Source organism: Chenopodium quinoa, unplaced genomic scaffold (assembly GCF_001683475.1).
Source record: "Chenopodium quinoa cultivar QQ74 unplaced genomic scaffold, ASM168347v1, whole genome shotgun sequence".
Classification (NCBI taxonomy): Eukaryota; Viridiplantae; Streptophyta; class Magnoliopsida; order Caryophyllales; family Amaranthaceae; genus Chenopodium; species Chenopodium quinoa.
In genome coordinates this window covers 622,461-694,549 of record NW_018742381.1, presented here as the reverse complement: position 1 = coordinate 694,549, position 72,089 = coordinate 622,461, and the positions used below count along the sequence as shown (strand labels likewise).

The 72,089-nt window shown below is 38.1% G+C and overlaps 3 protein-coding genes across 3 annotated transcripts; 1 reads left to right on the top strand and 2 right to left on the bottom strand.

Annotated features, from left to right (window-relative positions):
- Positions 1-23,353: 23,353 nt before the first annotated feature.
- On the top strand, positions 23,354-28,413 carry LOC110697895 (ADP,ATP carrier protein ER-ANT1-like). The gene is made up of 3 exons (XM_021875301.1): positions 23,354-23,829; positions 25,827-26,198; positions 27,849-28,413. The coding sequence occupies exons 1-3, from the start codon at positions 23,569-23,571 to the stop codon at positions 28,152-28,154; spliced, it is 939 nt and encodes a 312-aa protein (XP_021730993.1). The 5' UTR covers positions 23,354-23,568; the 3' UTR covers positions 28,155-28,413.
- Positions 28,414-32,532: 4,119 nt separating this feature from the next.
- LOC110697224 lies at positions 32,533-34,255 on the bottom strand. The gene is made up of 3 exons (XM_021874582.1): positions 33,798-34,255; positions 33,393-33,478; positions 32,533-32,963 (listed from the first exon to the last, which is right to left on the bottom strand). Exons 1-3 carry the CDS (start codon positions 34,114-34,116, stop codon positions 32,685-32,687), a joined length of 684 nt encoding a protein of 227 aa, XP_021730274.1. The 5' UTR covers positions 34,117-34,255; the 3' UTR covers positions 32,533-32,684.
- Positions 34,256-38,573: 4,318 nt separating this feature from the next.
- Positions 38,574-51,470, bottom strand: LOC110697884 (truncated transcription factor CAULIFLOWER A-like). Its single transcript, XM_021875294.1, has 8 exons — positions 51,020-51,470; positions 41,937-42,015; positions 41,784-41,848; positions 41,603-41,702; positions 39,853-39,894; positions 39,721-39,762; positions 39,460-39,557; positions 38,574-38,974 (listed from the first exon to the last, which is right to left on the bottom strand). Exons 1-8 carry the CDS (start codon positions 51,202-51,204, stop codon positions 38,863-38,865), a joined length of 723 nt encoding a protein of 240 aa, XP_021730986.1. The 5' UTR covers positions 51,205-51,470; the 3' UTR covers positions 38,574-38,862.
- Positions 51,471-72,089: the final 20,619 nt, after the last annotated feature.

The following is a 72,089-nucleotide window of genomic DNA, read 5'->3' as shown; positions in this document are numbered from 1 at the left end:
AGAAAAGAGGTCTGGGCGGCTGATTCCTCTAAACAGCCGGCCCAGAAGAAGAAAAAAGAATTCAAACCATACTCCCCAAAGTATGCGTTTAGCAAGGATAGCCAAACTATCCTAAACGAAATCAAGGGACGGATCTCTATTGAGAAGCCGGTCCCCATGAAGGGTTCTGCAAGCAACCGGAACCAAGATAAATTCTGTGATTATCATGAAGATGTTGGTCATCACACCAACGAATGCATCAGTCTCATGCGGTATCTAGACCGCCTGGCTGAGCAAGGTGATCTTGACTCTTTTGTCAAGAAATCCACGGGGAGCACTTCCTCGAAAAAACAGTCGGCCAAAAAGAATCAACAGGCCGACAGCTTTGATACAGATGATGCAGTCGTCTACACTATTGCAGGCGGCTTCGCAGGAGGAGGTCCCACTATTAGGGGCAACAAAGACAATATCAGGCGGCTAGATGTAAATTCTGTTCACCCAGAACGGCCCTCCAAAAATTCATTTCCTGAGATTGTCATTACTGAAGAAGATCTAGGAGGGGTCAGGGGGCCGCATGACGACCCTATCGTCATTGAATGTAAAGTGGCCAATCAGAGAGTTGGCCGAATCCTCATAGATACCGGAAGCTCCTCAGATCTTATCAGTAGCAAATGTCTGTCAAAATTGAAGTACAAAACTGATTGTATACATCCGGCCTCCCACCCTTTAGTAGGGTTTGGAGGAGGAGTCGTCCACCCTGTAGGACGAGTAGATCTACCCATCCGCCTGGGTGAAAAAGGGGAAGGACGACACATGGTAGTCCGGTTCCTGGTGGTAGAAGAACTCTCGGCCTACAACATGATTCTGAGACGACCAACCCTAAATAATTCCAAGGCTGTAATAATCCCATCTCTTATGTTGCTCAAGTTTGAGAGGGACAATGGAACAGTCGGCTCCCTAAGGGGAGATCAGAGGATGGCACGAGAATGCTATCTCTCGGATGTCAAGCCCACTGTTATGGCCGCTGGGTCCAGTGGAGGAAAGATTGGCAATGTCAAGGATAATGCGCCTGTTCAAGAAGCAGGCGGCAAAAAAAGAAAGGCATCCCAGATGGGGGCCGCAAGAAAAGATAAAAAATAGCAATCATTGGCAGAGGAGCGGTCGGATGAATTCCGCCCTCAGCCGGCTGGTGAGCATACGGACCTAATCTTAGATGTCTCGCGTCCTGACAGAACAGTCAAAGTTGGGACGACTGCTCTAGGGGTCCTAGGTGATGACTTTCACAATCTGTTGAAAGAATACAAGGACATCTTTGCATTCGAAGTCCATGAAATGCCAGGCATTAGTCCTGAGCTGGCGGTACATAAACTGGCTGTGGATCCAAAAAAGAAGCCGGTAAGGCAGAAGAAGCGGAACCATGGCGAAGAAAGAAGTCAGGCGGCAGCCGTCGAAGTTAAAAAATTACTTGATGCAGGATTCATTCGGCAATGTTACTTCCCAGACTGGGTTGCAAATGTTGTGCTTGTTAAAAAGCCGAATGGTACCTGGCGAATGTGTGTAGACTACACAGACTTGAATAACGCGTGCCCAAAAGACAGTTACCCTCTGCCTAAAATTGACAACCTGGTCGACTCAACAGCCGGCCATGCTTTGATGAGTTTTATGGACGCCTACTCTGGTTTCCATCAAATACCTTTATGGAAGAAGGATCAGGAGAAGACGGCCTTCGTCACTGATCAAGGGTTATACTGTTACACGGTCATGCCGTTTGGTCTTAAGAATGCCCCGGCCACCTTCCAACGAATGATAAACATTGTGTTCTTTGATCAGATTGGGAGAAATGTCGAGGCATATATTGATGATATGATTGTCAAGTCTAAACTTCAGACAGATCATCTGTCGGACCTCCGAGAAACTTTCGCCACACTCAGGCGGCACCATGTCATGCTCAATCCCAAGAAATGTGTCTTTGGAGTTGAGTCTGGGAAATTTCTCGGATTTCTCATTAATCAGAGAGGAATAGAGGCGAACCCTGAGAAGGTGCAGGCGGTCATTGACATGCAGTCGCCCCGTACCGTCCGAGAGGTTCAGAAGTTAACAGGTTGTCTGGCGGCCTTGGGAAGATTTCTAAGTCGATCAGGCGACAAATGCCTATACTTTTTCCAGGCAATTAAGAAAAAGGCAAGGTTTGAATGGGGGCCGGATGCTGAGGCGGCCTTCCAAAAATTGAAAGTTCATTTGCATTCCTTGCCGAGGCTAGTCAGCCCTTTGCCCAAAGAAGTACTTTACATGTATCTGGCCGTCTCTGATCATGCGTTAAGCGCTGTTCTTCTTGCTGAAAGAGACGACTGTCAGCTCCTGGTCTACTTTGTCAGCCATGTGCTGAAAAATGCCGAGTTGAGGTATCCCTTAGTGGAGAAGTTTGGCCTTGCACTCTTCATGGCTGTTAAAAAATTAAAGCCCTACTTTTTGGCGCATGCAGTCGTCGTGTATACAGATCAACCGATCAAGCGGCCACTGACCACCATGGAGTCGTCAGGCCAAATGATCAAATGGGCCATAGAAATACAGAGCCTCGAAGTTACCTTCGAGCCTAGAAAAGCAGTGAAGGGGCAAGCCTTTGCTGACTTTATTGTTGAGATGACTCGTCCCCCTGACTCTCAAGTTCCAGACCAAGTCTGGAAGGTATATGTGGATGGAAGCTCTACTTTAAATGGTTGTGGAGCAGGCGTCATATGTCAGTCGCTAGAGGGCGACAGGTACGAGTATGCTTTACGCTTCAGTTTTTAGGCTTCAAACAATGAGGCAGAATATGAAGCTTTACTAGCCGGAATTCGCATGTGCAAGGCGGCAGGGGCAAGAAAAATAGACGCCTATTCCGATTCACAATTAATAAAGAGTCAGTACAATGGAGAATACGAAGCGACCCATACGGCCATGATCAAGTATTTACAGGCGGTCCGTCAAGCAGTCGGCTCCCTTGAGGATTTCCATCTGGTCCAAGTGCCGAGATCAGAGAATAACCAAGCGGATGCACTTTCAAAATTAGCATCATCCGCCTCCTGTGATACTCCTCGAACCGTTTTTTGGGAAGTAGTGGAGAAGAGAAGCATTGAGGGAGACCCTATTGGAATCTTAGACAGAAGCTCAACCTGGATGGATCCAATCAGGGCATATCTGACAAACGGTACCCTGCCAGATGATCATCAACAGGCGGCAGTGCTGAAAAGACGAGCCACCAATTTTGAAATGATAAAGGGAGAACTTCACAAAAGGGGGTACCTACAACCCTTCTTAAAGTGCGTTACTCCAGAAAAGGGGCGAGAGATACTAGACGATCTTCACTCTGGTTACTGTGCTTCACATATAGGTGGAAGGACGCTTGCTCAACGGGCAAGGCGCCAGGGCTACTTCTGGCCTACCTTAGAAGCTGATGCTATGGAGATGGTGAAAAAGTGTGACAAGTGTCAAAGGTTTGGCAAACTAATTCACCGTCCGGCTACTGACCTCACCACCATTCATAGCCCCCTACCGTTTGCTAAGTGGGGCATGGATATTCTGGGTCCATATACGCCTGCTACAGGCGGAAGAAGATACATACTTGTCGTCGTCGACTACTTCACTAAATGGGTAGAGGCGGAGGCTGTTAAGGGAATCAAGACGAAGGATGTAATTTCATTCATTTGGAGAAATGTCATCACTCGGTTCGGGGTTCCCATGTCTATGGTTTTTGATAATGGTCCCCAATTTGAGACGCCTGTTCTCAAAAGCTGGTTGGGTGACCAAGGAATTGCACACTTCTTTGCATCTGTCGGCCGTCCACAAGCAAACGGCCAGGTAGAAGCCTTTAATAAAATCATCTCAGACGGTCTGAAGAAAAAGATTAGGACGACTGAAAAAGGGGCGACTGGAGAAACTCCATTCCTCCTAACTTATGGTGCGGAAGCTGTTCTTCCAATAGAACACTACGAGCCGACTCTTCGAGTAATGCTATATGACGAAGAGGCAAACTGGGAAGCCATGCGCCTGGCGTTAGACTCACTCCCTAAAAAGAGAGGCAATGCTGTCTTACGCCATGAGATTTACCGCCTGAGAATGACTCGATCATACAACAGAAAAGTGCACAGGCGTCCACTCAAGGTGGGGGACTCTGTACTTAGAAAAATGGAAGCTGTTGGTAGGGCTAACGAGTCTGGCAAGCTAACTCCCAACTGGGAAGGCCCCTACCGAATATATGAAGAGGTTAGAGACGGTACCTACCGTCTGGAAACACCAGACGGCCAGCCGTTACCTCGAACTTGGAACATAGATAATCTTAAGAAATATTTCTTTTAAAAAAAAATGTAAAGTCAAGGACTACTTGAATAAAGTTGCAAATTACTATTCAATTTTGTATTAAGAGGGGCATGCCAACTGACCAACAGTCGGCTACTCTCCATGTTTATATTCATTTTTATTTTAAGAGGGGCATGCCAACTGACAAACAGTCTGCCACTCTCTATGTTTAATTTAAGAGGGGCACGCCGCTTGACCGGCTACCCTCACATAATATAGTTCACCAAGAACTATCAAAAAACATGATCAGACCAGGCGTCAAGCCAACCGATCAAAATATAAAAATTCAATTCGACCTGTCCCAACATTATAGCAGGCGTCCGACGGCATCCATCCGGATGAAATTCGTCGCAGAGAGCAGCTCCCTTTTGGGTGGAACATTGTTCTATAAACTAATCACACGGCACCTATACGACTGTCCCCAAGGGCAACCACGTAGCCGTTTTTGAGACAAGGATAACTTTTATCACTAACCAAACTAGTGGTAACAGTTGACATCTGAGTCGGATTACCGCCTGTATTACTTGGGATAAATGCAGGGGGTACCTCTTGAGTTAATAGCCAACAAACATCGGCGAATCAAGGGGTCCAGCCGGCCTCTGCCGCCTGGTACCTCTACTACTCAATCTAGAATGAGGACGACTGAGTAACACCAACGTTAACTCATAGTCACTCTCCCAAACTTGGTATGGAACCTAAAAAGTTTGAATAAACCACCTGTTTTTTGGCAAACAAGGGCATTCAAACTACTATTCCTACTAGGTTTCCCTTCGAGTTAATAGCCAACAAACATTAGCGAATAAAGGGGAACAACCGGTACCCACCGCTTGATACCTCTACTACTCAATCACTCGGCGACTAGGTAAGAGTCATATTTACTTAGTCACCCCTTAAAAATTTTAGTATGAAATTAAAAAGTTCATACAACACCTATTCACACTGATAGGAAACAGTCGTCCTAGACTGCCTATAGCAAAAAAAACACAAGTAAGAAAACCCTTTCTTACTTGGTTAATTTTACAAATGACAGGACCGCCTGCCTAAAGGTAATCCAGTCATAGACTGCCTACAAGTCTAAGTAAGAAAACCCTTTCTTACTTGGTTAATTTTACTAATAACAGGACCGCCTGCCTAAAGGTAATCCAGTCTTTTAAACGGGATCAATACCGATTGAATAAATGGCCGACTGATCGCCCAGCTTGGAAACAGACAACCAGTCGTCCAGGGGCATAGGCGGACCATCCGTACCTGTCTACAATCGGCCATGCAAAACAGTCGATATAGTGTACAATTCAATATCAAATATTCAACACTTAGACAAATTTCAAGCAAAATAAAATTGCATTAAAGAAGATTAAAATATTCAGAACCCCGGCCCCCTGGCCGGGTAAATACAAGCAAACGAAACGCAGGCCGTGAAAGAAGACATAAAAGCTTAAGAAGGGGGCAAGTCTTCAACATTAGCAGCGTCCGCCTGGTCAGCATTCCCCTTGTTAGACTCGGCCTCAGCTGCATCCTTCTTCGATGCCTTGCCCCCAAGTGGCACAAGCGCCACTATCGGCTGCTCATCCACATCCAAGGCCTCCTCCAACGCCTCGTCCTCAGCAGCCGCCAGGATCTCTTGATTATATGTTTCAGAACACTGGCGGTACGTTTTTTCCAACGAGGAAAAGTCGGCAGTGGGGAAGAGGCGGCTCCAGGTCATGCGCTGGATCTGGGAATAGTCTTCCATCATCTCTCGGACGAGCTCTCTCTTCTCTTGCTCAGCCTTCTCCGAGAGCTCTTTAGTTAGACTCTTCTCCTGGGTCACCAGGCGTTCCTTTACGTTAGCCAAGGATTTCTCCATGGCTTCGTATGAGAGCATCTTTTGGCGGAGAGGTTTAAGCTCGGCCTTGAGATTGGAGACGGTCGCCTCCAGCTCACTGTTCCTCTTCTGGGCCGCCTCTAACTGAGCCCGGATAGCGGCGGCAGCCTGCGCCTGATAATAAAGAATATCAATTGTCAGAACTTCATTTTGGGCAATTTGAAACATTGCCTTATCACAGTCAGAGGCGGCCATAGCTTTTGCAGCCTTTACCTCTTTGTTTCTCCGATCAAGCGGCTTGCGAAGGCCGTTCACTCGGAGCAGGGCCTAAGTAAAGAGAAAACATGCGTCAGTTTCCAAACAAAAAGATAACGGGCGTCCTGGAATTCAAATACTCAAAAAATGCTAAGTATACCTCAGCAAGGACCCCTGCAATCCCATCAAGGTCAAGGGTGCCGACACCCCTGACCGCCTCCCTTTCAGATGGAGGAACTGCTTTGATCATGGACTTGGTTACCTCTACCAAGTCAGTCTCCTGAGGGCCGGCTGCATCAAGCGTAAAAAAGCAAGTTAGACCTAGTCAAGAAGGAAGCAAGTGTAAAAGTTTTTACAAGTAATTGTCCATACTTCTAGGCGGCCCCGCCGGAGTTTTAGAAGAAGTGGCCGACTGCTTCTCAGTCGCCACTGTTTTCCTGGAAGACCCAGGAGAGCTTGCAACAGTCGTCCTCCGGGCCTTGGGGTCCGGCTGTTGCGAGGAAAAAGCTCTTGGAGTGCCCGACTGAAAAAAAAAAAAAAAAAAAAAAGTTAGTATATGCATAAGACAACAACTCCTAAAAGAGGAAGAGTTTCGAAGCCCACCAAGGGTGCCCCCTTGTTGGGGGAGTCGGTACAAGACTGTTGCATGAGAGAGGCCCGCAACATGGCCGCCGCAGTCTTGGATGCTGTTATTTTACTCATGGCGTCAGCTGCAAAAAATAAACAGCAAAGTTAGTAAAAATCCCAAGTAAACAAGGCGTGAAAAAACAGAGTATTTGTCAGGCCGGCTACCTCTAGAGCACCGACTGCTGAGGCCACAGGCGGCCAAAAAGTACTCGTCATAGAGCCACTTGAAGCTCGGGACGCAGTTTAGGGGTACTTGCTCTCGTACCCCTGAAGTAGAGTTCACCCTAGTCTCTACTTTGAAGAGTCCTTTGTCTAGGATCTCTTTTTTAGCCTTTGGGGGAACAGGCGACATGCTGCGGCCGCCTGCGAGAAGAGGCGGATCCCTATTCCACTTGTTAAAGCGTTTGTTCAGCTCCGTGTCTGAACCCTCGATGATAAGGAAGGTGTTTCGCCAATCCTTCCATTTGTTCGCCTTACCTCTCGTCATGAGGTAGCCCCTATGGCTTGTTAATTGATACCAGCCGGTACCGCCCGACTTAGGGGTCCGGCTGAGATAGTTCATGTGGGCGAAAGCCTCAAAGCTTGGCTCCACCCCGTACATTTCGCACCCGGCCACATAGCCGAGTACGTTTACCCAAGAGTTGGGGGCTAACTGCCATAACCCCAAATCATACCCATCTAAAATCCGCTGAACAGCCGGATGTAATGGGAAGCGCAGTCCAGCTTTGATGGCCGCCACATAGCAGCCAAAGCAGCCGTCATCATAGCTGGTACCAGCCGGCCATACGACAGTGTCTTCTGGATCCGGCGCGAATAGTAAAAATCCGGGGCCCATTCTGTGGTTAGCTATAAAGCTCTCCACTTTGTCTTGCATGGCTGCGATCCGGCCCCGGGGAACCGTGCAGTAGTAGGGGGTGTTTTCCTCTCTGTAAGAGGCGGACGGCTCCGCCCAATTGCCCCCCTTCTCAACTGCATGAGAAAGCCTCGCCTCTGGTAGGCGGTTGTTTCTTTCTTCTGAGCCTGGAGAAGCGTGGCCAGAAGAGCTGGACTCGGACTCGTCCTCTGACGAGTCCGAAGAGGACGATTCCTCCCCTCTCCCAGAGGGGCTCGCCTCCTCTCCCTTAGAAGGAGCAGGAGAAAAGTTAGACATATCAACGGTGAAATGGGAAGGGACCACCTTGACCCCTCCCTCAGAACTGTCGGCTTGGCAGCCGCCTTGTTTCACTTCTACATCTGGCGCCTGGTCAGATGTTTCACTAATGGGCACCCTTTGGGAGGAGCCGTCTGAGTTTCAGATCCTAGCAGTCTTTTTTGTTCTGGCCATCACGTTCTGCATAGACACAGATACAGTCGGACTTTGTATAAAGGGCAAAGATGGGTCCAGAAAAGGGCAGGCGGCACTCCTAGTCCTAGATTCAGCCGTCCCCGGTGACCGGCTGATCACTAACTTAGGTCGTGTCGTGTGCTTCCATGGTGCCATTTCAAAAAATAATAATAAGAAAAAAATTAAGAATAAGAGAACCGACGGTTACCTGAACGAGTGACGACTTATGAAATTCTGAAATCCTTTGCAAACGGCTTGTCAAAGCAGGCGGTAGGCAACAAAAGTCCAAAGTGTCAGAGCAAGTTCAGGGGTCCGAATGTTCTCTCGCAAAGTTCTCAAATGTGAAAATGACCGAAGTCAGCACTTCCTTATATAGGCAAAGTGAGAAGGCGAAGGGTCGCTTCCAAATTCAAAATTTAGGCGGGAAAATCTCTCGGCCATTTGCAAGGTGACACCTGTAGCAGGCCGTCGCCTGTCACCATGCGACACCTGTCACAGGTGACACGTGACCAGTCACGTGCCACCTGTGAGGGGCAAATGATTAGGGGATTTTTATCCACCAATCACCGTCTGACAAGTGGACCAACCAGGTTCCGCCACGTGTCCTTCACGTAGGGCAATAGGAGCCTGCCACGTGTCAATCACAGATACGTCCTCTACGGACCAATTGAGACACGCCACGTGTCCACCCATGCCAAATGGGAAAACCGGCCAACAAGGCCCAATCCTGTTTAGAGGCCCAGTCAGCCCTAGGTTTACCCTAAACCTAGAGAGTGGCACGCTTCCCGAGGTTATAAATACCCCTCTTAATCCTCATTAAGAGGGGGAGGACTCGAAAACAACACACGGATTACACATTAAACACTCTCACCTAGAGAGACTAAATCACTTTAATTTCCGCATTTATTACTCCTTAATCAGGTACTAACTTGACCGTTGGAGGCGGAGCTCCTACCACAAGGAGTCTTCGTTGTTTTGCAGGTACAAGCGTCCGGTTCCAGTCTCGGTGTTGTAACTCTCCCGCAGGACACCAGAAAACCCCGAAACAACTTCGGCCAAAGAGCTCTATCTGCTTGTGATCAACATCGGTGAACTCATCCGGGCCGATGCTATACATTTTGGGATCTGGCTTCCTTAAGTATCGGGGACCGCCGAAATTATTCGGATGATCTTCATCTGATGGCGCCCGAATCCAGATCCACTACCCTCTCCAATCCTTGTCCGAAGTATCATTCAAATAAGTCGAAAAGAACCCCCTTTCGTCTTCAATTTTCCACTAGCCAGGGCCATGCCACTTATTGGACTGGGTGTTCGGCATCAGGTTATGTGTGCAGCGAAAGAAATACACGCTCGGCTCTAGCCCGTAGAACAAGCAAACCCAGGGATAAGTCATTATCCTTCGGATGCTTACGGGAGTCAACTGAGCCAGAGAAATGTTGTACCCATTTAGCAACTTCACAACAAAGGCATGGGCGGGGAACCGAAGCTCATATTACAGCTGCCGAGTGTAAACCCCAATATATCCGAGTGGAGGACAATGAATTCTTTCCTTGGCAGAGGGCATTCAGCACCAATATCCGTCCTCCATTATGTCGTAGAACACTTCAAGTTGTTCGGAAAAGCAATACTTGGCGTCATTTTCGACCCACCATGAATAAGGCGCAACAGTCATTATGCCCTCATTCTCCTAGACATCAGTCCACTCTTTTTCTTTGGGAGTCAGCGGCCTAGATGTCGAAGTCGCTCTTCGGCCAGAGATACTGTCTCCTTTAGAATCTCTTGGGGGTACGCTAGTAAGGGGCAAAGCCCTTAGCACAGCTCCCCTTGGGATGGTAGCAGGCCCTGACATTAGGGTTCTGGCCGTTGAGAAGGGGCATCATTGCCAAAGGGCGATTCCGCCTCGGAATCAACTGCGGTATTTCCTCCTCCTCTTCAGAATTAACAATTGGTTCGGATTCCACTGGCCTTTTTCTTCGGTCACCAGCCAATTTTGAGCAAAGGAAGTACGAGAAATCGGAAAAATAGGGGTACTCGAAAAAGCAAAGAAAACCGAAGAAATTTCAAAGAAATTACCTTTAGTAAGTGTGGAATTTGCCGATCTTTAAGTTCGGGGCAACGGATTCTACTTTAAAGCTTCGGATTGCTGGGTATAAGTAGGGAAAAAATTCGGGTTAAGGACAAAAATTAGAGAAATCAGGGTGTGAATACGCGAACAAATCTGGAGTGACAAAGGAGCGTGGTGAGAGTGGCTTAAATATCTTCCAGAAGAAAGATTTTTGGGAGTCAGCGCCACTGAAAACCCCACTAATCCTATTTCAATTATCAGCATGTTCATATTCCTCACTAATTAACTGCCCACTAATCCATTCAACTTCCCCATTACTTCAAAAATAACAGTTATTAGCATCAATAACTCCCTAACTCCTCAAATTCAAATTACCATCATTTACTTCCCTCCAATTTTGCAAGTCAAAACCCGACCCGTCATTCTTCCGAATCGGGTCTGGGGGGCAAGTTGTTTGGGTCCAATTTCACCTCAAGGACTCGGTCCACAAATGATACAATTTGAAGCCCAAAGCAGGGTTCAACTCTCCAATTCATGCCAAGTCAATCAAACCCAGTCAATGGCAAGCCCATTTGACTTGCGGCCCACTTATCCATCAAGTCAAGGTATAAAAGCCTCCAAGTAAGTCAAAGCAAGGGGATTATAATTCAGTTCTTCTCTCATTCACTCTCACACAAAAATCCGTACGCTCTTAGTACTCTTTGGCACTGCTCTACCTAAAACACATTATTGACTTCGCCATCGCAGGGGACTTCCTCGGCACAACCCCCCGAGGCTCGTTTACGTGTGTTCTTTATGCAGGAAATCCTCGGCCAGCCGCAGCTAGAACCAAGACCAATCTTCTCCTAACGAAAAGGACCTGTTGAATGTCCTATTGTTTTCATACCGAAACAAACGGTGCTACAAACGACGTTAAACAACAGTACCCATAATATTTCGGGGTTTTCTGATGTCCTGCGAGAGAGTTACAATTCCGGGACTGGTATCCTTGCGCCTGTACCTGCAAAACAACGGAGATTCCGTGTGGTGGGAGCTCCGCCTCCGACGATCAAGTTAGTACTTGTTTGAGGAGTAAAAAGTGCGGAAAGTAAAGAGGGTGATCTGGTTCCTCGAAGGGGAGGAGTGATCGGGGAGTGCAAATAATGCTAAGTCTGGTCTAGCGATTAGTATGCACGTGTGTTTAGGTTTCTCTAGGTGAGATGATTCTCTTGTTTAATGGAGACTAATGACTTGTTTATATAGCCTCGAAGTACGTGCCCAAAACTAGGTTTTCTGGGAAAACCAAGGACTGATAGGGCTTGCCTCGGGATTTGGGCCTTTGGCGGCCGCTTTCCAGGTTGGCAGATTATGGGCCACATGGCGTGGCTTGATTAGTCCTTGTTGGACCTCTTAGGGTGACAAGTGGCGGACGTTGATTGGCCCACATGGTGGACACGTGGCAGGTCCGGATTGGTCCAATTGTCATGGGTAATTTTACCCTAAACATTTGCCCCTTGGAAGGAGTAATCTCTCTTTCCAGGAGGGATTGTTGGGTTACAGACGACAGCTTTAAGTATAGACAACCTAGTAAGAATAGTGGTCGAGTACCTCTGTTTGCCAAAAAACAGGCGGACTCCTCATACCTTTTATGTTCCGTACTAGGTTGGTTGAGTGACTATGAGGTAACCTTGGGGTTCCCCTGTCTCCGTCACTTGGGTTTGAGTAATAGAGGAATCAGGCGGCTTAGGTCGACTGTCCCCCTTTATTCGCCAAGTTTTGCTTGGCTATTAACTCAAGCTGCGCCACAATGTTTTGGCATGGTTTTACAATATTTGATGGATTTCACCAAGTTTGATGGGGACAAGTCGTCTGTTTCTGTGAATAGGACGCCTGGTTTGAGTAGCTACGCCTGTATTAGTTACAGGTGGTAACTTCTGTCATTATTGGGAATAGTGGTCGAGGGGCCCTGTTTGCCAAAAAACAGGCGAACCTCTCATACCTTTTAGGTTTCATACTAAGTTTGAGAGAGTGACTATGAGTTAACATTGGAGTTTACTCAATCTTCGTCACTCCAGCTTGAGTAGTAGAGGTACCAGGCGGCGGAGGCCGGCTGGTCCCCTTGATTCGCCAATGTTTGTTGGCTATTAACTCAAGAGTGGTAACCTAGTAGGAATAGTGGTTGAGAGCTCCCCTGTTTGCTAAAAATCAGGCGGGCTACTCATACCGTTTAGGTTCCATACTAAGTTTGAGGGAGTAACTATGAGTTAACATGGGAGTTACTCAGTCGCCGTCACTCCTGCTTGAGTAGTAGAGGTACCAGACGGCGGAGGCCGGCTGGTTCCCTTGATTCGCCAATGTTTGTTGGCTATTAACTCAAGAGGTACCCCCTGTATTTATCCCAAGTAATACAGGCGGTCATCCGACTCAGATGTCAACTGCTACCACTGGCTCGGTTAGAGGTAAAGTTATCCTTGTCTCAGGTTTAAACGGCTACGTGGTTGTCCTTGGGGACAATCGTTTAGGGGCCGTGTGTTTAGTTTATAGAGCATTATTCCACCCAAAAGGGAGCTGCTCTATGCGACGAATCTCATCCGGAGGGATGTCGCCGGACGCCTGCTATGATGTTGGGACATGTCGTATTAGTTTAATTTTAAGAGAGGATCAGTCGGCCTGGCGCCTGGGCTGATCATCCGGCTTGTGGCCTTGGTTAGTTCTTGGTGAACGTAGGTGCTAAGTAAGAAGAGGGTAGCCGCCTGTTTAGGCACAAGGTTGGTTAGTCCCTCTTATCTTTTTTAGCTAAGTATAGGAGGGTGGCCGTCTGTTTTGGAACCAGTCGACCATCTTCTATGGAGAGTAGCCGACTGTATGTACAGATGGCATGCCCCACTGGTGATAAAGTAAAATACTCAATGGAGAGTAGCCAAGTGCAAAGGTACAGGCGGCATGCCCCACTGGTGATAGAGTAAAATACTCAATGGAGAGTAGCCAACTATAAAGATACAGGCGGCATGCCCCTCTGAAGATAGAGTAAAATACTCAATGGAGAGTAGCCGACTGTAAAGGTATAGGCGGCATGCCCCTTTGAAGATAGAGTAAAATACTCAATGGAGAGTAGCCGACTGTAAAGGTACAGGCGGCATGCCCCTCTGAATCAGTACCAATAATTTCAAGTGTTAGAGCAAATGGATCACTTAGTCCCCTTTCATGGAGGATGGATGACGTTGGGATGCCTCATTCTTTGACTAATGGCTCTAACTTCTTCGAATGGGGACATGTGGTCATGCTAAACTTGCTTTTATGTGGTTTGTGACCTTGCTGTATATTTCCATCCAGCCCCACTCTGTCTTTACTCATGCTATTTTAGGAGGTTGTTTTGCACTAGGGTTGGTGTAATTTAATGAGGGTCGGCTGCTTTCATAGCTTCATGCCGCCTTTCTTGCTTGATAGACTGTCACGCAAATAATGATGATTAGAACACTTGTGGAAACAAATATGCATGCGGGCAGCCGTCTAGCCCCACTCTCGGCATATTAAGGTGCTTGTCGCTAGTTCCGCCATACTCAGACCGGCTGGTTTTGCTAGGTGTGCCGACTAGCATTGCATGGAGGTGACCGGCTATTATTTTATGCTTAAGCATAGATGCTCATGCTCGGCCTTACTTATGATTGGTTTCAATGGCCGGTTGTTTTGAGCCACCCGAGTGTTATGAATTTATAACGCCTGTTTGGGCAATAGAGCTAATGCCCAGCTTTTCATAAAAATAGCCATGATACTTTTAAGATTCAAGAATCACAGTTTGAGCTTTTACATGTGGAGCATGCCGGCTGCTCTCGTGATTACGAGTCTCCGTTTGCGAGTGCCGCCTATTATAACAATGCCGATCATCCTTAGCCTATGATGGGGGCCGCCTATTTTGAGATGCTTGTGCCGGCTGTTTCAAAGAGGAGCATTAGCTTCTCAAATATTTGGAGGCCGCTTGCAAGTTGTGAGTTATATACTCTTGGGCTCAAATTTTGGCTTGGATGATCACTCATAATCGTAACAAACGAATGCCGCCTGACTCTTTGCATTAGTCTTAAGTGATCATGCGTGTAGGCGGCTTTCCCAATATTTCTTGTTTTCTCTTTTTAAAATAATCATAATAATGATAGTGGTAGCTTAGAGAAAGGCTATGAAATCATGATAATGATACCACCATACATTCGGTATGCCATTTGATTAGCATGCCGCTTGCTAGCTTGAAGTTCGTCATTGAGGTGTCGCCTTGCACATTCTCAAACAAGGAGCTTCACGGTTAGTTTATGACAATCAAGGCAGAATTGTTTCGGACACCATTTAACAACTAAGGTGGGCAGCCGGCAGACGAGAGCATGAGTTCAGCATTTTACTTGTATTTTTCTTGAGTAGTTGCAATTACACGCTATGTATTTTATGTATACATAGCCGAATGTGGTTTAGAGCCGCCTGGGCAGTTGCTGGGCACCTTTAGATGCCGGCTGCTCAAGGACAAGTGCTTTACTACGAACTATGCGGCCATTGAAAGTATCCATAGCTCTTGCTTTCAAGGTTTGAAGTAAGCTTCGCCGGGTCGTCTCGCTTGGGCGCCTCATCTCTCGTGATAAGGCTGGTTGTTTAGGAAGTTGATTGTTTCATTTTCCACCATAATGGCCGCCCAACATATAGTTAAAAAACAATGAGAGGTGTTCAAACTCTTTACTACCGACCTCGGCACATACATGTTGCTTGTGATGACACCTCAATGGTGGATGAGCAATAAGGGTCGCCTGTTTTAATTATGATTATGATTATTATGATTGGACGTCTGGTTGGATGCTGGGTAGGCTTTGGAACTGAGGCCTCGCTTTAGTTGACGTTAATGCCGATTGCTCAAGGATAGGCACCCATGCTTCGAACGCACTTGCGAGCGCTTGTAGCCGGCTGTTTTAACTTGGCTTGCTGCATTAAGTGCCGCCTGTTTAACATGGCTTGCTGCATTGGTTGCAAGGGCCGCCTGTTTTAACATGGGTAGCTGCTTATTGCGGCTGCTTTTAAGGTCACATTCAAGGCTATCACACACATTAGGTAGTGTGTCGAAAACCGCCTCCTTGTTTAGTTTACACGAGGCTACCTTGGAAGATCATAGAGTCGGCTGCATTGAGGCAATTTGAGCTGGCTGTCGCCTGTTTTTAACTCGGCTGGCTGCCTTTTGCTCGTACCGCCTGATTGCTCATGTGTGTTTATGGTTTTAGAGCTGGCAGACCGAATGTTCTTGTGCCAATTCCAGCTGCTAATTATTGGCAAGAACATTAGCAGATAGTCATTCAACAAGTGTCGGCTGTTTTAATTGCCAAATAGCCTGGCTTGTGATGGCAACAACCTACTCTTGCGTATTTATTCATGCATAACACACGCCCTTGCTTCCCATACATACAGCCGCCCCGTGCATTTCGGTATTTGGGTAGCCGAATGCTCTTGTGCCGGATGTTTCTCATACACTTGGTACCGCAACTAGTGTCACTTGACACCTGATGTTCACTCAAGAGCTGCCCCCGTCATGCGTGATAAGGGCGGCTGTTATGATCACACGGCTTGCTTGGTATCAATTGACATCCACTCTATTGGTGGCTACCAAGTCCAAGTACAAGCGGCTTAAGGTTTTGGCCGGAGGTCTTTATTAATTTGCTGGATGCTCAGCCTACTCGGCCAAGGTGTTTACCCGGTTGTAAGTATAGAGAATTAAGCAGAATTGTGTTTGCAATTTTCTGTGTGTTTATTGCTGGTGATAGTACAAATATTTATACACAGAAGTATCCTGTAAATTAGGCAACTACTACCAAGGTTACAGCAACTACTACCAAAAATACAGCCTAAATATTTGCAGAATAAATTGGTCAATATTTAGTCCCTTTAATTAAGGAACTAATTATGGTTATTTCTACACTCCCCCTCAAGTTGGGCATTTGGTGCTCCAATGCCTAACTTGCGTAATGTCTCATCGAATGCTTCACTGTTGACAGCTTTTGTCAGGATATCAGCTAACTGATCTCTTGATCTCACAAATGGAAGTTTAATTATCTTATCTTCCAGTTTGTCTTTTATGAAGTGTCTGTCTATCTCAACATGCTTCGTTCTGTCGTGTTGAACTGGATTTTCTGAGATACTTATTGCTGCTTTGTTATCACAAAAGAGTTTGCATGCTGTTTTTTGTGGAAAACCAATTTCACTCATAAGTTTCCGGATCCATAAGATTTCAGTTATCCCTTTTGCAATACCTCTGAATTCTGCCTCTGCACTTGACAAAGCCACTACTTTCCGCTTCTTACTTCTCCGGGTGACCAAATTACCTCCTACTAGGGTGAAGTATCCAGAGGTGGATTTTCTACCATCACGATCTCCTGCCCAATCTGCGTCCGTGTACGCAATTAGATCTAGGTGATCATTCTTGTCAAAGTAAATCCCAGTACTACTTGTACCCTTTAGGTACCTCAAAATCCTCATTACTGCTGTCATGTGTTGTACTTGTGGAAGATGCATGAATCTGCTCACTACCCCTACTGCATAGGCTATGTCTGGTCTTGTGTGAGCTAAGTAAATAAGTTTCCCCACAATCTTTTGATACTCCTCCTTATTAGTCAATTTTGCACCTTCAAGAATTTGAAGGCCATGATTTGCCACAATCGGTGTTTCAGCTGGTTTGCAACCAAGCATTCCTGTTTCTGCCAGAAGGTCAAGAATATATTTCCTCTGGTGAATGAAGATCCCTTGCTTTGATCTCAAGACCTCTATGCCAAGAAAGTATTTGAGATTGCCCAAATCTTTCATCTCAAATTCCTGAAATAATTTTCCCTTTAAGTCTGCAATCTCCTCCTCATCATTTCCTGTAATAATCATGTCATTTACATAGATGATTAAACAGGTGATTTTCTCTTTTTCTTTCTTCAGGAATAAAGTATGATCGGAATTACTTTGCCTATATCCAAACTTCTTCATAGCTTTTGTGAATCTTCCGAACCACGCCTTAGGAGACTGTTTTAGTCCGTAGAGAGCCTTCCTCAATCTGCATCCTTCCCCATCTCTAAAATCATGAGAATATCCAGGAGGTACCTCCATATACACCTCCTCGTCAATGCTTCCATGAAGGAAGGCATTTTTTACATCAAACTGGTACAAAGGCCATTCCTTGTTTGCAGCTACAGAAAACAGAACTCGTATCGTGTCAATTTTGGCCACAGGAGAGAAAGTTTCTGAGTAGTCTATTCCATATGTCTGAGTGTATCCCTTAGCAACCAGCCGTGCTTTGTATCTCTCAATAGTTCCATCTGCTCTGTATTTGATGGAGAATACCCATCTACATCCCACCTTCTTCTTCCCCTTTGGTAAGATGCATTTCTCCCAAGTCTTGTTTTTCTGTAGGGCCTGATACTCTTCTTCCATAGCCTGCTTCCATTTTTCATTCTTGACAGCTTCCTCCACATTCTTTGGAATGTCTGCGGAGTATAAAGAGGCATTGAAAGCTATGGCTGTGCTAGATAGATTTTCAGTGCTGATTCTTTCGATTGGGTATCTCGACCGTTGGTCCTCATATTCAGGATCATATCTCCTTGGTGGAACTCCTCTCGTACTTCTAGGAGGTAACTCATACCTGTTTTGTTCACTTTCATTGGAGACAGGATTAATTTCAGGCATATTATAGGAAACAGGAGAGCTTTCAGATGGTACCTCTTCAGATGGATGCTCATTTGGCGGATTTGGTGGAGACCGAAGAGGAAGTGAGACTACTGCTTCTGGGGTAGCATCGGTGGTATTGCCTACTTGTGTTGTAGGATCTGGGTCCACCATTTCTGGATATGTCAGCCAGCTAAGGTCATCACTCAAATTCTCCCCCTGAGGACTTAGCGGGGTGTAATAGTAAGTTTGTTCAAAGAACTCACAGTCTAAGGTGGTGTAGACCCTTTTTTGAATTGGATCGTAACAACGGTACCCTTTTTGATGAACCCCATACCCAATAAAGACACATTTAACTGCCCTAGGTTCGAGCTTATTTCGAGCTCGTTTTGGTAAATGAACATAGACAACGCACCCAAAGACTCGTGGAGGTAAAGAATGGACTGATGGGATGGTGACATGAGAGGATAAGGTGGCGAGAGGTGTTTTGTAGTCAAGTGGTTTACTGGGAAGTCGGTTTGTGAGATAGGTGGATGTAGCAATGGCTTCTGGCCAAAAACTAGACCGGGACATGGGATTCTAACATGATAGCTCTGGTTATTTCAAGAAGGGTTCGATTTTTCCGTTCAGCAATCCCATTTTGTTGGGGAGTGTCTGGACACGTGGTTTGGTGAATCAGACCATGGTCAATAATGAATTGTTCCATATCTAAGGTTATATATTCCCCCCCATTGTCCGATCGTAAAATTTGTGGGTGAGCATGAAACTGAGTGTAAATCATATGATAAAATTTAACAAAGACATCAAACACTTCAGATTTATGTTTTAAGAAATAAACCCAACTCATACGAGTACAATCATCCACAAATAAAACAAAATAAGAATAGTTATGGAACGCAAATTCAGGCGCTGGGCCCCATACATCGGAATGAATCAAAGCAAAAGGTTCATAGGCATGACTTAAACTAGGATGATAAGTATGTTTATGACTCTTAGCTAAAACACATGCTTCACAGTTCAATGCTACATCAATAATTTTAAATGAGGGAAATAAACGTTTAAGGTAACCAAGAGAGGGGTGACCTAGCCGACGATGCCACATCCAAACTTGGTTTTCCGGTGATCCATGAGCAAGCAAAGCGTTACCCTGTTGAGCCACCTCATCCACATAGTACAAACCCCCTCGTTCAGTACCACGCCCAATGATCCGTCCTGTAAGAGCATCCTGCACAATACAACCAGAATCCATTATTAAGACTGTACAATTAAGCTCTTTAGTCAACTGACTCACAGATAAAAGCTTATGAGTGAGACTGGGAATTAAAAGACAATTATTTAAATGAATGTCCGAGGTAACATCAACGGTCCCAGCCTGGGAAACAGGAATATATTCCCCGTTTGCTGTTTGAATTTGGTTACGATGGGTGGTTTAAGTGGCTTCAATATCTAATGGGTCACACGTCATAGTGTCAGTAGCTCCACAATCAAAAATCCACGGGATAGGTCTATGACAAACGAGGCCAAAAGATTTTTGGTTTAAGCTAGGGGGCTGAGTATTTTCAACTTGGGCTCCTATTTTTTGTTTTATTGGGCTAAATTTATTTTGTGGGCTTGGGGTTTTAAGAGGGACGGTTAGAGGGTGAGAGGGGATGGGTTTTTTGTGGGTTAGGTCTTCTACCGTCCTTGCCTCATCCTTCCCATTTTCAATCCCTTTTTCCATTTTCTGCTCTCTACCTTCCTGACCACCATAATTCTCGGTGGTACTTTCTGCTTCCTCCATGCTTGCGATCTTCTCTGCGCAACCTTCCTTGCCTGAGTTTTTTCCGCCACCATCATTGTCAGATCTACTGGGGGTTGGGCTCGATTTCACGGCAAGATGTGCCCTGCCGCCAGTCTGGTTCACGCCGACCTTGGTGGCGGCCTTCTTCTTTGTGTATTCCTCCCACCATTCCGGATACCCGATAATTTCGAAGCACCCCTTTTTGGTGTGTTTCGTTCCTCCACAATGGGTACACTTTAGGTGGGATTTGTCTTCTCGCCGGAATGAAGATTCCGACCGGCGATTAGCAACGAGCCCACTTCCAATTTCTGAGGGATTTTGTCCCGGTGATGAAACGCCGGTCATTATCCCGCGACGGGCAATTTCCCGTCTAATGAATGCGTATGCTGCGTCAATTGATGGAAGAGGGTCCTGATTCAGTAAGTCCCTCTTCTCTTTGTCCAGTGAGTCGTTAACACCAGCCAAAAATTGGTATAATCTCTGCCTCTGTATAAATGAATTAAAGAGGGTAATATCTTCTGAGCACTTCATTGGGTTTTGCATTCTCCTATCAATTTCTTTCCAGAGGGTATTCAGTTTACTGAAATACACCTCTAGGTTTTCGCTTCCCTGCTTCAAAGATGCAGCCTTTGTGTTCAGATCAAAGGTCTGTAATTCGTCCCTCCCACTACTGAGTAGGGTTTCAATGCCCTTCCACAGATCTCGAGCATGTTTATAATCTAGGAATTGGTTCACTAGATCTCCATCGATGTTTTCGATGATCCAGGACAGAAACAATGAGTCCCTTTGTGCCCACTGTGCGTACTCCGGATCATCTGGTGGTACGGGGTTGGCAGTGATGTGATTGAGCCTTCCCCGGCCACTAATTGCAATTTGCATCAATTTACACCATTTGGTGTAATTCGTAAAATTCAATTTTTCAGCAACACGCACAGTTTGTGATGTCCCTGATTAAGTGTTTATTGGGTTTTTGTTTGATTTCTGGAACATTTGGAACATTTGTTCCATCTGTTCCATAGAAATCAGTTGGTTGTTGTTGTTGTTTTCCGGTGGTTCCCCCATTTCAAGGTAAGTCTCCAGTATATGATGAGGCTAATTTAGGTTTCGGTTTCCCGAAGATCCGAACCTTACGGCTCTGATACCATATAGAGAATTAAGCAGAATTGTGTTTGCAATTTTCTGTGTGTTTATTGCTGGTGATAGTACAAATATTTATACACAGAAGTATCCTGTAAATTAGGCAACTACTACCAAGGTTACAGCAACTACTACCAAAAATACAGCCTAAATATTTGCAGAATAAATTGGTCAATATTTAGTCCCTTTAATTAAGGAACTAATTATGGTTATTTCTACAGTAAGCTCTCAAAGAGCCGTGTGACCCTTCGAGAATACTGCGTGCTCCTAGTCACGAGGCCTTGCTTGATACTGCCGCTTGTTACTCTTACATACGGCTTCTACCTCACTCACTATATGGCACAAAATATAGACGGCATTATCACCGTTTGTGACCTTAAATGGAGCTTTGCCGTATGTATAGATAGCCTGGAAGTGAATTGTTGAATGATCCTCAAAATGCTACCCCTGCACCAGCTGACCATCTCACAAGAATTTCAAGCAAGATTTTGGAGGGAATCTTATTATTTTCCCACATGAGAATAACAAATGAAAAGCTTTAATTGTTATAGTGGGTTGCCACCTAATGCTCTTGAGTGGAGCTTTGCCATATGACAACTAGTTTGCTGTCAAAGTGTCATATGGCTGGCATTTTCTACTTGTAATGAGTATACGTAAAATCAGTAGTTAGGCGGCACCCTTTTCCTTTTATTTAATTATTTATTTATTTTTTTATTTTAAATATCAATATCATAATAATGATTTGATAATTAATAATAGCTTACAAGCCTATCCATACGACTCTTGGCATCCGACCGTACGACGCTTGTAGTACTTGGCTGTCAAGCCGAATGCTCGGAGGCTGCTATCTTGCCGGCTATACCCATTGAGTGTCATGCTAGGCGCATGTAACTCCAATTGGGGGTGGTTTAGACCTGGCCGGCTACTTATGGTGCTGCCTGTCTAAGCATGGGACACGTATGATCTCAAGATCTCAAGCGAGAGGGGGTGCCTCCCGTCCGGTCTTCATAACATGGCTTGGAACACCTCATTGAGGAATTCCGGGGACTGTCTTGGAAGTCGGATGTTGAGGCCGACTCCGACAGTTGTTGATTTTTCTTTTGCTTGATTATCATTCGAGCATCAGAGTATGTCTTCTTTGATCCATCTAGATGAACATGCCAGATAGACTTCTACTTCCCTGGTGAGGGGAAGCGATACTTAGTCAAATCGATCAATGGCTCCTACCTCTCCTTAGGTCTAGGGTAGGGGGTCGCCTCTCGATCCTTTACAGGCTTCTTCCTCCCAGACTGGGAGGGTCTTCTGGCCGACTGTTCCTTTGGTGGATCAGTCGCCCTTTTGTTGATAAGTTTCTGGATCTCCCCCTTGAAACTATTCATGAAGGTCATAAGTTCGTTTATGGTGATGGGGGCAGATCCCTCGACCGCCTGTTGATGATCAGGCGGCGGGCTGGCTGGTTTACTGGATCCAGCCGGGCAGTCCTCCCGTTCCCTCCTTTCAGTGGGACGGGTGTGTCGAGCTCTTAGGGTCTCGTCAGAGGCCGTGTGAGTCTCGACATCGATTTCATTGTCAGTGTCCTGGTCTGACTGAACCAGGGGTCATCTATGGGACGCTTCTCACTTAGAACTAGTACAGACTGTGATGCCATCTCGAAAGTACTCTACCCACAAACGACGCCAAAATGTTTCGGGGTTTTCTGATGTCCTGCGAGAGAGTTACAATTCCGGGACTGGTATCCTTGCGCCTGTGCCTGCAAAACAACGGAGACTCCGTGTGGTGGGAGCTCCGCCTCCGACGATCAAGTTAGTACTTGTTTGAGGAGTAAAAAGTGCGGAAAGTAAAGAGGGTGATCTGGTTCCTCGAAGGGGAGGAGTGATCAGGGAGTGCAAATAATGCTAAGTCTGGTCTAGCGATTAGTATGCACGTGTGTTTAGGTTTCTCTAGGTGAGATGATTCTCTTGTTTAATGGAGGCTAATGACCTGTTTATATAGCCTCAAAGTACGTGCCCAATACTAGGTTTTCTTGGAAAACCAAGGACTGATAGGGCTTGCCTCGGGATTTAGGCCTTTGGCGGCCGCTTTCCAGGTTGGCAGATTATGGGCCACATGGCGTGGCTTGATTAGTCCATGTTGGACCTCTTAGGGTGACAAGTGGCGGACGCTGATTGGCCCACATGGTGGACACGTGACAGGTCCGAATTGGTCCAATTGTCATGGGTAATTTTACCCTAAACACATATGATTAGAAAAAAAAAAGTTGAATACCTACTTCCTTAATTAATTGAAAGTTGGGAACCTAAATCATATCTTAACTCAGTCTCCATCTGTTTCCTAACATTTTGCATTCCCCACATTGCCCATTCATTTAACATGTGAAATTACACAACTTACCCTCGATAAACACTCCAGGCTTATCAAGGAGATAAATATGAATTTTCTCAAAAAGGAGCCTAGGAGTCTGGGCCCCAAACATCACCATGAACTCAAATTCATGGTAACCATTACCCGTCATCCTTCGGTGGCGCTCTTCTCTTCTTCCCACCATTTTTCGTCGTCATTTGCTCCGCCCCACCTTCATCCGACGAGGAGGAGAGAGAAAATTACGGCGGCGTAGGAAAATGGCAACAAGAAAAGGGGAGAAGTTCTCGGCGGATTGGATAATGGGAGGTTCGGCGGCAGTGGTGGCGAAGACGGCGGCAGCACCGATTGAAAGGGTTAAATTGCTGTTGCAAAATCAGGGTGAATTGTTGAAGAGAGGTCGTCTTCATACTCCTTATATGGGTGTTTCTGATTGCTTCAAAAGGGTTCTTCGAGAGGAGGGTGTTCTTGCTTTTTGGAGGGGAAATCAAGCCAATGTCATTCGTTATTTCCCTACTCAGGTCTGTGATTTTTTAAAATTTTGTTTTGAATTTTCATGGGTTTTTGCTGGAATTGGAAATTAATTTGTGGGTTTTGTGATTTTTTTGGTTGATTGTTATTTTGTTTAAATTTTGTTTGTTTGTTTTCTAGATTTTATAGGGTGTATTGATTAATGTAGTTAAAAAAATTTGAATGGAAAATGAGGATGTGGGATATTTGTGTTACTTTCAGTTGATATTCACTAAGTGTTAATGTCATTGTTTTGTGGGATTTTTGTAAATAAGAATATACATTATGGAATTTGGTGTCAATTTGAAATAAGAATGTGGGTATTGCTCTATATTACAGCTTACTATCGGCATTGTAATGATGTGATTATGTTGTGGGATTATATTTGAATGAAGGAACAAAGGTTGATTTTTGTTTGGAAAGAACAAAAATTGATGATGTGGGTTTTGAGGGAAAAGAGTGAAAGCTAGGTAACAAATGTAGGGGATCATTGTTTTAGCATTAGATTGCTCATGAAATGGGGCTCTTCGTAACCTATTGATTGGAAAATAGTGAAAATAAGGGAAACATGTTAAGATTTTTCAGTCAATGTGCTAACAGGTTGATCGGAAAAGAGTGTAAACTTGGGGAAAACATTATTGAACTTTACTCAGTATTATATTTGGTATAAAGGAATTTCTTCTTAAATAATTTTATTTAGATGTGGATTAGGCCTGGTTGAAGCAAGGAAGTGCTGCTCAGAAACTAGTATGACAAAAGAAGATTTGAGCTTTGCTATTTGACATTGAATTTTATGGCCTGTTTCTGTTATACATATGCCTGCTCCTTGATAATGTCTTACTATTAGTTAAGGTGGTTTAAAGGATAAAGTGCTGATTACTGATAATGTGATGATAAATAATTTTTTTTTCCAGGGACATTGTTTCCCTTTATTCCAAAACAATAGGCCTCTATCTTTATTAAGTTAATCATTGTTTTATTTCAAAAATTTTTAAATAACAAACAACATAAGCAGTTTACCATTGGCTCAACTGAAAATGGGTTAGAATTCTCCTGCAAATTTTCAATATTTTCGGATTTAGTCAGTTGGAAGTTATGAGCCACTAAATTGTTTTCAAGACTTTGTAGAACATCTTGAATAAAATTCTTAATGAAATTCATCAAACCTCTGTAAAGTAACAAAGCTTATTGGACTTATATATAGCCTGATTGCCCTGAACCCTGCTTGGAGAATAAAATAAATCATCTAATTTCCACAAGTACTGGTTTTTACTTGTAAGAAACCAATATTCTTGAACTTACAAAATTTGCATGTTAGGTTTATGGCTGGTATGGGATTTAGTACCTTATATTTGCTTGAGGGATTCAGCTCAAATTGGGATTATGGGTAACATACTTACATACTAACATTTATGGCTTGATTTCTGAAAAGCTTCTGGTATTGAGGCTAACAAAATAACTCAAATTATTTCATACTTTTTCCTTTTATGGCCATCTACACCACCCAATTTCTTCACATTTGTTTTGGCTTTTTGAGTCAATATTCAAGCCAGTTCAAATTTTGCCAACTCTGGTTGCTAGTATCTGAAGGGAGTAACCAAATATCTGTTTGTCCTTCCTGTTCTTCTCCTAGGTTGTAATTCATGCACAAGCAATTGTTTCTAGCCTTTCTACCTATGCAAAATTTTCCTTTTCTTGGAAATCCACACAAAAAATAAAGTTAAGCTATAAGCAGTTTTAATTTAGATATGTAGATAATGAATCTTACATTTCTTACAATGATCATCACCTGTTTTTATCTCATATTCATGTTTTTGAATATGGTTGGAGTTTTCTTGGAATAACAATCATTTTAGTAGTAATGATGAAATTGGAGTTGAAGCATGTTTGCAATACTTCATGTTTTCTAATTCCTATTTGTTTAAAAGATAGAGAACTGGAATTTCTGATGTGTTCTATTTCCTATATGTTTAAAAGATGGAGAATTGAAATTTCTGATGCTATGCAGGCTTTCAACTTTGCATTCAGAGGGTACTTCAAGAGTCTTTTTGGACGTTCCAAGGAGAGAGATGGCTACTTGAAATGGTTTGCTGGAAATGTGGCTTCTGGAAGTGCTGCTGGAGCAACAACTTCAGTCTTTCTCTATCATCTGGATTATGCACGTACACGACTTGCTACTGATTCTCAGGGAGTTTCTATGAATGGACAACGACAATTTAAAGGATTGGTTGATGTTTACCGCAAGACATTGTCAACTGATGGAATTGGAGGGCTTTATCGAGGATTTGGGGTATCAATATTTGGAATTACACTTTATCGGGGTTTGTACTTTGGGATATATGACACTTTGAAGCCGCTTATTTTGATTGGGCCTCTTGAGGTTGGTCACTTTTTTTTTTTTTTTTTTTTTTTTTGCCGAGTATTCTATTACACATTTACACCCTTAGCTGTCTGCTTAGTTTTATTTTACTGAAAACCTTTGCAATGCAGCATTAATTTTGCTCCGATTGGGTTGACGGAAAATGTTAATGCCTGGAACTTTAACAATCTTGTTAGATGTCAATTGTCAAGTGGCAGAAATCATTCGTATTGAATGTTTGGTGGACCTCTCTTTTCTTATTGTTTTATGGTTAATTAGTTTAAATTCTTTTGTTCATCTTTCTCCTGCCACCATGGCACCGTTATAGGTAGCTGTAATGATTTTCTCATGGTATTTCTATTGAAGTAAGATCTATACAATTGAAAGGAGAGAAGCCCCAAGGAATTTGTTTCTTGTTGCCATTCTTTTTGACAAATGTTTTTATAGACATGTAGTGCACACTTCTTTTTTGCTGTTGCTAAAACAAGGTCAAAGGAGAGTGGTTTGTAGAAATTTTGTAAAAATCTCTTTTGCAGGTGCAGTCATTGCTTCTGCTTAATATTTGAGGAAAAAAGAGTAGGATTAGGCCTTAAAGAAAAGAAATAAAGATAGTGGAAAGTAGACTGGAGAAATAGAAAATGAGTTTTAATACAGAAAGGAGATAGAATCTTGATACTGAAGCCCCATGGTTGGTAATGCTCTATTGGAGATAATAATATAGAAGTTGTGGTAGACCAAGAATGACTTGGATGGAAGGGGTACCATGTGTTGAGGATATGAAATTAAGGTCTTCATGATCATATTATGGAATGCAATAGGAGTGATTGCAGGAAAATTATTAATGTAAGTGACTCGTGGAATGACATCTTGCTCCATGTTGGCAAGGACCATCCTTTTAGGATTGAGGATTTGATAATGTTTTTGGGTGGATTGGGCCTCTCCCCAAGTTAGACACAACATAAACATGTCAAAAAAAACCTTTGATTACCTGACCTAGTTAATTAATCTTGGATACTAACCCAGACTGTTTTATATACCGGGTAGTTGTGTTGACCTATTTAACTTTGTTTAAATTTGAAACATCAAGAGCATTCAAATAACGGATCACTCTCTCTGTCTGATTATGCTATATTACTAAAGTAGTTCTGGTTTAGCTAACTCCTAACTTTCTCGAGTATACTGAATTTTTCAAGAAATAATTCGGACTAATCTATCTCTTATTTTTACGTTGTGTTAGAATGTGGTTCGTAATATTTTCTACTCCCTCTGTCCACATATAAAAGTCCTCTTTGCTTTAAGTGTGAAAATTAAGAGTTTTAATCAGGAGGGAAGCTTATGGTAGACTGTGTAAATGTAACAAGAAATTATGGTAGATGATACTTTGTAAAAAAGAAACATAAGCTCTTTTATGGGACCCAAATCACATGATAGAATTGGGTGAATTTTCTATGTAAAGTAATTAGGACTTTTAGAAATGGACATCCAAAAATAATATACCAGACTTATACTTGTGGACAGGAGTATATTTTTAAGTCATTCAGGTTGTAATATATTGTATTTGTGTTTGAAAACTCATCACTAACCATACCCATTATCTTCATCTTATCATATACTAGTACTACTTTATTAAAGTATGAATTCTTATTGCTTTTTATCCTTGGATTGTTACAGGATAATTTCTTTGCTTGCTTTTTCTTGGGTTGGGGAGTGACAACTACATCTGGTATCTGTGCCTATCCATTTGACACCGTGCGACGGAGGATGATGCTTACATCTGGGGAGTCTGTAAGGTATTCTAATGCATTACATGCATTACGTGAGATTATTCATCATGAAGGGTTTTCTGCTCTTTTCCGGGGTGTTACTGCAAATATCCTTTTGGGTATGGCAGGGGCTGGAGTGCTAGCAGGCTATGATAAGTTGCACCGTATTGCTTATGGACATGGTTATAGGTTCGAGCCTTACAATAAGTTGTGAAAATGAAGTTTATAATATTCTTGCTTTTGTACAGCTTCAAACTTACTTAATTGTATCCCCATTGATTTTTCACAAAGGGATTCAAATCATTCAGAAGGAAAAATCACAGCCAAAAGTGTAGGAATTATAAGTCTCGTACTCATTGAATGTTCATTATTGATGCCATCAACAAATGTTTGTTCATAATGGCAATCCCAATTGTATCAACTGTATAGTTTCACCAGATCATATTAATGTAACTGCTTCTCTTTTATTCCTATGTGTTCAAATGCTTCCTTGTTCATGTTAGTATAATCTGGCCAATTCTGTTGTGGAAGAACCACAATGTTCTGAAGCAGAACAGCCTGTCTGGTGATGCCTGATCTTTGGCAGGGCTTTGGGGTTCCAATCTGTTTCTTCTGCTTAGCTCTAGTACTTACAGACAGGCATCAGGCTTGATTATACTATAGTTTACTTATAATATCCGTATTGCTTTCTTCATTTCACAAGTAATCTATTTTTTTTTTTTTTTTTCTGTTGAGTCATGGGGTCCATTATGACAACATCTTCTTCATTTTTGTTTCTATTTTGTATAAATGCTCCTTTGATCAATTAAGGTCAATCTGAAGTCTGATTTATGGGATGTTAATGTCTTGTTTCTTTCTCTCAAAATTATCATTTTGTGTATTATTGCTCCTGGTAGACTTGATTCTTGATTAGTCAGAATCTCATGTTATTTTTTTTGTTTAATATATATTTTTTTATTAATTTTTTTTTTTAATCCAAGCTTCTGGTCCTCTCCTTTAGATAAATTTGTGAAGTATTTATTTATTGTGTTCCTCTCATTCTTGATCACTATTCACTGGTCCGTATAAAGCTGATTCTACAACTAGTTTGAGATACATATACTTTCCCAATGTGATGTAAGAAGGGCAGGTTTCAGATACGAAATAGCATGACTTCATTTTCAGTTACAAAGAGGTGCAGTGCAACATATTTGTCTTCATACCAAAAGTCCAGAAATGTCAGTGATTTTTGGTACACTTACTACACTATCAAGTATAGATGTCAATGGACAATGGTTTCAAACTTGTTAAGGGTGGAGCATTTTGCGGTGTCAAGGTGGATTTCGTAGCTTCTTATTGGTGAATATCCTTCTTTTGTGCCTACATGACAGTATAATTGCTAGTATTACAGCATTTGAGATGAAAGGTGAATTTAACTAGTACTAAGGTTGGAGTTTCGTCTGTAGCATAAAATAGTACTTTATGCTTTTCAGTTGTAAAAATATTTTTTAATTTATTTTAATTCTGTTCTCATAACACTTTAAATTAATTATGAGTTTTACAATGCAGTTTTTTCTGGCCATCTGGGTGTTGAAGGCTTCACCAGACTATTCTTCTGGCATCCTCATCTCTGGTATAATTGGTCTAATCTTTGGGGAGTCTGTCTTTACATATTTTTCTTATAACTAAGATGCTTTCTTATTCACTCTCTCATTTTCTGGCTTATATATCCTAACTATCTAAAGTGTTAAAGGCCCATATTGATTATACCATATTAGTACTTCTTGAATCTTGAGGCCCAGCTTAAGGCGCACCCCCTGAGGCGCACAAAGATTTTATCAGAAATATTTTTATGTTTATTATGTGCGCCTCACTTCAATGAGGCGCACAGAGGTGCACCTTAGGTGCAAGGAACTCTGAAACACCTTGGTGAGCCTTGAGCCTTTTTATACATTGCTTTTGAGTTCTTATATGTATGATGGTAATGCAGAAGCTATAGGTCTTTAATAACCTAACTTTCAGAGACCTTACCTTATTGGAGAATGAGAGTGATTTATGTCGAATTCATACTCTTACCCACCATTCCAGCCTCACAAATCTTTGAAACACATGAACTAGATCTTCTTTTACCACACCCAGAAGACCTAGAATGACAGTTGAAAATTTTGATTTTTAGGAATTTGTGTTTCTACAACATTATGGCTCTTCTTATAGGGCCTTTCTAAACAAGCACTTATAGTACTTGCAAGTTGCAATAGGAGATCAATGGGAGTGATGTGTTTACTATTGGATTTAACTCTTTTTAACCTCCTAAGCAGCAACCAAAGAATTTGTGGCCTTTTGGGCAAAAGTTTGTGCCAAAAGGAACATTTGGCTTGTTGCTCTTGACTGATCCTCTTGAAATCATCGTTTTCACCTGTATCAATCTCTCTAACAACCAATAATGGGTTGTAATGTTTACTACTTCTTTCTACAATATACAGTGGATCCAGATGAGTGACTAACATGGCCTAGAAGCCTGGTCTGAAATGTCTCCAAAGCCCTAAACACCAGCTGCGAAAGAGTCACTGGTGATAGATGGCAATGCAGAGTAGCAGACCCCACAACCCATTAATTCCCACGCCCTAAGCTCCAAAATCCTAGTCTCTGACTCTCTGGTATTGAAAATGAGTTGCACATTGATGAATCTTCAACTATTAATGCTATGCATAGTCTCTGCCACAAACAAAATATGACTACCCCCTTCAATTTCCAAATCTGATGGTATATTAGAGGTCATAAATTGTTGAAGTGTGAGGATCATAAGGAATAGATGGAGATGTTTCTGTAGGGTTTACAGTATTTTTTTTTTTTTTTTTAGCTAGCCTAAACAAGTAATTTTTCATAGCCTACAACAGAACAATTAGTAGATAAAGAAAGGTTTCAATACTGAAATAACTAATGGGGAGGAAAAAAAATACATAGATACTGTACTCAAGTCCTTGTATACATATAAAACAAATATCCAGGATGAGCCTCTTTGGCATTTTGTCTGACTCCACATACCTAATTAAGGCCAATTCCATTTTACAAAGAAATGCTAGTAGAAAATTGTTATGATCCTATCTTTACAATCCTATCTTCCTTTTCTAGGCTTCTAGCGACATAACCGATTACACAACCTGACCACAAAGAATGTTGATTTCTGTAATCCCATCTGACTTATTTTCTCTGTAAAGTAACATGAGAAGTTTGCTGGTAAACCTGCTTTGAATTTTGATTTCTGTAGCTGTCAATCTGTTTCTGACAGTTTTCTTGATAGAAGAATGATGAATCCAAAGGTCCCATTGATGCTCTCAAGGATAGGTACTGTTTGGCCAAATATCAGCTATATAGTAAGATTGAGTAGGTAATTTACAGATAAGAAAGTTCTTTGTGGCTAAATTTTAACTACACTGGCCTTGTTGATGAAAAAATCGAGAGGATAGGAGTATAAGGACATATGGATTTATTGTTTCTCTTGACCCATAGGAAAGAAAATGACGAAAAATAAACTTAGGTTCTGAACTGCATTAACACTTCATATTAGTAAAGCAGAACTCAATTTTGGATCTTCTGAGACCTGAGTTATATCTGTCATACTTTCAGTAAGAACAATTGGTTTTTGACTGGTTCATTCTTTAAATGTAGGTAGCATTAGCTTAATTTTCAATTTAATTACTTTAATAGGAGTCATAGGAGTATCCAAATCTCTTATAGAATGCTTGGTTAGGGTTACCAAGCCTCATATTAGTGAGGCTAACCTTTAATGGGTATCTGAATTCAAAGTATATTTAGCTATCAACTTTCTTTTTGATTTTATACAAGTATTTATTTTAATTTTTGGAGGTTATAAATTTTTTATTCAAACTTTGTTTCTAATGTGAACTGCACATAGCCTAAACTTCATTGATTTGTCATTGTTCTTAGAAATTTTCTTTGGTTCCTAATAGAAATTTGTCAGATTTCGGTTTGTGCTGCTCTAAAACAGTTGGTGATGCTCTTCAAGCATGATTATTCTCTTATGATCTTATCTTTGTTGTATAGTCCTATTTACCTGGTTGATTCTCTTGATCCCCATGTATATATTTTGTGCACTTGTGAGTTGTCCCATGGTGGAAAAGAGAGAATTAAGTGCCTTAAAAATTGATGCCTTGCTCCTCCCCTTGCCAATTATTACAGATAAAACCTCTCACTTAAGTTTGTAACAATTCTCTCTTTTTTCGTGAGTGTGCAGGGTCCATTTTATATCTACTTCCAAAATTTAGCTTAGTGTTAAATTCAAAGTTGGTTTTATGATAAATTTGGGCCTTTGATCATGCAAATGTTCAACCCCAATGACGATAGCTATTGTTTACCTTTCTAGTTTGCTCATGTATAAAGCACACTTTGATTTGAGGGGGCAGGGTTGCGTCCTAAATAGATGTCTTGTGCATTTGAGTTGTCTCACGTCAAAGAAGAGGGGAAACATAACCACCTTATAAGCCTAGGGAGTTATTGTTGCCATGGTTAATTGGTTCTGAGATAAAACTAAATCCAGCTTATAAGTGGTCAGACGTGCTTCATGTCTCGTTTTAAAAATTTAACAGATAAGTGACCTGAGCCTTGAAAGTGAGACATTCACTTTTGAATAGAGTGACTATGGATGAAATTTTCAGATTTACAATTATAAAATGATTTATGAACACCAAACCCCCTTTAATGGAGGCCAAACCTTCATTGAGCCTACTGTTTTTAAATAAGAAAGCTAGGCCAAGAGCCAGAAATTCTTATGACGCTTAGTGGTAATCAAATAGCCACCTAGTTTTTTGCTCTTCCTCCTTACAGCAACTGTCATGCAATCGGCATTTTGGATGCAGTAATCCACAACGCTTCTTTTTCTTCCTGTCCATCTCATCCAAAATCTCCATGCCTTTGATCGTTTTCTATGGCCTAGTACCAGTAATGATGCCTTATGTTCCTTTGCTTGGCTCACTATTGTTGGACCTTTCTCCTTCCCTGCAAGTGCTACTATTTCCACCTGTACCTGCTCAGTGAAAGGAACCAGATTGATGCCGTTAGAGCTTGATTTGAGGTTTGGTGTATCACTCAGTTTGCTACCCTTTAAAATTGTTATCTGATAAATTCTGTGACATTAAAGTTACAAATCTCATGGAGCTTGACAGTTCCATTGTACACTTTCAAAACAATATGATGGTTTTGATCCTCATAATAATCTATTAGTTCTGACATTTAACTTTTTATTACTCATTGATTTATTGTGATATATATTACCAAGTTTGATCTGTTAAACGTTTTATAATGAGGATATTAGAGTGACATCTTTCTGTAGGTCAATTCTTTTTGTCTTTACATAAAAAACTTAGTATCTTTCTTGATTCTTTTGTGTTTTTGTTGTGAATGTGTGATCAGTGTAAATCATACTATACCAATTGATTAGAGTAATGTGACATACCCCAGGTCTTCTGGATTGGCAGACGCTTCTCAGAGAGTAAAGAAGTCCATAAGCTTTTGGATCAATTTCACTCTCAGTATGTGAATCTGCATTGGTAAAAAATTTGATATTAAGACAAACTTGCTCTGCATTTTAGTATGCAAGTTTCATGAAATTAATCTGTGACTTTAAAAAAATTCCCCCTCCTATAAATAATATATTATGTATTATGTTTCTATTTCAGACCGTCCCAAAATTATAGGTCACTTTTTACATTACGAATTATGAAAGCTGAACTTTGAACTACATTAGTATGATTGAGATGTAGACATATGAATAGAAATGGATAGTATTGATATTCTAACTAGTTTTCTTAAATTTGACAATTCAAATGTGACTTGAAAGACAGGATGGAGATGAATTTACCGCATTTTGTTGGCTTGGCTAAATGAAGAAGAATAACAGTGTCCTCCTTTTGAACAGTATGGGATAATGCCCATTGAAGAGCACCCTTAGCCTGTAAGGTTGCATCTACAACGATCATGATTCTGTTTCCCTCCTTTGGCTCACCCTTTTCAGAGCTTTCTTCACTGCTGAAGCTCGATCCACACTCATTTTCGAAGTACTCACTCTTGCCACTTTTAATAGAATTATAAGCTGGATTGGATTGCAGCGGTGGTGAACGAATCCGAGCTTTACTTATTTTAAAGCAAGATCCCGGAATTTTGGTATGTACTCTCACCATCCTCTCTTTTCTTTCTGAAGGCAATGACAGTACACAAAAAACTTAAGGTGTTTTCAGATTTGAATATAACCAACAAGAATGTTCAGAAAACTATACTTTATATAGTTATATTCTTATATATCTGACAAAGGGGACATAATCTGTTGATTAATAATAACTCATATCATAATTATATGGTATATCTTTAGAAGGGCTAAGTCAACTTTGTAAGTGAAATGACAGAAAAGGACAGAATGTGGTTAGGCAGTCATTTAGAGGCGGAAGACGTGCTCACCATTGTGTTTAGATTCTCTGAAGACTTTGAGACCCCATTGTTTAAGTTAGGGTGTGATTTTCTTGTTGGTGAATTTTGTTTTTATAGGGTATTTTCCTTAATGTGGGACATATCCCATTAATCGTGCTAACCATGAAGGTATTTAGGTGTTAAGTGCAAGTCCCACGCCTGCTAAGATTTCTTAGTTGTATTGATTAGTTTTGGGGTGTTGCATTGTTAATTTCTGTATTTTTTTTTACCTTTCGTTGATTTCCAACCGTGTGATGTGCATCCTACTCCGTCTTTAATCTTTTATATTCGCGGGGTTTTCTAATCCTAATCATAGAATACAGGATAACCTTAATTATCTTGGTAGCAACCTACTGATGTTTTTTTTTTTTAAGGTTAGGACTTTCATTCTTTCAACTTGGTACATACAGCAGAACCACAGCTCGGATGAACTCGATCTTCTAAAACTCACACGTAACCGTCTTCTTTAAATGAGGGTGGCTACAGACTGTTTGTTTGGTGTTTGTTCTAGCCTTTAGTTCAGACCTAAAAGAGGACTAGTCATGGTCAGCTATTGTCTACAAATTATGTGGACCGTTTCCGGGCCCGAACTTGGGTTGGATAGGTGCCAAATCAAAGTCTGTTTGTTGCTTCAATTTTTACCATCCTTCCCACCTTACCTTAGCCTTTTAAAACTCGTGCAGAATTATCTTTATTATTGAATTTGATTGACTTCCAAAGCTTATACACCTTCGTGGTGGGCAGGAAAGATAATTTAGACAAGCAATAACAGGTCGGGTCAATCACTCAATTGTGACTTATTACACACAGGCACACAGCAATAGCATGAATCAACACAAATTATCATTGTAAAGATTTGACTAAAGTGTAGAACCTTACTGAATTGTTTGGATTTTATCTAATTATTTAAAGTTTAGTAAATGAATAGTTATCTCATTATTTTAGCTATTTCATTACAAATTTTCTAGGTAAAAAAGAATATTAGATTTTATTTTGTTTTAAGAGCCGGTTTAGTATGTATTATGTATATTGTTGTTTCTTTGGTTTTTTCATGTATTTTTTTCTTCTTTAATTTAAAATTGTATGAACATAAACAAACAATTTTATGAGACGGCAGCACCTAAAGAATAAGTATGGCAATTTAAACTATTTTTAATTTTCTTAATATTGAGTGCTTGAGTCATGAAAAATATAAAACAAATGCACTTGCACCTACATTGTGTAAACCCTGTAGAAATGTGCACATGTGAGACAAAGCCACTCAACCACCAAATCAAATACTAGTACCAATTTACTCTTTAATATTGATTTTGGCACTCTTATGATTTATTTTAACACCCTTTTTTTTATAAGTAGTGCACATCCGTGTTCTCGTAATGGGAGTTAAACTTAGATCTCGTGTTTAGTGTACTATTAAACCATAGAAATATATTTATAAATTCTAATAACATTATAAGCAATTAAAATAATACGTTGAACACCGTAGTTATTTTAATTAGTGGATAGAGAACAAGTGCCCCTACCGGGTATGGGCAATAGCTCTACCATATTTCGATTAATGATTTAAAATGGCTCCAAAAAAGTCAACTTTGTTAAGCCGTCATAGACTAACACTAAACTTGCAAATTCATATTCACACAATCGTTCTATGCACCTCGGAAGGCCGGAATTGAAGAACAAAATAATAATAATCAATTTATGAAATAGTTGATTGCCAATGCCGGCTTATCCGAGCTGTATCTAAATTGAGTGATGATTCTTATGAACAACATTAAATGAAAAATGACTTGCTTTTATTCCATCTGTCTTCTCTTCTTTTCTTTTCATGAAAATTCCTCATATAAAGTGATACTTTTCCACAATCAAGTCAATAACATTATAAACTGTCTTGTAATTGTTGATTTTTGGGCATTTGATTGAGATTGTTTGGAAAAACACAATATAATTTGTTTGGCAGTTTTGCGTTATGCGAATAAGGATCTACTGTACTTTATCTTTATAACTTTCTCTTATCATTATTTTGTCAAAATAAAAAGGAAATTTTGCAAAATAACACCACAAAAAAAAGCCACGATTTTGATTATAACACCCAAAAAAAAAAAACCAAAATTGATTTTACCACCACATAACGGATTCTTGGATGGAATCCGTTAGTGGAGCCTAAAAGACACGTGTCAAGTGTCTATTGGTTTAAATGAATAAATTAATAAAAAATAAACTTACCCCTAACCCAGCCAGCCCCACCACCAACACCACCTGCCCCAGTTGCCGCCGGAACCTTTTGCCTCCACTAAATTCGGCGAACCAGTCCAACTTCCACCCTATAACAGCTGACTCCACTGCTTCTCCCCTTCCCCCTTCCCGAAAACCACCCCAAGCCCATCAAACCACCGCAAAACCAACCTGACCACTGCGCAAACCCTCCTTTCCTCCACCCTTGAAACGGCCAAATCGGCCATGGTAATCGACCATTTTGGGTTTCCATGGTCGATTTCGGCCGTTTGAAGGTGAAAGGTTCCCATGGTCCGTTTTCTTGGTCGGTTTCCCAGATCGATTTTAGTGGTTTCCGATTGTTGTTTTCGGCTTCCATTTAGCGTCGGTTTTGCGATGGTGGCTGGGGCTGGGGTGTTTCAAGGTCGGCTTGGGTGCTGGAGATAGGCTGGAGATGCCGGTGGTGGGGATGGGATGTGGATTGGGGTCGCCGGTGGTGGGTGTTAGGATCGCCGGTTGTGGTGGTTGGGCTGGGTTAGGTTTTTTTTGTCTTTTTTTTTAATTTTTTTTTTCTGATTTATTCATTTAAACTAGTAGACAATTAACACGTGTTTTCAAGGGGTCCCACTAACAGATTCCATCCAAAAATCCGTTAAGTGGTGGTGAAATCAAATTTTTGGTTTTTTTTGTGGTGTTATAATAAAAGTTTTTTTTTCTTTTGTGATGCTATTATCACAATCGTGTCTTTTTTGTGGTGTTATTTTGCAAAATTTCCAAGTAAAAATAACAATTCTTAATATTGGCGGTGCCACAACATGACAGCTTTGTAAGCTCTCTGTCTGAAGTATTTGTATGTATAAAATAAATACTACCTCAGTTAAATATTAGTTGCAATTTTAAGGTATTATTTGTGAGATATAAAATATTCCAAAGTTGCAATTAATATTTAACGGAGGTAGTATGTTAATGACTTGATGAATAGCCATAATACATCCATAAAAATAGTCGTATAGCATAACAAATAAATTTCATAGCTAGGAAGTAGTAAATGGTTTTTTGACACTACATCATGCTCTTTATTGTTTCGTTGTCTCTTGTAGTACTCTTTCGATCTCAAAGAGTCTAATGATCCGACATATTCCATTTAATAATGATTGTAACAATTTATTAAGGTAACAAATATTTGGAAACCATGATATTCAGTATAGGAAATTAGAACAAGGAACTATAATTCCAAATTTAATGTTTATGAAATGCTACATCAAATTTCAGATTATGCAAATGTTAGTTATAGTTATGCTAGCATTGCTAGGTAATAAGTGAGCAACAAACAGTTATCTATCCATGGCATAGCACCATTTCCACAAGACTACAACGAACCCAACTTTCCCTCTTCTGCTCTCCTCCAGTCTTCATCTCCTCCCACCTTTCATGTTGCTTCTATTAGCTACTCTCTGTCGCGTTGTCTTTTGTATGCCTTCCAGGCAAAGCGGATGTTGGTTGCCAGTCTTCTTCCTCTTGTGCTGTAGTTGTAAGACAAGAAAGGAATGCAATAAACCGGAGTTACACTATAAACCACATTAGGTGTATGATCACGTTTGTTCTCCAGTTCTGATACAAGTTGTTGGGCCACATGCTAGACTTGCAACTAGAGGAAAGATAATTGAACACGAGTTAAATGAGAATCCATCTAAAATTTAATCATCTGGGTTTTCTGCTGTACAAAATGTCTTTGTATTACAAAGCCATGTTCGTTCATAAACAAACTCAAACATTATCCAAACCAATAGCTAGTTAGTTAGTCTTTTCATTTTCCTACTTTTCTTTAGCCAAACCTTTTCCGGATTTCCTATCATTTTTCTTTTCCTTCATCTACAATGTAATAAAATGGCCACTAATCTTGTTCTGATGCAAAGATAAGCAGATGAGGAAAAAAACCGAAAATTTACAAAACATATATATGTATGAAAAAAAAATAGCCTAAGCAGATATTATGTACATCAACTGAATATCTTTATTTTATGCTGCATCCATTTCTCCCAAACCCATGGAATTCAGAGATACTCATTGAAGTCTTCCATGGCAGTCTCAGAAAAAACCGAAAATATACACAACATTACCTAACATCTTTGTTTTACCTTTATACATTAACAACATTTCTAGCCATACTTTTTATACAAAGTGCATAGATGCAGCATTATCTTAACTTGTTTCCCTGATGTCTAAACTCGACGACCATCATCTGTTTGCTTCTACTGCTCAGGCATGTGACAGAGCATCCAGGATGGAATAAGGGTAGAGTTGTTGCTTCGCGTTGGCGGCTGTGCTTGTTCGTCTTCTATAGCACTTCTGCCTGTCCCTGGTCTGCATTTCAAGCATTAAACACATTCAGTTTATGGATAAAGAAGCAATCATATACCTGCGCAACATCATAATAATCGCGGTGGGAACACACATTAAGGACTTTTGAAATAGATCAAAATTTACATTGTAATTGATTAATAGCTCATTTAAAGATATAATTATCACTTCATCAAAATTATTTCCCTAAACTATTGCTTTAAAGTTCTATTATATCGTTCCCACTAGAGTTGTCACTGTCCTCAAAGGTCAACCAAACATTTTCCATCATATTCCTACACAACGTGTGACACTCCATATGATCAAGCTTTTTCTACCAGCACACCATTTTTTTCCTCTAAATTTCGGAATTTAACATGAAAACTACATATAACTGATACAAGTGTGACAAAGTGTGGATTGCTAAATTTCATAACTTGACTTTAAAAGGAAACATTAATATTAGAGAAAATAGCCGAAATTAACACAATAGGTCATTGAGGACTGACCCTATATTCAATGAGGGCATAGCCTGAGACATGAACCCAGATGAGTTATTGTCATGTTTATGCTGATCCTGAGCCAACGCCTTCTCTCTCTCCTTCACCTATTTTTAGTTCAGTATACATTGCTCATCTTTAGCAACACAACATATCAAAATAAAGGTTACAAGTACTTAAAATCGATTTTTTTTTTTTTTTAAGGTATGAAAATGAGAGACCTAACTCCTAATTTGAAGTCCTAAAAATTGAATTGGTTCATGATAATACCTTCTTGGTTAGCAAGTTGTTGTGATCCTGTAATGCTTTGTCCTGTCGTATTAAAATGAAGTTATTAGAATATATAATACAAATTTTTGGAATTTATTTTTGGCATTAGATGTTTTGTCTAGGGATGCATACCTTCTTCTGAAGCTGAGAAATTGACTCATGCATGAGTTGATTCTGCAAAGATGAACAATTTTGTTAGCTTATTTGTTTATATCTTCTCCAACCAGGCAATTACAATACAATATAATAGTTTCTTATGCAAGAGAAAAAAAAAATTAAGATACTTAGACTTGGAAATTCTAAGCAAAATTCAATTATACAAACCAAATTACCAGACCTAGAGTTGAATAGTATGTATGTAATTACTAGTATATCACTTAACTATGATCTAAACCAAAAAGTGACCCAAACCAGCCCAAAAATTCAGTATGACTCTTTTTCATTCAAAGAATATGCCTACAATAATAGATTTGAACATGACAACTCGACAAGACCCAAATAATTGCGATCGGACTAAAATTGAACAAAATGACTCATCACCTTAATATGATGTACTATGTAATTAAATTACTCCAAATCATACCTAGTCCAAATGACCACTATGCCAACTCTATATATACTCAACCTTTTTCCATATTTACGTTTGTCAATCTCTAACAGTTAGATTGTTAAAAGTCGGAGACTATATCTAATTGACGATATAAAAAGATATAGATATGTTCTTTAAAAACGAGAAATTTCAAGTTTCTCAAATGGCAAAGACAAATAAAAGCACTTTTTTTTTTTTTACTGTTAATCAGCAAAACCGCTACTTGCCCATAAACCGCTGGTTTTACCTGTAATTTTACAAATTTAACCTTTTGAGAAACAAATTTGTTTCTCATGTTGAGTAACTGGGGTGGCCTCTTTAGAAATTTCTTGAACAAAGGATTTATCAATTCTTATTACCCTTGCAGAATTACGTCTAAACTTTTAGGAGAAAACACACATTTTGTTCAAGAAACGATCTAGGTTAGGCAGGCATAACAACCCAATATTGTTTTCGCCGAGGCAGGATTTGGGAAGGCCTAGATGCAATTAACCTTGTTTCTAACTATTCAGTTTACAAAAGATTGATACACACTAAATTTTTTGGCCAATGCTGGTATGATGACATGATGACATTGACCATCACCTCCTACCTGTATATTTGCATCAGAACATTCTGATTTCTGAAGAGTGAAGACCTAATGTTGTCATCTTTTATACTAGCTTAGATAATAAGAATGCTTTAGATCTTTTAATTATTTAAGGTTTGTGTTTGATCATGTGAGCTGTGATACCACTACTAGATGCTTAACCCTTGGAAAATACAACCTCAAAATATGTAAACTTGATAGCTGATAATCAAACACAAAGTACTACTCGTAACTTGAAAGTAAGCATATCTAATTTATTTTCCTGCAATGCACTATGAAGGTAGGAACAATAAGATAAATCTTATCATTGATGTAGTTTTCAAAACAATAATGTTCATTCAATTAAATAGCCTTACTACGGACCAAGTTCTACCAGATTCACGGTTAAAATTCGTATGTTTTAACCATTAAAGTCAAATGTGACCTATCAATTAGGGACAAATGTCTCTTAAAATGATCAAAGTATAAAACTGAGTATTGAATTCATTGCACAATGCATATCCAAAATAAAGATCCTAGACCTATGTCTAAGATATAACATATCAAATTTGGCTATAAATTGACTATTTCTTTAGTTCCCCCTTCCCCCCTGCACCTCCCCTATTTAGCTTGAGGAATTCACCGATATACCATCAGATTGATACAAAGAGCAAAAGTGGTAAATTAATTAACTCAGAAAATAAGCTAATGCTGCTGTAAAATACCTTCTTTGACCTAATATGTTTAAGAGCACTGTCAAGCTGATGCTCTAAATTTTGAAGTTCCTTCAGGTTCAAGGTATCAAGTTCTTCTCCCATGTAGTGCCTGCAAAGATCAAAAAGCTTAAACTTTTCGGCGGTAGGGTGGTTTCCTCATAGAGCAGCATTTGTTCTTAAAACTTATTACCTGTGATTTTTCTGCAGAATCTCCAGCCTAGCCTTCAGCTTTGCATGCTCCAGAGTCCAGCTTACCTAAAAGTAGTAAGCATGATTTATCAGCTGAAGCACATCTGAATGTGAAATCTCAACTATTATGCTTGGAACAAGGTAACTTCCATACATGGGAATCAGGATCAGGAGCAGTAAGTTGTCTCTCTGCAAATGAATATCTTTCGTAGCGCTCGAGGAACTTCTCCATGCTGCTCTTAGGTAAAACACCAACACAGACCAGGTCAAGAACTTAAAAGAGATATAGTTTGGATACTTGACATCCAAAAACCCTTTTGAATGATATCAAAATTTATAGTCCAGTTTAATCATCTGATATACAATCCAAATGCAGGGATTTTATTTCTACTACTTGTTTAAGATTTCCTGCATAAGATGTATAATTAATTGGGATTGATCCCTCTACCCCACCACCCCCAACCATGAAGGATACACTTTCAAACTAGTATGCTCACGTACACGTCTTTTTTTTTTTTTTTTTTTTTTTTTTTGGTCTAGAGAGAACTTGTGCACATGCTATAGACAAGATTCAATCCTCGGTCTTTGGGGCCACCCCCACAACCTTACCAATGTAAGTTACTTGGCATCTACTGCATTGGTCTATGATAGAATCACATGCCAAATCCTAGTCCATATATGTTTCAAAATAAGTCTCAGCTTTTAGTCTTTTATTTACATTAAGCCAATGGCAAAACTAAAAGAAATTAATTAAAAATAAAAAATATTAAGCCAATCATAGTTAGGAACCAACCCTATATAATGAAAAAGACATGTCATATGAGATTATGAGAATAGTATGTCTCATAATTATGCCTAGTTATTCTTACCTTTTGTAGTTATATTCATTTTTCATTCTACTTTCATGTCCACATCTCATCTTGTAGCTGAAGTGATTTCCATATTAAAGAGTCCTTAATTTTTAATCACTAAATCTTGTACCAAAGTTTTCATAGGATTCATCCATCTCCTTGGTCTAATTATTGCTAATTTGTTGCTTGAAAGATACATGATTTTAAGTAATTTTCGACTCGCTTACTCTATGTTTTACGGTATATTATATTTTGAGATTATAGGCTTGGGTTGTTCATATAGAAAAAAAGAATGGGATTACAGGTCAAACTGTCAAAGTGAGGTCTCATTTGAGTGTTAGGAAAAATGTTTCCTTGATTGTATTCAGTGTAAAGTAATTTAGGTTATATACAACGTAGTACTATTGGACTTAGCCCAATAATTACAAAAGCTAATTACACTTAATCACAACATACTTAAGGCCCATTTATGTACATCAAATATTTCTTAATACATAATTTATTGCCAGTCTTCTTCTCTTATTCATTTTATGGGACTATTGACGCTTATAGAGATAAATGTGAGCTGAGGAAATGCATTCCTAGCTGTAGTTTGTGAATTACACTTTGATCATTTTTTTTTTTGGGTGCAAATGTGCCTTAAGGGCAATACAAATTACAACAAGGGGAGAGGGATTTGAATATGTGACCTGTTGATCTATTGTACATAGACCCTAAGTCTTTGTCACTAGACCAAGACTTCATGGATACTTTGATCATGTTAGATATACATATTAAGCTAATTAACTAAATCAAGTTATTGGCCTTGGTGATGCCTAAATTTTTTAGTGGAATATAAATCTGTAATTATACTATATTTTATTAGTTTTAGCTAAGATATTGTAACTACATTCTACTATTAATATTTAAGAGCTTCATCAAAAGATTCGGTCTTTCATTGAAATGATTATAATGGCATTAACATTCAATATAGGAAAATTCTAATTGTAGTATTGGTTTAGCAAATAAACTCTACGGAGTATTAATTTATGAGATCTAAGATTAAATTGTGACAATTTTGTATTATTAAAATTAAAATTCTAATTGTAATGTTTTTTTGGTATATATTTGATATTATGCTTTTTTTTACAATTGGTTTTATATACGGAGTACATAATCATTTAGGATTTTGTTAAACATATTTTGTGTTGTGGTTTTGAAAAGTCATTTATTTTTATAATTTTTACTTATTAATGATTAAATATTAATTATTAAAAATTATTGATGATTGAAATTACTAATTGACAAGTGTAAAAACGAAAGTGTTTAATTTTAAAAAATGGAGGAAATATTATTCAAATGTGATAAGGGTGACTGTATAGAGCTGAGAAGTGATCTTTTGTACTCCGTTTGAGTTGCACTTGATCAGTCTTGGAATTCAAATTGAGTATGCAGATAGGATTATTTGATCAATCAAAATTTGGGTTTAAGATCTGGTAACCCCATCCAATTTTGGCTGAATATTACTATTGCTATACATTGAAATTGGAGAGAGTTACAACTATGGTTTTATTTCCTTACACAATACCACCATGATTTAGACTTATCATAATATCATCAAAAGACAGTGAAAATGAAATCAGCCTTCCTTTAAGGCTTAACAGTACTAAAGATGAAAATGAAATGACCTTGATAATTCTATATTTTGATTGGATGTATATTCAATTATTTCCACTTTTCCTTAACAAGAGTATTTATCTTTAAGCATACTTATAGTTATATGGAGTTTTACATGTTTTTTTTTACGGAATTCAATGCACAACTTGAACTATATTTTGTAATATATAAATATAAATTAAGTTAATACATTATGGATACATCAACTTTATTGTAAGAAATTTAAACTAAGTCAATTCACCTTATTTTTGTTAAACTGAAATTATTTTTACTGAACTCAAATTATTTTGCTGAACATAAATTATTTATACTGAACTAAAATTATTTTTACTGAAATTATTTTTACTGATTTTCTATTATATCTTCTGTAAAGTTACTACTTTTACTGAACTAAAATTAATTTTACTAAACTAAACTTATTTTTACTCATCTGAAATTATTTTTACGAAACTAAAATTTCTCTTACCGAATTTTTTTTTTTTAAGGTGAAGTGAACTCCATGTTTTCTTTAAAATAAATAAATAAATTCTCACTCCATTACTTTATTATTGCACCATAGGGGTTGGGCACAAGTTTTTTTTGACAGTGGAAAAAAATGAGAAAGAAAGGTAAAAATATAAAATTGCTCATATGATTGTATATATAAACTAAAAAAATCAAGTGTTGTAAAGTAAGTATATTATTAGGTATTTACAGTGTGAATATAGGTATTTCTTTTCTTTAAATGAATATATATGTTACAATATTTGTGAAACTTTCTTAAAAGACAAAGTAGATTCAAAATAGCAATTATCTCACCTTTACTATATTGTCTATATGTATTTTATTTTTAATTTTTTTTGTTAATAAATGGAAATATACATGTCAGGTTTTACTCCAATATCTTCACTTAGAAAGTTAGAATTTCTCTATTGAATAAAATTAAATTAAGCCTTATTCTCTACACTTTAAAAAAATAAATATTCAGTAAAAATAATTTCAAATCAATAAAAATAATTTCAAGTTAGTAAATATAAGTTCAGTCTGTAAAACTAATTTCAATTTAGTAAAAATCAGTAACTTTAAATAACGAACAAAATAGAGAATTAGTAAAAATAAGTTCTAATTAGTAAAATTTAGTTCAGTTCAAGAAAAAAAATTTAAGTTCAACAAAAATAAATTCAATTTAATAAAAATAATTTCATTTCAACAAAAATAAAGTGAAGAGAACAGGGCCTAAATTTTCAATTTAATTAAATAATTCATTGTTGTTGTATTTATTCTATGATGAATTGATTTTCACTAACTAATGATAATTTTTACAAATTTGTATTTTATTGAATACTATTCCTTCTGATTATGGTTGTTAAATTATGACTCAAAATCTAGTAGGGCTAACTTCTGATTTGGCAAAGGAAAAGTTTGTAACTATTGTCATGTGAAGGGTCATATAAAAGCCAAGTGTTGGAAATAGAAGAAGAAGAATGAGGAGAAGTCCAATGAGGACAAATCCGCAAATATTTCCAACATTGACGATAATGATGATAATGCACTTTAGGGTTACGAGCTTTGGGGCTGCGGTTTCTACGATCTCTTTACGATAAGTGCCCTTTTGAGATCTCTTGGTGAAACGAGAAACCGTGTGGATTGTGGTATGGAGTCTATGATAGATTTTTTTTTATTTTCGTTTGTAATAAAGTAGCAATCTTGGTTATGCATTAGATTTTGTTCTAGTTATGCTATTTCTTATCTCAATTTTATGATTTATAAAGTACAATTGCAATTTAGAAATTCTTGATATAATTTTTATTTTCTAGAATTGCTTAAGCTTTTAGGTTTTGGTTTTAAGATGAAGAAGTGTTTGAAGAAAGTTTGGTCAATTTTGATAAGCATGCTTGGCATCAGGACATTATACTCTCAATATAGGTCATGTGATGGTTTCGTGTAAAGAATTTTGTGTTCGAAGACGCACCTGTTCACAAGTTATAGAAGATGTCCGTTTTGTTGATTACCTAATATGAGTATAGGCTTATGGAATTTTGTTTAAGGTGGAGTTTCAATGTTTTCTTATGAGCATTACTTCTTGGTTCAAGATGGAGTAGCCTTGTTAGGTCAATTTCAAGTCAAGGTGGAGATTTGTTAAGTAAATTGTGACTCAAAATCTAGTTGGGCTGACTTTGAATGCAGATATCTCTCAAAATACAAGTAATTTTGAGGTAACTCAAGTTGGAGGTGATAGCTTGTTTTAAGAGCTTTCCAACGGTAGGTCATATGCCCAATTCCGATAAAAATCGAGAAAGTTATGGCCGTTTTACGAAGAGCTGACGATGTTGGAAACATGCTGACGAAGTACTCGACCAGGCACGCCCGTGCCTTAAAGAGGCACGTCCATGCTTAGTCGAAAATTTCAAAATTTGGTCCGGTTTTAGCTTAATTGTTTTAGAGATAATTTCCTAAAATGATATCTTTCCTATGACGTCTATTTGAGTATACTTGGGGAACAATTTAGGATTTTATTAGCGTTTCCTTGTGTTATAAAAGAACCCTTTAGTTGATCAAATAGATCAACCTTTTGAGCCATTAGATTTAGGACTCCCTGTATTATTCTCTCGTTCTTTCTCCATTATAGTGAAGAAGCTCTCGAATCCCCCACCCGTGGATGTAAGTCTAATTTGACCGAACCACGTAAATCCTTGTGTTTGATTTACTGCTTTCGAATCCCCCACCCGGGCATGTGTTCTTTGTTTATCTTCTTTATTGCTTTTCTCGTTCTTATTTTTCATTAACTTGTTCCGCATTAATCAAACACGATTACACCCTTATCTCTTAACAATAGTCATGTTGACTTTTGTGCTATATAAACATTGACTTTGACCACATGTTAATTAGTAAAATTAAAGCATATTGCCGATTCAATTTTCATTTTTAATGTTTTAGAAAGTTCGACTTACTCATCGTTGGCAAATTACTTTTACTATCTTACCCTTCTCACTTAAATTGTCTTTGTTTTGTAGTATCTATTAAATATACTTCGTATGTTTCCAAGACTTTCAAAACATCTATAAATCTATTTATCTATATATGTTATATATATTGAAGTTTTCCTCTTACAAGTGTAATTTTTTTTGTTTATCTTCAAAAGCATCTATGATAACATTATATTTTATGAACTATAATATTAATTTTTTATTTTTTTTCCTCCATCTACTACTTCTCAATAATTGAATACTCTAAGTGGTATTTCTTATAATTGTATCGCTGCTTATTATACATTTTCTTTGATAAGATGTATTATACAAAGTAAGGTTTTCCCTTAGTTGATCATTTTATTAACAAAATAGCAATTGATGATCGATTTATAATGACTAAATTTTAATTCTTTAACCATGTATTAATTTAAAATCCGAGTATGGTTCGGACATTAGCTAGTAGCGTCCCTAATATATAGGGGTATTTTGAAAGCTAAGTTGTTAATTTATTTAATACGGAGTTTAATTCATGTAAGTCCAAACTAAAGAAGCATTTATTTCATTTATGTTACTCGTATTAAGTTCATTCCTGACTTATTCAATATTACCGGTTTCAAATTAATACAACTTATTACTTTGTTTTCAACAATTGCATGTACGTTACTTTCTTTTTGCCATTTACATGTAATACATATTCTGAAACATACTCTTTCAAATATATATATATATGAAGTAGATTAGTAATGCACAAAGAATTTGCAATAACATTATTTTAATATCCCAACTAGGATACTTATCCGCAACATTAGGTGCTCGTAGATCTAGATGCACCCAAGGCTATTTTGCTACTTATTGACGGATTTTTTTCTCTTATATAAAGCTACTCAAAGGTTCGGTGCATTATATACTTAGATTGGTCACTAATGAAAATATTGATCATATTATATAAAAATAAAGAATGTTCTTAAAGAGGATAGCACCGTGGGGGGTGTTACAACTATTGCATCAAAGTGTAGCATAGCGTAGCTTGATCCCTCTACTCTCGTTAGATGAATGGATCTTGTAAATTTGTAAGACGGAGATTAGTGTGTGCAAACGTGCATATTGCTAATATATAGCGACATAATTTAAAAAGAAAAACTAATCAAGCGTTTAACTCTACCTCCTCCCAAAAATCAATTATAAATGTAATATACACAGATTAAAAGTGTATACTATACTTCTGTTTCACATTTGGGTATATAATATTGCAACATTTGGGTATGACAATTTTTTAAGGAAATGCGAGAGAAAGAGGAAGGGAAAATTTCATGCCAAAACCCACTAAGTTCATACAACTCCCACTTAATTAACAAACTAGTTAAATTATAATGTGCTAACGAGATTTTTCTAAATTCCCTCATATGTTATTTGATAGTATCATTGTGGATATATATACAACATAAAAATAGATAATCGTAAGAGATAATATGTATGTAAGATATAATTTTATATATATTTATGGATAAGTTATTATGAATGATTGATAACTCTTACTCTTATGAGCGAATTCATTACAATACATAATCAGAATAATCTTTATATTCTGCATCAAAAAAAAAAAAAAAAAAAAAAAAAAAAAAAAAAAAAAAAAAAACAGAATAATCTTTATATTGAATGAGCTGAGATTTTACAGGATGAATGTTTTCTCAACCTCCATCACTTATACTTTCAGATGATTATGTATGTAGATTATTTAGCTACCATCACTAGTCCCATTTACCACTTAATCCACCCACTACACCGCCAAGCAACCTTACATGACTAGCGATCACCCACTTGTGTGTGAGGGAGCGAGAGAGAGAAAGGAAGGGGGGGAGGGAGGGGGAGCTAGTCCAACCTTCATAGCTACACTAGCCCTTGCAAGAGTTGCAACCACCTTCACAAGAAGTATCTCGGTCCACTCTTCGAAATTCTTAGAGAGAGAGAGATCTTTTCATATAAAGTGTTAGCTAGAATGGTATAAGGCATATTTGACATTCGATGGGAGAATGACCTTCCATTAATTATGGTCTTGCTTGCCATCCTTGCCTGTGACACTGGTGGAGATGGGTAATAAGACTAGTGGGGATGGGAAGTGAGAATGGAGGGGAAATTGGTTAGGGCTATATATTTGGCCAGGACCAAAGTAGAGGAGATAAGCGAATTAAGGAAGACTAATTTTACATGATTGTCAGCCTATATAAGCTCAACTAATATTGATATTCTATTGTACTCCGTTTTAAAAGTTATCAACTGCATTATATAAGAGTGTCTCAAAGTAATTTGTGACAGAGGGATCCCTTAAAAAAAATTATTAGAGGAATTGCCATTTTAATTTTATTTAAAAAGAAAAACCTATTTGAAAATGCTATACAGCCTTTACTACTAGGATTTATAAATGACTAATAATATTGAATTGGAATTTCAAAATGACTAGAACAAGTAGTACGTGTATAGAATAAGAGATTTTAATAATAATGGACACAACACAAGATCTTGGGATGTAAATAATAAAAACTAAAAAGTATGAAGTACAAATGTCAAGGAAAAGAATAAAAAAAAAAAATTTGCAACTTTTTTGGTAAAATCCAAAAAGTAATCCGTAGTCCGTACAGCATGTAACTACCATTTTGTACGTAATAGTGTATTGTAATTGTAGTGCATGGACATGGTCATGCCTTTAAAAAGACAACTATTAGGATCTACTGAGATAGAAAATCTAAATATTTCATGAACTTTCTTGTACAGAGGATGTGTAATTGATTTGTAAATTGTATTCCAAACTGCAAATTTAAACCTTTTTCTTAATTAGCATAAAAAAAATATATATATGACATTGGTGAATTTATTTGTACTAAATTACATGCCCTGACCCATAGTTTTGAAACGATTTTCTTTTTGTATGTATCATTTTGTCAAATTTTATATTGAAAACCGTTGAAAACAACAAAAATTGGGGAAAGTTAAAGCAAATCAGATTACTCGTACTTAGTCCATTTGTTTAAGTAGCTCTAACATCGAAGAAAACCATTTTGATCAAGAAGAAGGTACAAAAGTAATGATGTTCATTCTGCTTAATAATGAATGAAAGGACTTATATATATATATTGTTTAGTTCAAACTTTAACCCCTAGCTACTCATTATATACGAGCGAGTAGTAAAATCATAGAATACTTTGTATTTGATAATTTTTTATAGAGTACTTTGCATTTGATAATTTTTTATATTTTAAATTGTGTAATACGAAGTATATTATTAAGCAATTATGTATGTTAATTAAGAAAAATTGAATAAAATAACACAGATAAATAGATAGATAACTTATATTTGTTTAAAATAATGATACAAACTATTTTAATAAAAATAATTATACGAGTATTACAATAAACTATTAGAGGTTCAAACTTCAAAACTTTGAAATTGTTAAAATGAAATTAATTTAACCTATATACTCTAAGTAGGTGCCTAAAAATGGAAGAATTTAGGTTTAAACAGAAGAAACCACCTGATCTACATAGAATTTACTAAACTAATCCATACTGTTCACGATCCCTACAAAATCACATACTCATCCTCTTTCTCTCTCCTCCATTTTTTGTTTATATTCATAAATTAAACAAGCACCAATTGAATTGCACCCCAAAAATTTAAAACTTATAAATAATAATCACGTCATCAAATTTAATTTTTTTTTTTTTTAAAAAAAAAAACATTCTTATTAGCTTCAATCATGAAAAATACAAGTAGGTCAATTACATACCAGGAATCAGAAGCGTACTCGAAGAGCTTGCCTTTAGTAGAGAAGATGATAAGAGCGACATCGGCATCGCAGAGTATGGAGATCTCATGCGCCTTCTTGAGCAATCCAATCCGACGCTTGGAGAACGTTACTTGTCGATTGATCTTGTTCTCGATCCTCTTGAGCTGAACCCTACCTCTCCCCATTTCACAGGGTTTTCCTTATTTTCTCTCTCCTTCCGGAGTAAAATCTCACTCTCTCCCTCACTCAATCACTTATTAATATTAATATTTATAATAAGTAAGAAATGCAAGGGGAGAGAAAATAAGGAACGATACAGTAAGGGAGAAAGAGAGATAATAATATACTACAAAATCAGTTATATAATAAGTATGATTTTGTAATAATGTTAGAAGAGAGATAAATCTGCAGGGAGTATATGACGCAGGAAGGTAGACACGGGAGTTATGAAAGAGAGAGTAGAGATTTAAATGATAAAAAAAGAGTGGTTTTCAAAAGTGGTTTTATAAAACCAGACTGGTTTCATCAAATGTGTTGTCGACTTTTGATTGGATAGGACGGTTTTAATATTTGGATTTTTCGTGTTTTTATTACTTTAAATGAAATAATAAGGTGGGGGTCCGTTAAAAATATGGGCTTCTAAAAAAGTAAAAAGGGAAAAACCAAAAAAAATAAAATATAACCCAGTATTTAGGATTTTTGGGGGGTTGGGAATTTTGGTTTTTCCCTTGATTTTTGTAAGAATGAATCTTAGGCAGACGGTAAAAAAAGGAAAAAAAAAAACTTGGAATAGTTGAAGGTTACCCGTGTCAATTTATGAGTATCCTAAATAATCCGTAGTTCTTTTTACCTTGAGGCTAGAGCTGAGCATCTGGTCAGGTCATCAGGTCATATTTGAGGGCCAAGCCGGTCAACTAGGCTGATTGGCCAAGTTTGGTAGGGCTTTTGAATCGGGGTTGATAAGTCTTTTTGAGTCAAGCTAATTTAGTTATGCACTAAGAATTACTCCCTCCATTGTATAATAATCGCAACACTTTGATTATTAAATATGTCAATACATAACTTTGACCATTAATATTCGTAATTATATATTGTTAAGATGTATTAAAAGTTAATATAATGAAAATGTACATAAATACTAATCCAAAATTAACTCACATGGCAACATATGTTTTTTAATATATTGGTAAAAAAAAAAAAAAAAAAAAGTATAGTCAAAGTAATTATACGAATAGTGCAAAAATCAAACTGTTGCAATTATTAAAAAGTGGAGGCACTACCTCTGTCCCATAATATAGTTCCTATTGTATTTTTTTCACGGTATTTAAGAAATGGGAGGAGAAGTGAAAAAAGTACATTCAGGACATGCTTGGATTAGGGGAAATGTATTACTATGGTAATAAAAGTCAAACTAAGCAAAATGAAAGTGAAAATAGGGAAGGAGGAGATAGTGATGGTGTGATTGTAAGGAAAATAATACAGTGATGGTGTGGCATAAGATGAAGAAAGAGGAACTAATACCCTCATTTTGGGGGTAATAGTTACACTAGAAGGAAGGTGGGTAACTATTACCCTCATTATGAGGGTAATAATTCCTCAATCTCTCTCTTTTCTTCATGGCACAATTACTTTATTTTATTTGTAAACATCATGCCTCCTACAACAACATCTCTAATTACTTATGTTTTTCAAGTTTGACTTTTATTACCCCCTTAATATATTACCCACAATCCAAGCTAGGCCTTAAAAGTGGAAAAAAAAATAGACAAAAGTACAAGGTAAGTGGATAATTTAAGGGGGAAAAAATGAAAAGTATAATCATACACAAAAGTTAGAGAGAGAAAGAGGAAAAAAGTAAAATGCAAGTGGATAATCTAAGAGTAAATTAGGAAGTTCAATGAATAAAGTTAAAAAATGAGGGTATAATGGTCATTACATACTATTCAAAAATAGAAACATGAATAAACATTTTGAGTCCTCCAAAATAGGAAAATAGGAACTATATTGTGGGATGGAGGGAGTAGAAAAATAAGGATTATGGTCATTACATATTATTCAAAAATAGAAGCAGAAACAAACATTTTGAGTCTTTAAAATAGAAAAATAGGAATTATATTGTGAGACGAAGGGAGGAGTAGTTTTGAATCTTTATATTACTTTTAAAGATAGCATTGTGCTGAACTAGTCCGACTCGATACAATCCTGGTATGGCCTAGTACGGTGGCATCCCATCCCCAATAGGAACCGAGTCGCGGTGTGGTCGAAATGCAGGAAAATGCTCGCTTATCCAGGTCTGTAATAAAGTCAGACATCCAGTGATACCTGCCGCGTCAGCCCGACTCGAAAATCCTAGTTGGCAATACAGATATGCCAATGTAGCCGACCCCAAGACAACTGGCCTACTCTGTCGGGCTCACACGCGTCAACTATGTCGTGTTACCTGAGCTTGTTTCCGCTCTGATCTGGAAACAAGGTACACCCGAGGAGAAGAAAAACATATGCAGCCAGCTGTGCGTCATGCGTCCTACATGCAGTGAGGTGCAAACAACGTTGCAAGACGGATACGATCTTCACACCGTCCAAACACCAAGCGCCCCGGTGTACAGCACAACCCTATCCACCGCCAACAACTCCGCCAGCAAATCTATCTGATCCGCATCAGTCACAACAGAAAGTCGTTTTCCCTCTGCGCGAATCCCAAGGATGGCCTCAACGTCATGCAACATGATCGTCATCTCACCGAACGGAAGGTGGAAAGAGTCCGTATCCGGCTGCCATCGCTCAACAAAAGTCGTGATCAACGTTGAGTCAATCTTATCGTGCATGGTGGAAGGAAGGTGACTCACTCTAGTGCCCTGCAATCGGCCGAACATCTTGCTCTCCTCCGGCCAAGCCTCAGCCCATCTACACAAAAAGTTACAAGTCTTTTCCCAGGTTTGGCATTTCAAAATGCCCGTATCCAAAGCCCTCTCCTGGTCCTCCCAGATACGGGTAGCTATGTGTCCTAGAAATTAAAGCTACGAATCACACTCCCGTCTACCACTACTAGAAAACAGCTTGATTCCGACGGAAATAATCCGTCGGTATTAGTCGAAATTCCTTCGGAAATTGGTCTTCCGTCAGAATGTTCTGTCGCAAAACCCTTCATAGGAAATTCGACCTTTTCTGATGGAATTTCCCTCGGAAGGCTAGTTTCCGACGGAATTTTCGATGGATTTATTTTTGTCAGTGCTTTTTTTTACTTTAATTGAGATTCCGTAGCAATTTTTCGACGAAAAATATTCCGTCGGGATATACCTCTTCCAACGGAAATTTCCGTCGGAGTTGGAGAGGTTTCTGACGGAAATTTCCGTCGGAAAATTTAATAAAAAAACAGCTCCCACCACCCCCGCTATCAGCCCACACCACCCACCACCACCACGTCCAACCCCTTTTCCCACACCACCCACCACCACCACGTCCAACCGAAAAACCCACCCACCACCCTAACCCTAAACCCGTATCCCCTCCCAACCACCCAAATACCACCACCGAAACCACCACCCACCTCGCCAGATCTACAAACCACCACCACCTACCTCGCCATTCCACACCCTCCCAAACCACCATCAAAAACCACCCAAAAAAACATCAAAAAACCACCCAAAAAAACGAAGTAATTCGAAAAAATTTCAAAAAAAAACAAAGTAATTCGGAAAAAAAACCCGGAAATTTCAAAACAAAACCTAGAAATTCCAAAACAAAACCCAGAATTTCAAAACAAAACCCATAAAAACAAAACCCAGAATTTCAAAACAAAACCCATAAATTTCGGCTTGTTCTTTGATGTTTCAAGCAAAACCCAAAACAAAATAAGAGAAAGCGAATAGACAACTTACCTTGAATTCCATCATAACCCCTAAATTGGCTTGACTTTGGGTTTTAAAGGTCAAATTCAACCATGAAAACTCTAGATCTAGGGTTTTCATTGTCGAATTTGACATGAAAAACCTTATTTTTTGATGTTTCATGCGTGAAGTGTTGCGAGGCATGAAGAGAAATGAAGGAAGGAGAAGGAGAAAAGAGAGAAAGAGAGGGCGTAGGAGAGAGAAGGAGGGAGGAGAGAGAAGGAAAGAAGAGAGGACTTCATAGAGAAGAGGAAAAAGAAGAGTGGTGGAGAGAGAGAAAAGGAGAGGAGAGAGAAAAAGAAGAGAGGCGGAGAGAGAGAAGAGGAGAGGAGAGAGAAAAGAGAAATGAAGGGGGAGGGGGTGTTCTGGTTTTTTTTAAGGGTTTTAAGAGTTTTTTTAATTATATAATTATTTCTGTCGGAAATTTCCGACGGATTTTATTTCCGTCGAAAATATAATATTCCGACGGAATATTCCGTCGTAGATTTCGGACAGATTTTATTTCCGTCGAAAAATTTTATTTCGGCGGAATATTTCGTCGGAAAGCCCGTACGTATATTCTGACGGATTTATATTCCGTCGGAATTTCTGATTTTTCCGACAGTAATACGTGTCCATCGGAAATTGTCCGTCGCAAATCGGCCTATTTCTAGTAGTGTACAAGTTCCCCAGCCACCTCACCCCTCACCACCCAAGAATCATTAACGACCCTCGACCGTTTTCTGCTTACCGCAGACATAGTGGACGCAGATGATGTGCTAGATCTACTAACAAATCTACCATCTCTACCCTTATGCACATATACCCTATGCGTTCCATACATATCATCAAGCCTCTGACTGAATGGATTGTAATCATCATATGGTCCACTCTGATCGTCCACATCCTCATTTGCATCCTCCTCCTCCTCCACCTCAGGATGGTGAACCCGTTCTTTGCGAGCCGAGGCCGAAATACCACGGGATCTAACGTGTCTGGGCCCCGAGCTCTCCATTGAGTAGTTTCTACTTCTAATAAATTCCATACTTTCCCCGCACTAGGTCGAAAATGTGATACCTAACTCCATTAAAAAAAAATTAAAATATATATAAACATAAAAAAAATTAAAAAAAAATATCTAACCAAAAAAAAAAAAATCAAAATAACAAAAAAATACTACCAAATTGACATAAATAAAAAAAATAACAGAACACTGAAAAAAAATATAAAAGGAAAAAATACAAAAAAAGAAAAAAAAATAACCAAAACATACAAAATATATATAAACATTAAAAAAAATTACATAAAAAATAACTAACCAAAAAAAATACTAACACATTGACATAAAAAAAATAATAACAAAACACTGCAAAAAAAATAAAAAATTCCAAAATATACAAATTAAATATATAAATAAAAAAATTACAAAAAAAACAAATAAAATATAACAGAATTGGAAAAAAATATATAAAAATAAACAAAAAAAGATACAAATAATTGAAAAGGAAATATAAACATAAAAAAGAATACAACAATTTTGAAAAAAAAATATACAAAAAATTGAAAAAAAATATAAATATAAACGAAAAAAAAAATTCTGAAAAAAAAAACAAATACACATAAACAAAACAAAAAAAAAACAAAAAAAAAAATGGGAGGGGCGTCCTAGCTAGACGCCAGCTCCACGGCGGAGACGGCTGAACAGGACGTCAATGCCATGGCGGCGGCTCCCTCGCATGACGCCACCACCGTGGCATTAGCGTCTCGACCAGACATTGCTACCGTGGGATTGGCGTCTGGCTTTAGCGCCGCCACCGTGGCCACAGCGCCCCGCCCTATTCGCGGTTTTTTTTTATTTTCTTTTAAAAAAAAATTACCTTGTCACCGTGTGACCGCCTTCCCTTCGCTTTTGCTGCCTCCAATTCCTTGCCTTATCGCCTCAACATTGTCGTAGTTTGAATTTTTTTTTTTAGAGAGAAGTGAGAGTAGAGAAGACAGAGAAGATGAGTTTTTTTTTTTTAAAAAACAAATAAGGGCTGGCAAAAGTGTTAATCCACCTAATTTTTGTGGGCTTTATGTAGAGATTTGCGGGCGATATTTAGCAGTTCACTTACGTATTCTACTTGCATTCTTTTGGCGAATAATTAACACCATGCGCATATGTCATTACCAAATAAAAAATCGTACTTGTATATAAATTTGGGTGAAAGAGATTATAGAATTCTTGATTTATTATTCATCAATAGGTAGAGTATTTATACTAAACCTAAGATCATAAGATAGGATATAATATTCCTAAAAGATATTTACACAAACTTTTATATTTGGCTGGCCACACCGTGTGGCTAATCATCATAGGGGTTACTTCTTATTGGGGTTACTTGATTTATGTTACAAGGATTACTTTGTCAGTGTTATAGGGGTTATTTGGTCAGTGTTACAGAGGTTACTTGGCTCGGTCAGTATTGTGAGGTTACTCAGTCAATATTACAGAGTTTACTTTATTCTTTTACAAGCAGCCACATGGTGTGGCCAGTCGCACACAAAACGTGTTGATACTACCATAATCATATATTCTAGAGATATATTCAATAAATAGTATTTTTAACATAAATAAACCTAAATATATTATTCTCACGATAATATCAATATGGAAAATATACTCTCTCCGTTTTTAAATACTTGCTCTATTTCTCCATGCATGGAGTTTTAGGAGAAATTGAAAAAAGTAATAAAATATAGAGGTAGTGGGGTAGGTGGAAGAATAAAAAATTGTAAAAAGCAAAAGTAGTTGAGAGAATTGGAGGAGAGATAATATGAAATTAATAAAATATTATTTATGTTGGGTCTACTAGTTGAGAAACATGAATTAAATATTGTAAAAGTTTTCTAAATAAGGGAATAATGAAGCAAGTATTTAAAAAATAGCTGAAAATGAAAAGTGGAGGAAGTATTTAAAAACGGAGGGAATATCACACATATATTTTCCAATATTATTTGATCTCATATATGATACTTCTTCCGTCCCATAATACTTGACACAGTTATCATTTTCATCCGTCCCAAAATACTTGGCACGTTGCTAAATATGGAATGAGACCACTAATTAAAAAAATATTTTTCAATACTTTCTTTGGGACCACAAACCCCAAAACCCAATTAAATCCTACATTTTTTCTCTCCTCACTACCCTCACCTCCCCCACTTTTTGTTTTCTTACAATATAAAATACAAAAGAGAATCTTTTATATAATAAACAAATATTTTTGTTAGAACAAGTGTGTTTTGGTGTGTGAATTTTGTGGAAAACAAAAAATCCCACATTGGTGGGAAATGGAAGTTTGTCCTCCCTTATATTGGAGAATGTGTAGAATTTGGGTGTGGCCCTTGGGCTACCCACATTCTGTGGAGAGAGAGGACTTACCTACCAAGCCTACTTATCACACGCGCGCCGAATCGAACCGAACCGAACCGAGTAGGGCTGGGCTGGGTCGGGTCAGGTTTATTAAGTAAACTTAATTTTTTGCACAATTTTTGAACAAGGCTTAATTACGTAATTAGTGCCTTGATTTTTGCTAAACGGTTTTGACTGATTCCTTTATAACCGTTTTAATTAAGTCAAGGTTAATGTTACCGTTTTTAATTGATCGTTTTAACGTTAATCAATTTTTTGAACAGTTATTGTAATTGATTTACATGCCGTTTTCTTCTTGACCGTTTTTGCTGATTTTTAGGCATGATTACCTCTTAATCTGCCGATATGCTGTTACTTGGTTTCAAAAAATGGCTCTCTGTTTTTGGCTATAAAAACAGAATGGGTTAAGCATTTTAAACACAGAAAAAAAATTCTTTTCTACATCTCTCTTCCTCTTCAAATATTCGAGTAGTGTTCTTTATTTTTCGGTGTTTAGTTGTCCGGTGGTTCTGTGCAAGTCCACCGGTACTTCTTTGTTTTGAGAGGCTGTTTTATCTTGGAGAACATCCGGTTACGTACGAGCTGCTTGCACACCTTCGAGACAGTACCGTGAATGTTCTAAAGAGAGCGACATAGTCCGCGACTCAGCTCATTCCCGGTAACTTTGTTCTTACTGTTTTTGCAGTTCCGTTTACAACAATTTTAAATTGACCCACTTGTAGTTTTCTTAAATTACGTATCCACCCCAATATCTCAAATATTATGGGATGAAGGGAGTATCTCTAACAACTTGCATTCTTTTGGTGAACAATTAACACTATGAGGGCAAGAACATATATCATTATGTTCATGATCTATATATCTAATTTACGACAATGTAACCCCATCACAGAACACCATTCAAAAAATAATAATGATGGTAAATTCTGATAAAATTCCAAGCGTTAAATAAATGTATGCTCCTCGGGTTGTGACCCTTGCTTAGATAACCTTATTTGGTCTATCATGATTCCAAATGAAGGGTAGACGACAGAAATACGATTCCTATCCCAAAATTCGTGAATTGCTAAACAACGTTCCCACGTTACAAGACATCGCTCCCTTTTTTGACATGCATGGAAGAACGATATTGCCTTTTATGTAAGTTGTAGTATATAATGGTATAATATCATTCCCAACCCCTCCACTTACTACCACGTGGTAAAAAAAATTTCTGACCCCACCACATTTGATCCGATACTAAAAATCCGATTTTTTTTTTAGAATTTTTATTAGCGATGGGTTTAGGTCGATGGACGACCACAATTATCGTACACTGGAGGCATCGTCGGAGTATTCTGTAAATCCTCGTACTTTTTTTTTTTTTGAAATAAAAACATCCGCCTAAAATATTAGGATCCACCTTCCGCTTAAAATTTCCGGATCCACCAAGGTAGATCCGGAAATTTAAGGCGAATCTCCACATCCGCCCAGAATTTCCGGATCTTCCTAGGTGGATCCAGAAATTTTAAGCGGATCCACCTAGGTGGATACGAAAATTTTGGGCGGATTTTTTTTTTTGAATTGATTAATTAATCAAATTTATTAATGTAATCTTAGTATTATTAATTTATTATTATAATTTTTATTGTGATTATGATTAATTTTGTGATAAATTGAGTAATTAGTATTATTATTGTTGTTGTAATCAATGTTGTAATTATTTGCTTATGTTGTTATTATTTGTTGATACTATTTGCTCATTTAAACTCTCAAAAAAAAAAAAAAAAATCAAATTAAGTAAAATCTGAAAAAAAAAAAAGAGTAGAGTTCCGCCTGAAATTTCCGGAAGTACCAAAGAGGATCCAGAATTTTCAGGCGGGTCCACCACCGAACATCTGGAAATTTAAGACAGATGGGTAGATCGCTTGAAAATTTTGGATCTTCCTTGGTACTTCCGGAATTTTCAAGCGGAATTCCACTTTTTTTTTTTTTTTTTTTAGAGAGATGAAATGAGAGTGAAGTGAGTTGTGATTTCAGAAATGAGTGTTGTGAGTGTCGTGAGTATTTATTTATGCGGGTGCAAATACAAAAGTTCAAATAAAAAATGCGACGGTGTCTAACAAAATGGGAGCAACGTTTAACAACCCCAAAAATTCTGAATTTTGATGTTTCAGTATATAAAGACCACGTGAAAATCATAATATTATACTAACATTATTTTAAGCTTATTACAATTCATGATTTCAATGAAGTTGCCAAACACATGTTATTCTTTTTGTTACTTAAAAAAAGCAATATTTACTTCTTTTGGCACGCTTTGATTATTGAATGTTACTCCGTATGAAATTGTTATTATTACTACCAAGTTGCTAACGTTAGGTCTCGAAGAATTCATGTCCATTCATCCTATTTCTATTTATGAAATAAATAGTTCTAGGGTCCACTTTTTGTTACGCTTGTCGCCCTCCTATTTGGTTGTTCTTGATATCATCAACCTTGTGTACTTGCCCATCAAATTAATAGTAAACCTTTTGTATGAGTATTTACTTAGTGCATAGGGATTGGGGAATAGTGGAGATGAAACTAATTAATTATTGTTAGAGTTGGGTATGGAATAGGCTAATACACAGATTGCATAGGATAGACTATTATGGTGGTTATCATTAATGACCTGACCCGTTAATCTGATATGACCCAGCCTAAAAGTGCGTATATGCATATGTCCAGTTCGATTTGATTTTTTTTATCACCACTAGACTTTTGGCATAAAATTGTTTGACTCGATTGGCTCGAGTCTATTGCACGCTTGACACTGGACGTACTATAGAGGCGATGGGTTGCATTTTTGGGCTATGCGTGCATATTATTATTATTTAAATTTGACATGAGTGCAACATGAGCACAAGGATTGCCTCACACCTGATCAGCATGTTCATTTTAAACCAATTACTGAAAATATCTTTTTTTATTTTTTTGTGTTTAAAGAGTCACAAAACGATGGTAAGAATTAATCTCAAGGTCTCCTAAAACCGGGAACCACTTAAACTATCCCCTACTCTTACTAAAAGTATGTATAAATGAATGAATGATGATATAATAAAAAATGAGGAGACCCCCATTTATCCAACAGATAAACAAAATGGGTTTATCTCAAGAGACAAGACTGAAATATTAATAAATAAAAAAAACTAGTAAAGTTAAAAAAGTAAGCTAATGGTGGGCCTTGTGCTGTTAGGTAGCCGTTTACCATTACCTTCTTTCATCTTCCTCCTTAGTAATAGGAGCTGAAAGAGGAAGATTAAAAGACGAAGGCGCATCACCATTAATGGAACCAAAAACCACCACCACAATCACCAACTTCCTCTTTCATCTCCTTCCTCCTTTAATTCACAACCGAAATTCAATCATCATCATCCTCTTCTTCTTCGAACTATACAACCACCGTACCGACACCGACAATATCACCAACACCGACATCGATGAAAGAAAAATTGAGTAATTCAGGGCATGGTGAACCCCAAAGGGTAAGTTTGCTTCCCCTCCTCCATTATTTTCTCCATTGAAAGCTTAAAATTGAGCTTTGATTTCCCTCTGCCATTGAAGCTACGAGATTTCCATTTTCCACCATTGACGTTCGTGGCAGCTTAGGTTTGCAGAAAGCAGGAAAATGATGTGGTGGTGGTCAGTTACAATAGTTAACTCACGAACAGAATTCTCCATAAGCTGTGAACTCACAAATCTACCTAAGGTTAACCAACCCATGGTTACCAACAGTTCATTGACGTCAAGTAATAGTTAAATGAAAATTACATTTGTACCCTCTCATTTAAATGGTAAAATTACGAAATTAACCCGGGATAAACACATCTTGTTTATTTAGGGGATAAACTTGAATTTCCTCAATAAAAAATTTCCTCAATTAAAAAAATGATACTATATATTGTACTTCTTCCGTTTTTTTTATTGCATTATAGAGTTTTGGAGGCAAAATTTGGTAGTAAAAAAAAGTAAGAGAGAGAAATATAAAAATACAAAATTGTCCATGTAATGTAAGATAAAATAAAAAGTAAGTGTGAAAAAGTAAGAGTATGTAGGGTATTTGCAGTGTAAACATAGATATTTTTTATCCTAAAAAGGAAATGATGCAATAATAAGTAAACTTCCTAAATTAGTAAGTGATGCGATAAAAAAAGAATGGAGGAAGTAATAAAAATTGATATTTCGTATGATACATAATACTCCGTACATTGTTAAGTTTATTATCAATATTAATATAATTATCATTTGTTATATGACTTGTCCCGCATTGTGATGAGAAAGATAATTTACATCAATCGCAAGCCTCATAAATAATGCTCTGCCTTAAATCAATTAGTATTAGGTCACCAAAATAATTAAGCAACTCTTCAACTAATTAAATTGATTAGTATATATATTCCTCGCATCTTCTAACACGGGACGGGATAATTCTATGGTAGTCATCCTTAAAATAACTATCATTATACTAATCCTTTATTAGCCGATTTTAATTCACTTTTTAATGTCAAAATAAATTAAAAATCATCTATCTAATTTTTAAAATTCATTTATTAATTTTGAAATAATTTTAGAATTTTTCTTATAACTTTTCTAATTAATTTACAAAATTCAGTTTTTATTATTACTGAAATTAATAAATAATTCATAAATTAACTATAAAAAAATAAAAAATAAATAAAAAATAAGAAAAAAACATTTATAATTAATTTTGACATAAAAAATAAATTAAAAAATTAGTATAATGGTTGTCATTTCAAGGATGACTACCATAAAATTTTTACACGGGACGACAACAATTTTGCTCCATATAGTTTTTTCTCGAATTCTCAATAGTGATAAAGGTCACTAATCGAAGTTGTCTTGATTTATTAATTATCTTAGAAATTACGTATGACTAACAATATAGTATGTGTTTTTGCTAATAATATTACAAGCGTGGAAAAGGCCATTGTCTTGAGAGTGACACTTAGCTTACAATAAGTTCACCAAGTGATTGTAACGTTCTTTATCAATTTACCTACATTACATAATACATAGTAGCAAAGCGAGATATATGCATTAACAGCCTAAGTGGTACTCCTCAAAAAACCTTCTTCGACATTTAAGTCAATGTGACACGAGAAATAAAAGTATGAAGATTTTTATTGTTTATGACGAGGTACATGAAAATAACGTGATTGTTATATACGAGTAATATATACACCGTATAGTGGCATCTGAAGTAATTATTGCCAAATGTAGGGGTAAACATGAAGATGGTAGGCCGTAATTGGCCTATTATATAGGTTTGCCAGAAGGCCAGAAGTTGAAGCTACGAGATTTTCACTAATTTTGATCTTAGAGGGTATTTTGGTAACTCTGAGCTAGGTGAGTCTCAAACAGTAAGCATATCCCAAACATATCAACTAGTTCGGTGTATAATAATCGACATATTTGACTTTTTCTAACTTTGACTGTCAATATCTTTCATTGAAGTATATTATTAAAAATAATAAAAATTTGATACATCAATAATATACATATGGATAAATCAAACAACATTATTAACTTATTAGTTAACATCATATTTTATATAATTGGAAAGAAAGATGGTGAAAATTATTAAAAAAAAAGGTTAATTATATAAATTATTATGAAATAGAGGGAGTAACTATGGCTAGGGGTGCTTTCGAATAAGTTCGACTCGAGCTCGAGAGTAACTCGAAATATTGATGAGTCGAGTCAAGTAACTCATTACTCGACTTAAAAGCTTGTGAAAAACTCGAATTCCTTTATATAATATTAAAATTAATACAAAAAAATTTAAAAACTTTTATTTACAATAATAAATTAATACAAGTATACATTATTTATGTACTCATATCACCATATGTATATTTCTCAAAAGACAAAATTATAGAGAAGGAGGAAATGTTATACTAACTAGGGAGTTTTACTAAAACGGATTAAATTGTAAGCTACTCGAGATCGACTCAGTCAAAGCTTTACTAGGTCAAATCTCAACTTGATTAAGCTCAACTCGATATGTTAACGAGTCGAGTCGAGCTACCCCGAACTTGAACTCGACTCGCATCATAAGCACCCCTAACTATGGCTAGATATTTCAATCCAAGCAAATATCATAAGGTAGTAACTCTCTACTCAAGTTCAGTGTATCTTAAACCTAGCAAAGCTTGGTGGACACTACTAGAAATAGGCTGGATTCCGACGGACTTAATTTCCGTCGGAAATTTCGAATTTTCCGACGGAATTTTGGTCTGTTGGAAAATTCCGTCGGAAAACCTAAGTTGCGACGGAAAATTCCCTCGGAAATATTCCGACGGAATTAATTCCCTCGGAATGTCCAGCTTCCGACGGAATATTCCGTCGGAATAAAAATTTCCGACGAAATATTCCGTCGAAAGTTGTACATTCCGAGGGAATAAATTCCGTCGGAACAAAAAAACACAGAACAAACATTCTGAATTTTTCCGGAAAACAGAACTCATTCCAGAAGAAAGAGGAAGAGAGAAGAAAGAGGAGGAGAGAGAAAGGGAGAAAGAGAAAGAGGAAGAGGAAGAGAAAGAGAGAGCGAAAGGGAGAAAGACGAAGCGAGAAACAGAAGGAAAAAGAGAAAGAGGAAGAGGAAGAGAGAGGGGGGAGAAAGAGAAGGAGGAAGACGAAGTCGCCGGCGACCACCGTAGTTCCGCCGCATCTACGCCGCCGTTCTGCATTTTTAAGTGTATTTAATTTTAATTTTTTTAATTAAATTTTTTGGGAAACCCTAAGCTAACTTCACCCCTGTTTTCAACAACCACCTCCGGCCTTCCACCACAACCACCGGCCGGTGACCGTCGGCCCTTGTGACTCCAAGGCCTATCGCCGTACTGCAGCCCCGGTAAGACTCGTGCCCTTTTTTTTTTATATATATAAACTGACAGCATATACCCTAATTAAGTTTTAATTTTAATTATTTGTAGGATTTGTAGAGTTACTTGGTTAGATTGTCAATAAGAGTACATGATCTACAGGTTAGAGACTATATAAACCCTAAAATTCTTAATTTAGTATATTTTCTTAGTTTAGTTTATATTCTTAGTTTAGCGACTAATTGTATTTAGATATATGTTAGTTCATTATTGTTTTTAGTGTTGTGTATACAATTTGTTGTATTTACATTTTAATATGTTGAAATATTTGAAATTAATGTGTTGTACTATGATTTGTTAGTTTAGTTTACTTAAGTTTAGTTGTTAATTGTTGTATTATAATATGTTAGTTTAGTTTGGTTTAGTTTAATATAATAATGTTTGTTAGTTTAGTTTAGTTTAGTTTAATATAGTGTATGTTAGTTTATTTAGTTTAATATTTTTGTAAGATATAATGTTTAATATAATAATTGAATAATTTTGCTCATTTATTTGTTTAGTTTAGTTTAATTATGATATATATTTGTTTAGTATAATGCATGTGTCCTTTACTTTATATATGTTGTAAATGAATCATTTGCATAATCATTTGCCTAGATAACTGTTCAAGGCATACACATTAGGAGTATGTCTTGAATAGTCCCCGGTTGGGACTGTCCTTGTACGCTTATTCTCACTTAGGTGGTGAATATATACCTTGTTATTGATTCTAGGGAAAATCGTGCCTTCTCATTTCTCTACAATGTTCTCTGGGTACATATGTAGGTGTGTTTAATTGCCTACATCGTGTACTTGAAGAACTGTGGGGAAATGCTGGCGGATTTTCCATAGAATTGAAAACTTGGCTTACATTTGCTAGTGGGATTAAATGTACAAGGATGGGTTAGGTTGGAGTGATAAGGACCCTTTGGAAGCATTTCAAATATTATTTGCATTTCCATAACACTTTGATGGATAATGACTAGGAAATACGCTCTGTGACTAATGTGATTATACATATGCGTGAGTTGTGTAGAAGTTGTAATCATGAAACAAACAAAACGTAGCTGGATGTATGAAAGGAAGTTTGGGCAAAGTATTAATCCAGAGTTCGTGAAAGGGGTTGATGAATTCATTCAATACGTCAAAGATAATCCCGAGAGTAGTAACCCGAATGAAGTTAGGTGTCCATGTGCTAAATGTAAGAACAAACCGCTTTGGGATCCAGAAACGGTTAAACTTCATCTGTTTTTCACGGGTTTTATACCTAATTACTATGAGTGGATGTGTCACGGGGAAGGGTTTCCGATAGTTCCTGAACGGGAGTCCAATGAATATCGTGAAATGGTTTTCAATGCTTTTGGTCATAGTCAAGATCAAGGGCACACCGAGCAGGCTAGTGTTACATCAGAGGAGGAGCCTAATGCACAAGCTAAGCATTTTCTGGAGTTGTTGAAGGCTTCTGAAAGGCCATTATACAAAGGGAGTTCGTTGTCTGTGTTAGAGATGGCCGATAGAATCACTAGTCTAAAGTGCGAGTATAATCTGCCCCACAGATGTGTTGATGGGTTTGTTTCTTTGCTCAGTGAAGCAATTCCTAACAACAACCATATGGCCGACACATTCTATGAGGTGAAGAAGATTGTGAAGGGCTTGGAACTGCCTCATGAAAGGATTCACGCTTGCCCGAAAGGATGTATGCTATTTTGGAAGGATGACGCTCAGCTGTCTACATGTAAGGTGTGTGGCAACGACCGATATAAGGAGACTTCCAAGGGTAGCCTAGTGCCTTTGAACGTTTTGTTTTATTTCCCAATCACACCCAGGTTGCAAAGGCTCTTTACAACCAAGAACATTTCGGAGGAAATGACATGGCATTCGAAAAATCCTCGAGTTCAAGGCACAATGGCACACCCTAGTGATAGTGAAGCTTGGAAACACCTCGATAGTTGCTTTCCATAGTTTGCCTCCGAGCCTTGTAATGTTCGGCTTGGCTTGTGACAGATGGTTTTGCTCCTCATGGCAAGCTTGGTGGACAATATTCTTGTTGGCCTGTCATTTTGACCCCTTACAACCTACCTCCCTCAATGTGTATGAAAAGACAATTTATGTTCCTTTCGTTGCTCGTTCCTGGTCCAAAAAACCCTAAGGGCAACTTGGATGTGTACATGCAACCGTTGATAGAGGAGTTGAAACAGTTATGGGAAGTTGGCGCGTATACGTATGATATTTCGATGAAACAGAATTTCAATCTGCGAGCAGCCATCCTATGGACCGTTAGTGACTTCCCGGCTTATGGTATGTTGTCCAGTTGGGCCACATCTGGTGAGAAAGCTTGTCCATATTGCATGGAGAAAAGCAAAGCATTTTGGCTCGAACATGGTTGTAAGGTTTCTTGGTTTGATTGCCACCGCCAATTCCTTTCGACAGATCACCCTTTTCAGAATAGTAGAACTGCATTATGCAAAAACAAAGTCAAAAAGGGTGCACCTCCACACATTATGTCAAGAGAGGAGTTGTGAGAATGTGTGCAAGACCTTCCGAAGGCTACAAATGGGCCCGAGTCACTTCAACGCCTCAAAAAAGAAAAGAAGGGGTGGTACAAGCAAAGCATACAGCGGGAGCTTTCATATTAGAAGCATCTGCTTATTCGTCACAACTTAGATGTCATGCACATTGAAAAGAACTTCTTTGATCAGTTAATTCACACTGTAATGGATGTTAAAAAGCATACGTGTGACACGTCATCCGCTCGAAATGACATTGCCAAATATTGTAAACGGCCGCAGCTTCATCTTCAGGAGGATAATAGAGGAAAAGAGTTCATGCCAAGGGCTCCATTCGCTCTTGACAAGGCTCAGAGAAAAGTTTTGTGTGAGTGGGTTAAACAACTGCGATTTCCCGATGGTTACGCCTCCAATTTGAGCAGATGCTTAGATATGCAAGCATGTAAGCTACACGGAATGAAAAGCCATGACTGTCACATGTTCATGGAGAGGTTATTGCCTACTGCTCTAAGGGAATTGCTCCCTTGCCATATTTGGAATGCAATAACAGAGATCAGCCAATTCTTTTGCGATTTGTGTTGTTATACAACATCAGTTAGTGACATGGAGCGATTGGAGAAAAACATAGCTGAGATCCTGTGTAAGCTTGAAAAGGTCTTTCCCCCTGCATTCTTTAACTCTATGGAGCATTAACCTATTCATTTGCAATATGAGGGGAAGTTATGTGGTCCTGTTTAATATAGATGGATGTATCCGTTCGAAAGGTAAATCAAAGACCCATGCACATCCTATTTCTTACATTAGATTCAATGTCATGTCGTGTTTATAAATTTACATAACTATGATTACAGGTTCCTCAATCATTTGAAACGAAAAATTGGAAACAAGGCTCAAGTTGAAGGATCCATTTGCAATGCTTATCTCACCAAAGAGATAGCAAACTTATGTAGTAACTACTTTTAGGCAATGGTTGACACTAAAACACAAGATCTCGGTCGAAATGTGAATGCCAACGTGGACTCCATAGTGGACGACGTTGAAATTCCAGAGTTGTTCAAGGAGGATAATGGTCGTGTGTAAAATGAGGGCAAAACTCGGTTTTTAGATGAAAAAGAACTCGAGGGCGCTCATTTGTTCGTGTTACGAAACACCGACATTCTTGGTGAATACGAAAGGTATAATATGTTTAGGAATGCAGTGTGTTCAAAGCTATGAACAACAAAAATGATTACAATGTTGATTTACATTATTTTTGGCCTCGTAGGAAGTTCGAGGACTACATTCTTAGTACTCAACCTTATCTGCGTAGAGAAGAAGTAATGGAGAAATGCGAAGCTGAATTCTCTTGGTTTCATCGCAAGATGATATAAAAGGTCTAAACGTGACATTATTATGATTTAGTATTCCTTTCTATTCAATTTACTCAATTAGGAAGTGTGACGGTTATATTCAAAACGTTGATAGGTTGTTGAGGAGGAACCAAAATCGGATGTGCTGCGAGCGTTGTGCATGCGCCCTTTCAAGCGTGTTCGAACTTGGAAGCAGATTTTTGTCAGTGGCTTTAATTTCCATACAGATGCCTATGGCAAGCACAAATCTACGATGAATTATGGCGTGTGTGTATCAAGAGAGGATGGTGGAGACTGGAGAGTACTTCGGCATTTTAGACGACATTATTGAACTGGTCTACACTGGTCCCGAAAAAGAGTACAAGACTATTTTGTTTAAGTGTAGTTAGATGGATTCTGGTAGGGGAATGAACATACATGAACAGTACAAGCTTGTTGAAGTGAATCATACTAAGAAATACCCCAAGTACGATCCATTTGTCTTATCTTACCAAGTGACTCAAGTGTACTACGCATCGTACCCTAGCCTGAAACGGGATCGAGTTCAATGATGGGCTGTGTTTAAAACACAAACAAGGTCTGTGGTTGATGCTCCGGTGGACTTAGAGTTTTTGCAGGCACCATCCCCACAAGTACATGCAACGCTTTGCCCACCGAATGACATTCCGGACTATGCCATAGATGATGATGAGGAAGATGATGACGATGACTTTGTTATCTCAAGCGATGAAGATGATGAATCTAGTATCGACTCTAGTGATAGTGATGAGGATGATGAAATCGATGTATTGTTAGATGATAGTAGTGATGATTCCAGTAGTGATAGTAGTGATGACATTAATGAATAGGAGAATATGTTACTCTCCTTCGTTGAATTTGCTTGTTATTGTAAAAAAGACAATTGACTTGGTCTTAAAATAAATCATTACTTTTACGCTGAAATGTTATTACATTGTACTACACTTGTAATTTATAATATGTTGTCATGTTATTAACAACTATTTCAGGTGCTCATGGCGGGCGGTAAAGATAAAGGTAAACGGACAATGGAGATCGACTCCTCCGATGAGGACATGGCGGATGTGGATGCACAGGATTTGGGTACTACTCAGGAGCCCACTTCCAGCTCATCACGAGATCAGACACAAGAGCATTCACAATTGCCCGTATTAGACCCTACTGTGCTCTGCTACGTACATACATTCAACGAATTGGTTTTATATTCCTAATTTTGAGTAATTAACCTATTTATTACTTCTAACAAGTTTTATAATACATTTTGTTGATGATCATCTAACTTTGTGGTTTTGTCTTTAAATGTAGGTTTGACGACAACAAGGTGAGGAATGAGATCTCCGGAACGCTAACCGGGTACTATCGACAACCTTGGAGGAACTACGACGAGGTGGACCAAGTAACTAAGCAACACTGGTGGAACTTATTCAGCGTAAGCAATTTTAAACTTAATTAATATATGTTTTATGAAAAGTATGAGATGAAGTTGAGTATATGACGTATGAAGTTTATCATTTGCAGAGAGAATTCACATGGGCACCTCAATTGACCGAGGATGTGAAGCACACTTTTGAAAACAAGTTTGCTACTCGGCTACGTGACATGTTCTACACAGTCACGCACAAGATGAGAGGCGCCAAGCCAGGCTGGCTCAGTGAGGACGTCCACAAGAAAATGCTGGATATTGTTGCCAATGATCCAACCTACAAGAAGAGGTCGGCCCAGAACAAGAAGAACAGGAGAGGCGGTTTAATGGAAAATGCGGTTGAAGCTACCCACTATCAGGGTTCGATGTCAGCTGTACAACATGTTAAACGGATGGTAAGTTTGTTGAATAGGCAGGTAAAATAGAAGAGAATTGTGTATTACTATGTAAAAGGTGGTCTAACATTTAAAGTTTATCATTTTCTGCATGTATAATCAAAGGCGGCAAAGAATAAAGGCCAGCTCCCAACAACAGATGATTTTTCTGAAGACACACTTCAAGGAAGTGCCTGGGGAAGGCACAGTACCAGCCAACAGTAAAGCACAGCATATTGTGGTAATAACTTCAATAACACTTAGGATTTGAACTTATTTGATTGATTTCATGAATTACTTTCCAAATGGTTCCCAAAACTTAGGAAGTTATTTTTTTTTTTGTGAATTCAAGGCATATCCACCTAAAAATACCTATAATATGCATGTTATGAGAAAGAAATGCTTCATTTGGTTAGAAATGAAGAAAATAGGCAAATAATAGGTCATATAGGGGTGTATTGGTTGAATTTGGGTCCAAATCGTTCCCGGGGAGTTGGTTGTTTTTGTGATTTCAAGGCATTTCCACCTAAAATTACCTATAATATGCATGTTATGAGAAAGAAATTCTTCATTTGGTTAGAAATGAAGAAAATAGGCACAGCAGCATACACAGAAGCTCCCGCCGGGGAAGAAGGTAATAGGTCATATAGGGGTCTATTGGTTTAATTTGGGTCCAAATGGTTCCCAAAGCTTGGAGAGTTGGTTGTTTTTGTGATTTCAAGGAATTTCCACCTAAAACTACCTATAATATGCATGTTATGACAAATAAATGGTTCATTTGGTAAGAAATGTAGAAAATAGGCAAAGAATAGGTCATATAGGCCTCAGTTGGTTCTATTTGGGTCTAAATCGTTCCCAAAGCTTGGGGAGTTGGTTTTTTTTTTTGTGATTTCAAGTCATGTACTTCTAAAACTACCTATAATACGCATATTATGACAAAGAAATGGTTCATTTGGTAAGAAATGTAGAAAATAGGCAAAGAACGGGTTATATAGGCCTCGGTTGAATTTGTGTCCAATTCGTTCCCAAAACTTAGGGAGTTTTTTTTTTTTTTTTTTTGTGATTTCAAGGCATGTAGATCTAAAACTACCTATAATATGCATGTTATGATAAATAATGGTTCATTTGGTAAGAAATGTAGAAAATAGGCAAAAAACAGGTCATATAGGCCTCAGTTGGTTGAATTTGGGTCCAATTTGTTCCCAAAACT

Coding starts and splice junctions, on each gene's coding strand:
- LOC110697895 (XM_021875301.1), top strand. CDS start 23,569: ATGGCAACAAGAAAAGGGGAGAAGTTCTCGGCGGATTGGATAATGGGA. Junction 23,830..25,826: donor TTCGTTATTTCCCTACTCAG/GTCTGTGATTTT, acceptor GATGCTATGCAG/GCTTTCAACTTTGCATTCAG. Junction 26,199..27,848: donor TTTTGATTGGGCCTCTTGAG/GTTGGTCACTTT, acceptor GGATTGTTACAG/GATAATTTCTTTGCTTGCTT.
- LOC110697224 (XM_021874582.1), bottom strand. CDS start 34,116: ATGGTGAGAGTACATACCAAAATTCCGGGATCTTGCTTTAAAATAAGT. Junction 33,479..33,797: donor AGCCAAGCCAACAAAATGCG/GTAAATTCATCT, acceptor TTACCAATGCAG/ATTCACATACTGAGAGTGAA. Junction 32,964..33,392: donor GCCAATCCAGAAGACCTGGG/GTATGTCACATT, acceptor TTCACTGAGCAG/GTACAGGTGGAAATAGTAGC.
- LOC110697884 (XM_021875294.1), bottom strand. CDS start 51,204: ATGGGGAGAGGTAGGGTTCAGCTCAAGAGGATCGAGAACAAGATCAAT. Junction 42,016..51,019: donor GAGTACGCTTCTGATTCCTG/GTATGTAATTGA, acceptor ACCTAAGAGCAG/CATGGAGAAGTTCCTCGAGC. Junction 38,975..39,459: donor ATGCCCTCATTGAATATAGG/GTCAGTCCTCAA, acceptor CTTGAAATGCAG/ACCAGGGACAGGCAGAAGTG.